We start from the raw sequence: 72,089 nt of genomic DNA, 5'->3' as shown, positions 1-72,089 counted from the left end.
TTTTTTCACTATGTTTCATACACCATGTTTGCTGTATCGCATGTAGATGGGCGGAAGTACTGACCTGTTTGGTATTAAAGAAATCCAAATGCAGTGAAGACTATATAAAATAAAACCATAAACCATAAACTGTAGATTATAATTCGAATATCATATCCTAATCGATCGCCGTTAATTTTATGTTTTTTCATTGTTATCTGATATTGAGTGATTAGTGGGCTGAAATGACCTGCCAAAAGTAAAAAAAGTAATTCTTTGCTTTAAATTCATTTTATATCAATCATGGCGATTTGTGAGTTCTAATTCTAACAATCTATATATTGGTCCGATTATGTACTTATATTTACAATTATGGATGGGGTTGAAAAATCATGAAAAATGTGTGTATGATCAGTACAGCAATAAAAAATTTTAGGCACAAACATTCAACTATATAGCGTATCAAAAATTTAAACTAATTATCTTCTAGAAATCTAATTGACCAGAAGAAAAATAAAACTTTAAACAACAGAAGAGATTATATGATAAGTGGTTGAAGAAAGAAAATCCAATAGAATATTCATAAGTGTAACAAACATTCATGGGTTCAATTTATTCATGCTTAAATGTAATTTAAATGGTAAATGGTATATGATGCAAACAGAACAAATGGAAATATATAAGTTTATTTTAAAAGATATAAGTGATGCTCGAAATTTAAAAAGTATATGTCGGTTATAATAATTCTATATTACGTTCAAAATAATTCGGAATTATTTTTTCATAAGAATCTTGTAACTATTTATGTGTAAACATTTTCCGATTAAAAATATTGTCTGTGAATGATCAAACACTATTCTTGCGCAGCTATATTTTTATGGGTATTAATTACGCATAATAAATGAATCAATAATGTTTTAAATATATATTGTAGCTATAGCTGTAATCATTGCAACTCTAAATGAACGTAAAGATATAACTAAAATTACTGAAACCTATGAAATCATTTATATTTCCTATTATAAAATGCTTTCTGCTTTTAACGAATATCAAAACGTGCTCATAAACACTAAATTAGATCATTTGATGTTCTATTTTGAGTTACAGCTTCAAAAAACGAAAAAAGAAGATAACTGAATGCAATAAAAATAACGTATATGATATTTTGGAATCTGATTGCTAGCATAAAATTAAGACATATATTTTATTCTCATCCTCATTCAGTTACCGGCATAAACACATCTAGAAACTAAAATAAAAGGCTAATAAAACCAAAATAATAATTGAAAAAATAACCTATGAAAAATACAAAATTCATCTTAATTAAAAAAGAAATACTCATAAGATCCTCTTCGGCAAAAAAGACATAAATGTATATATATATAAATATACAGTTTTAATATAATATGCCTATAGCTATAACTGTATATAATTCGAATTTGAGTTTATACGCATAGTAGAATTATCTATTATAAAAAAGCAACAATATTATCATTTTCTATTTATTGGTAAAGTTTCATTTTAAATTTATATACTATGATGTGTAAAGCATAAAAAAAATTCTTACAACTACTTATCACACCTTCTACTGATCTATCTCTATCTACTTTCATTCTCATTTCCATGGCAAATGATATGAGTAAAGCGATTTGAGACGCGTGAGAGCTTTAATTTACACATCAATTATATCTAAGATAGCTTTACTTCTTAGTATGGTTTTATGTAATTTTTAATCCACGAAATCTCAAGTTATGGTTTATTGTTTTATTTTTATTTTGTATTTGTAAATATAACTAATTTAATTACCAAAGACGTCATATTTATTTTATTTCACATTCTCGATTCAGTTAATTTTTAGACAGTAGTTTCAATTTTAAATCAACAGAATAGTTTTTTTTTCTTATGATTAATTATCAGGGTTATTGTGTTTAATAAAATATCTGTTTTTATTTTGGCATTTGATTTTTTTCCCATCTTCATATAAGCGAAACTATTGTACTGCGTTAGGCTTTCAACTTTTTGGTCTTCTTATAACTATAGCGTCTTGTTAAGTGAAAATAGATATCATACAATTCCATTGTGTGTTAACCTGTATTCAGGTATAAAATTCACCTAGATTTCGTTACCAGATAGTTGATAATTTTTATATTTCTGTCTTATGAGGTGAGATCTTATCCTATTACCGAAGAACTAATTTTTGTTTGGAACAAAACAGAGTATAGTACCTTTTTTGATCTGATATTCCTAATTTGAAAGCATTTTGACGATCCAAAAAGTACAAAGATTACGTTTTCTATCTTCATAAGGTTTTTAGTCTATAATTTTTTCCTCAAAATGAAAAATAAACAATCCTACTGATTTTCTCCAATGAATCTTTGTGTATGTTTCAACTACTCTTTTTTTTGAACAGAATCTTCTTAAATTAGTAGAGATGTCTTTATAAACCCTTTCTAATTTTAATACAGCGGTCTTCTTGGTAGACTGATTTTACTATTCCCATCTGTTTTTTAAAAATGGTAGATCATCTCTCTGCTTTAAATGGAATATTGCAAAGATCAGAACGAAAAAATATATTTTTACATACTCTATTTGTTTAAAACCAGGTTAATGTTATGTTAAAAAATTATCTAAAGCATAATAATTATTAAAATTGAACTAATATACTCTTCCGGTATATATTTTATTGCGCTTATATAATAATTTATGTGCTTTGTTGCATGTTTAATTCGAGCTTTCAATTTATTTCTTGCATTTAATCTAGTCTATCATAAATTACTTGCTGTTTGCGATAATTTTTAAATAGTAATCGTAAGTTTTTGTTTTTACATTCGAGTTACATGATAAATTACTGCAAGATAGTATATACAGCCGAGTTGAGCATATATGATGCAAATCTGCTCATATTTGATAGTTAGAGGTTGACTGATTTTGTGTATTTTGAGGCCTATTCTATTAAAAAATGTTTTCATATAATATGGCATATGACACGCGTTTATAACGTCTATTTTACTGAAGTTTTTGATCGTCAGAAAACAAAGGATGATTTATTGCATACAAGTTTCTACTGTAAAACGCGCTGATACCGGTACGCGTTTATATAATAAATGTATAGTGTTTACTCATAAACAAAAAAAAATTCAGGGTGTCTCTTTGTATATTTCTATTAATTTTTTATTAATTTTTTATTATTTACTTCGTTTTAGATATTATCGAGATACTCTATTTATTGGTTTATTTGAGAATAGAAGATGATGTCCTTCAGAAAAGTTTAGTTTCTAGTAAAAATATATGTTTTCTATTTTCTTTCTTGTAGAGTGCTTTTTTCATTAACCTTTTTAATACAAAATATTTTTACGTTTTTATAGATCGAAATATATAAGTGTGCTACTTTTTTGTCTTGGATTCATCATATTTTCGTTCTGTTTTCCACAATAAATCCTTCTATCCCCACCATTTATGCAATGTTTTTTAAATCATATTTTGCACTAAAATTCTATAAATTGGACATAGAAGTGGTTGGACTAAATTTTCTATTTTGACAATTTCTTGCGGTATAAGAAATTTTACCATTGTAGAACTCTCATCTGGGTTTTAAAAAATCAAATATATTCACATATGATTGTATCAAAAATTTATGTAGGGTGGCTATTTTTGTAAGAAACAAACTATAGATTTCATCAGGTTCATTGGTATTTTAATATGACAATGATCTTATAATTTCAATATATACGAATTCTGTTAACAAACATGCATTTTCATTTACGGATCGGTGAAAATAGACATGGATAAATAATAAAATATCTTTTATAATTATTTAACAGACCCCTTTAATGTATTATTATAGCAATTCCATTTTTTTGTTTATTTGATGCGCCGATTTCATATTTATTGTAGGCAGTCAATTCATTATGGAAAATTCTTTTGCATAACTCAAAGTAATTGTTTTAGTTTTAAAAGTCTATCTTTTTGTAATAATCTACTTTTTAATCATTTATTCGCATCCTCTCCGTTCACCTGTTGGAAATTGATTTAAATGATTTTTCATATATATTTTTTTATGATAAACAAGATGATTTCTAGAAGGTTTAAATTTTATATGAGCAAGCATCATCAGAAATACAATTATCTAAAAATAGATGGTGTTGTTGTTTCATTTCGTTTCTTTATTTAGTTTGATTTGGTGTATTATCATTTTAAAAGAAGAAACACATTTATATAGCCGAAATTGTTATTTAAATATAATTTAATTTTTATTTGACCAAAATTTTATATGAAACAAATTGTGAACTGAAATACCAGGATAAAACCGTATCATTAGCTTTTATTATCTCTATATGGATAAATCCACATCAATATACTAATTCTATCAAGACTTGTAAATTCAAGTGTGTTTCATAATCATGGAGTTTGAAATGTTACCTCGAAACAGCAGAAATATTTTTTTATTATATAAAAGTAATTTTTTTATATGTACTTAAATATGAGATTGTATTTGATATAAAAAAAAGAATAACTGAGCTATTATTCTTATAATAGATAAAAAAAATTTCGCTATTAATAAGTATATTTACTTTTTTAAAAAAAAATATTTGATATGTTTTCTTTCTTATATTTATTTTCGTGCTAATAAAAAAATTATACTTGTTTCTTTTAGTAGCTAATAAATTTAAATATATTTTTATTTTGCTTGAAACATAAAATTAATGGAATGCACATTAAAATATAAAAAATACCATTAATTCACTAGATATTACACTCACTGATTAAATCTTACATAATTTTATTTAAATTTCAGTGGATACATCATCTATGTCATTTTATGTGACAAAACAGACTATTTTTTTAATCGTGAAATATTTACGAATTTTTTAACAAGAAGCGCCTGTAAATCTAATATGCATACTAGGAAATTAAAAATAGGAAATAAGAACCTAAAAAAAACTATTAAATTATCATTCATAATATTATATTGTAAATAACATTTAGCAAAATTGTATTTTTCTATAATAAAACCAGCATTTTTTTTAAGATTACATATATAATATTATAATTTTCTTATATTTGAAATATGTTGCAATATTTTAGTAGCAAAAGTTTTCGATTTTTTCTTTAGATTCAAATAAAATATTCAGTACAGTATTCAGTATAATTTTTGTTTTTTATACAATTTAGGAAATCTTCAAACTTGAATATGAAATATTTTGCGACATAATTATTCGGGAACAACGAATAATCTAGATAATAGAGAATTCATTGGAAAACAAAATTTTTATAAATAAAAAACATGCTGTTTATCTATAACGGTCAATGTGGATTGAATTTATAGGATTTTATTTCTTAAATTTAATATGTATAGTGTATTAAGGGGACGATTGTATTGACATATAAATATCAAGATACAATAACACAAGTGAACCTTAAGACTAAAAAATATGCATATAAAATCAACTCGCCAAATAAGCACCCAAAAGAATATACTCTTATCTAAAAGATTATATATATTTGTATTTATGTCTTTAAATTCAGTGTTCTATATAAGGTAAATAATTGACTTGATCAATAAAAATGGCACAATATTATTACTAAAAAAAACTTATAAAATAGAATTAAGAGAAATCAAAGTATTCATGCCTTCATGCACAAATGACGTTAAGTTTTTAAAAAATCCATTTTTTATTTATTAGATCAATATAAAATAGATAAAGAAGAATGTACATTCATATGCTTAATACATGTCACATTGTTACAAAATATTCACACCATGATTTTAAAAGATTTGCGCATGTATGAAGAACTAGTCAGTTTGTGACGAATTAATACGCATTAAACGATCGAGAAACATCATATCTAATAACATTTAAACGTCTGCACTCAGTAAAAAATACGTTTAAATGTTCATTGATCGCATTTATATTTACAGACACTATAAAATTGTTTTTAGATTCAGAATTGTATTTATATAATTGTAAAGCCAAATATAAAGCTGATAGTCATGCAAACAAAGCTTTTATGATTATTGTCTATCACATTTTTTAAGGTTTAATGTTTTTTTTTCATGCAATAATAACCTGTAATAATATATAGAGTCAGTTTCATTTATGTTGAAAAACTTCATACAGTATTAATACAATTTATGCGCCTATTAAATCCGCTCTTGCAGTTTATTTTCTAGTTGTTATTCACCTGTATTATATTTGTTGTTTATTTTTATGAAACGCCACAAAAACTAGATGCTTTATGTTTATATCATTTTTGCTGGTTCTTTGTGAATAATATTCATTTTTGTGTAAATATTCTCCGTATTAAACATGCCTTTTTAACCAACAATGTTTCTTTTATATTATCAGAGATATTATATAAGATTAGTGACTTCTAAAATTTAACGTATTTTATTTTTACTTATTTTCTATCACTTTTTTCCTGTTATAAATGATTAGTATTTGATATTTAAAAATTTATTGGTATACAGGAATAGCAAATATAATTAATAATAATATTCAACAATAAATTTTATCTTTAAAATAGAAATATGATAATGAATCTAAAATTTAATCGGAATTTATAGTATTGTTTATTACATTCTGCATTAAATATTTTCATATTTTGAGCGTTTTATTAATTGATAAAAATAATTTTCTTCTATGGTGATTTGATTGTATTAAAATAATTTTAACGGCCGTAAATATTATCTAATAAAATTTAATCAACATCTGCTATTTTATAATTTGTTTATATACTATAAAATCTATTTAAAAGTTGTAAGAACAGAATTAGAATAAAATTGTAGCATCATTAGGATCTTTAGACAGATATTTTCATCTTTTTATTGGTTTCTTAATTAAAATTACACGCATATAAATTTTGAAATATATACGTAATTTAATCTTCAACGTTTTTAAATAGTTTAAAAATTTATCTTGTGATTTTTTATAACATTATTTTTTCATTTATGTATTTATATTTTTTAAATTAATGATCTGCCTGATATATATTTATTTTTAAAGAATTCTTGTAGTATATAAATTCCTAAAAAAACTTTCATTTATTTATTAAGTAGATATATTTACATTATTTCTAATTCTTTAATCGAGACATATAGCTAGTTTAATTGATAAAACCAGGTCTACAGAAAACATTCATCCACCTATTTTTTTACTCACTCTATGATATCATGTATAAATTTCGCATGTGTTTATCCTCAGATCATTAAAAACTAGATTTTTTTAGACTAGGGTATTTTTAGATATTTTTAAAAATACTGTATTTCCTTGACTCAAAAGATCTACATCATCAAATAAATTTTTAGCGGCATACATTCTAAAATTCCAATTCAAACCAAATTACACACGACAAGTCAATAATTTACAAAAACATTTATCTATATAATTTTTTTTATATCTGTGGGTGGTTAATATCTCTTCTGTTTGGAAATAATTGAAAAGTATGATATAGCTTGCAAAGTCTTATATTCAAAAGATAATTTAACTGTGCCTAATTTATATAAAGCAATCTTTTGGTTAAAATGTTTTTATGCAATGTACACCATTGACAGAAATGTGCTGCCGTAAATTCTTATCTGAAAATAATTGGTTGGATTAAAGAAAGTTTTAATAAAAGATGGGCTGATTCTTGTTTATATCATATGTTTAATGTTTTCCTATCCTGTAACAGAACCGATGATATAGAACATACAATTTACTTTATTCATTAATGGTTTTCAATCTACAAGCTTGTTTTAAAATATGATCAATTTATCTAATAGTATCATAATCAAAATATGTTCAAGTTTTAACAGGATATAATCAAATATATAGGTATACGATGTCCTTCTAAACGATATGAAATATAATTTTCAGAAGACATAATTTTGGCATAATCTCTTTCAAATTTTATCAAATGGATCTTTGAGGGTTTTAAAATATATGGATTTTATGATTATTTAAATATCATATTCATTAAAAGAAAACTAACGATTATATTTTGTTATACGTTAAAATATTATAAATAGAGGTAGATAGAATAATAAAGATTCATATACCTACTAAAAATTGTATAAAAAATTTACAATATAAATAAATCAGTAGTGGGCCTTAATTAAATTAGACAGCGTTTCCCATTAGGATAAATTTTAAAAAATAAATATTATTACATATTGTTTTTATACCCTACTGTGTATAAAAATTCAGTTTCTATCTATATTTAAGGTGTTGGTTATGTCATAATAATGACTTAAATCAGCGAAATTCACATCGACCCACAATAAATCCATATAAATATTATATTATATAATATAAAAATCTAAACAGATAATATTTTAAACCTCCGAGAGTTGTATCTTTAATTTTATATGCTCATTATAAAATGATGATATCATATGATTATTGGTGGACGGATATGGATGAAATTTATGGTACTTTTCTATAAATAAACAGCCAACGAGCATGCATGTGAATTTTCGTAATATTTTGTCTTGATTTTGTCGTTCGCATATAAATTTAAGGTGATGTAGAACTAAACACAAATAAAGATTACATTTCTTTGTCATTCGTAAACTAAAAATGCAAAAAAAAATTATTATATGCAATTGGTCGTTTTTCCAATATTCGAGCTATATCATATACAAATAGTATATTAAAAGATGAAAAACAATAACGATGATTAAAACCCTTTTTCGAAAATATGGTATATAAATTGATTATAAAATTAATTTACACATAACTTTTTTTTTGGGCATAAAAATTTTGATAGATTTTGCGCTGTTTCTATTTAAGATGACTTAAATAATTTAATTTGACCCCTACTTAAACTATTGATCTTATTGTTTTTTTATAATAGGATAACGTATGTGTATTGAATTTAAATTACACAATTAAATATTGCAGTAACTGATATACACTTTATAATGCAGTATTTTTGCATATTTTAATTGTAAGATCATATATTCCTTATCTTAATTTTTTAACATTTGTTATTTTATTTAGATGAATATTTTACATTTATTATAAATCTAAAATAATTTATATATTATGCTCCTTAATTTATGTAGATATTTATAATTATAAACTTTAATACTATCTGATTGTTATTTTATCCATAAAAACGTATTTTATGAAGAAACCGGTTGCAAAATAGTAGCGATAATTATTAATGAATCATAATATGTTCATATTTTAACGCCGCAAAATAACGACTATTATTTATTATAAATAATGAATTTCGCTATTTCTACAAAAAAATAATAGTTGAACAAATTCAATGTAAATCTATACCTTTACAACTTTCAAATATTACTTTGGATATAATAAATTATAAGAAAATTCTGAAGGGATAAGCAAAAATTCCAAACCTAAAATGTTTACTTGTAATTATATTTATTTCTAATTTTTAGTTTAATAAAGTTTTAATCCGCAAAGATAGAGTCATAATTTGCCGTTAATACCTTAAAATTATGACTAAATTGCGTTTAAAAAAAAGGATTAATGAATGAACGAAAAATTTTTGTATTCGTTTAAAATTTATTTTATTTAAAATATGTTAATGTTTGCTTTTTCGTTTTTTACTTGATCTTTAAAAAATGTTTTTGAAAGTATTTCATAAATTAATAACATGTTCAACCAATAAAAGAATAGTGCTTATTCGTGATAGGAATAATTTGTTTTTTTTTCAGCAAAGAAATGCACCTTTATCCCATGTGTACGTAAATACTATGTTTAAAAATCGCATATGTTTTTTTTGTCGTCTAATTGTAAAAATTTATATGCTTAATACGTAACTAGATGTTAAATTAAAAAAGATGTTCATTAGTTTCCCTTTATCGTCTAAATTTAGTATTCTAGTAATGAAAGTTTATTTCTAAGAAGATTATAATAAAAATAGGAGCTTATAATTTATAATTTTGCTATTATTAGAATTAAAAAAATATAAAAAAAATTAGATACCAGCCCTAATGTTATAAAATATCACCAATTTTATTTTTTTAAAAAATTAAAATTGAGCAAATATAAAACTTATCTGCGTCAAGCTCATCAAAATAAATTCAATAGAAGAAGGCATTAAATTACGCGAAAATCACTTATTAGGAAGTTTTAATATTGAACAGACTAGTTCCTCTATTCTGTAATATGATAAACATAATATATATGCTTTGAATTGAGAATATAAAATGCTATTATATTATTATATGTATCATTTTAAAAGAATTCTTTTTTTTACTTGATTTATAAAAATGCCATCGAGTAGATTTTACAAGCTTTTTTATGATTCAGAACCAAAATACACGCTAAGATGAAATCTTCTAACAAAAAATTACTTATAACAAAAAATAAGTTTGGGTATATTAAATGCTCAATCTGTTATAAATTCAAGAATTCCACTAATACTTCTTAGATTTAGAAATTTTTTTGGGTATAAATACTTTTCTTATTCAATAATAGTGTGGGATATATTCGATTTGAATTAACATCTAAAAATAATATAGTAATTTTCGTATCTATTGGGACAGCTTAATTGGAACAGGTGTTGCTTCCTAAAAAATTTAAAATTTTAGATGCAACTTACACTGATATCAAAAAAACCAAAATAATTTTTATTTTGATAATATATTAGCTTCAAATCTTTGTAAATAAACATATACTCTTGGTTTTTAATTTTGGGTGTTTATTTTAAATAATTGCAAATAAAGCTTTCTATTTTTTAAAAAATATCAAACTTCAAAAAACAATAACTATGCATGATTAGGCAATCATAAATTAAAAAGATGGGCATTTTATGTACAAGTTATTGACTTAAAATATAAGAACGTTTGTAATAAGATCAATATGTTATTGCGTTAAATTTATTATTCATTCATCTATATTTAATCGTCAAACGGTACATTTTTTTGTCATTATGATGCATAATAAAATAAGATGACAAATTAAATTAAATTATATTTTATTTATCTTATCTTATATGACAAAGCCAGTTATCGAAGGTATATAATAACACCTTTATACATCGTTTGACACATTCTCCTGATATATCCTTATCATCTGCTCTACTTCTCTCAAATGAATTAAGTTAATGTTTCTTGCCTAAAAAAAAACAAAACAACTTTTTTCACGTAAACCTAAGATGATTTTGCTAATTTTTTCCATTTTAATTAACTAGGTTGCACAATTTGTTTTTTAAAATTGTGTACTCTTACCTTCCTAAAACGTTTTATTTTCTAATAATTTTATAATATGATAACTTAATATCGAAATTTTATTTAGAAATGTAATCAAAACAATAGAAGCATTTTTATTTTGTTAATTGTGGTTTAAAAATTTTTTAGCGTCTAAAATTATATATTACCGCATTCAATATTTCTGATTTTGTAACACATGTTTTATCTTATCGTTTGTAACCTCTAGTATTTTTTTCGATTTTTATTAACAATTGAAAAAAATCGTTGATCATTCAGTTTATAGATTTTATGTTTTTCTTCTGTAAAAGGAAATAATATCTACCATACAGTGATGTAGCTTTATTTCAAGCCTGATCATATATAACGCAAACTATATATACGATAATTTTATAAATATAGTAAAGCAATATTATATTACCATATTGTCAAATTTAGGGAATAGAAACAAAATATTGTAATCGATTAAACAAGGAGATTCAGTGCTAAATTAATGCCTTTCTTATACAAAATCTTATATTTAAAAAGACCAAACACTACATTTTTACATTTTTTTGTATTTATACTTATATTTGTTTTTTTTATTCCACACGAAAATTCTAAATCTAAATTCAATATATCAATAGGATGGGATTTTAAATAAAATTGATATCTGTCCTTTGTTAAAGAAAAATAGTATTACGTCTAAATTCTTGGATTTACTATTTCAAATTGCTAATTTTATTTTTACATCCATCCATATGCTTCTTCCTTGTGTTCATAGTTATAATTGTTCAAATTGCACCTTTTTGTGCATATGCAGACCTTGGTATTTAAAACTTGTTTGGTCAACTTTATGTCTTTGAGTAAAGAAATCTTTTTATAAACAAACTTTAAACAGATGGATTTATTTATTTTTTTAGATTCTTGTTAAGAATTTTACACATTTAATGTCCAAAATTATACGTGTATCTAAAAAATTATGATAGAAAAAATGGTTCACTATTATTTAATGAAAATCATCTGAAAGGATTTTGGGTTATAAATTTATATATTTCTCACATTTAGATACAGGAAAAATCAGTTAAAATATTGCAAATTTAGTGCCTTGATAGTTTTTTTATGAGCCTAAATATATTATCTAGAATGTGTAAATTGTAGAATATATAGCTTTTTAAAATTTTTCAAATCCTTTGTTGATTTCAAGTTTGTTTATAATATTAGAAGTTAGTTTATCGTTTGTAGGATACCGAATATTATGAGCATAAAGTAACAGTTAGAATTTAAGGAATTTTAAAAAAAATTTGACTTCCTTAAAAAATTGCTATACAATAGAAACTATATAGTTTATTTTTATTTTGGGGGCAGAAATAGGCGATGTCTAAGAATTTTTTTTAAAATATTGCATTTATTCATATAGAGGTTTCATCAACCAATCACAGTCAAAATATTTACCACACCTTGTATATAGAAGGTTGTGCCATAAAATTTTGGTATTAACATAATAAGCTATGCTTGTATAGTGTTTATAACCTCGTGAAACTAGAAGTAGCCGTAAAAGACATCGAATTGTGCAAATTATGTATAGGAATTATTAAAGTGTATTAAGAAATGTGAAAATCTTTATAAGATTTTAGATTTAATTGGTGGTATAAATTTTGATCTATAATCTTATTTATTCTATTATTATTTTTCCGTTTCTAAAATGATTAAACGCTCTGTGAGTACTTTTCACTTAATTTTTTTTTAAAATGTGATTTATTGATACAAAAAAATAATGATTACGTAGAAACGTAGACAAAGATATTTTAAAAATTCAAAAAAATAATGTCGCAATGTATTATTTTACGATAATATCATTCTTAATTATTTAAATAAAAAATATAGAAATTAAATAAAACCAAATTTATAATATAAAGAGACAGCAAAAAACAGTAAACTATGTAAATAATATCATGAATAAGTAAGCACCTATCAATCAAAATGAATATAACAGGTGATTAAATATGTATCCCTACAATTTATATTTTGTGTGTTTGTAATCTTACCATTTGAACCAATATAATTTTATGGATTTACTATTTCGAAAAAAAGAAAGGTTATTGCAATACATTTGAAAATTTAATGCGATAGTTTTTTAATAAATATAATTAGATACTTAAATTTGCTATGTTTTTTATTTTTTATTTGTACAAGGAAAAAACATTAAAGTACAAACTATTGTTTTCTTTATACCATTTTTGACTGTGTAATATATTGTAGTTTATGCTTTATACAAAAATGTTATATATAATTAATTTTTTCAGGTCAATTATATATGTTGGGCATTCAAAACGAGCTTTTTACACAGCGAAAATATAAAAATATTTTTTTACTATTATATGCAATTGTTTATATATAAAATATATGGAGAGTATCACTTTTGCTATGGTAAATTAATATTTAATAAGAATTAAGCTCTGTATAATTAAATAAAGGTTAAAGGGCTGGTTAAATTTTATGGAATTCATCGCAAAAATTTATTATTGTGTTCTTTACTGATGAAATTATCCTATAATTTTTTCATAAACACATTTCCTTTATCTTTTTTATTTGAATTATCTTTCTTTAATTCAATCAAAATAAAATATATTGAACATAATTTAAACACAACATCTTAACAATTTCATTATAAATCAATGATTTTTTTGATATTTGATTACAAATTAGAGTTGTTTTCAATAATTATTTTTCTCTTCTCATACTAATGATTTACTGAATACATCCAATAGTAAATGATTCTGTTGCTATTTAATATATGTTTTGGCTTAATTGATTATTCTTGTTAAGGCTTGGCTATTCTTATTGCTTATGAACCATAAATAAATTTTAATTTGATATACTACCTATTTCACTGAGGGTGTTTTTGTAGTTTTTAATTCTAAATATTATGTAATATTTCAATTAAATGCATGATTTAATAATATATTAGACTTCTTACAAAATGCTGATTTCAATCAACGCGTCACTATATATCTCTATAATCAAATGTTTTTTAGATTATTGCTGCATATATTTTCTTTCATATATATCATATTGATAGTTTATTTATACTGTAAATTTAGCAAACACATAGCGGAAATCTTATTTGACCTGTATCTGCATTTTATTGAAATCAGAAGATTGCTTTTAGCTCATTATAATATATAGGGACAAAAAAAGGCAATAAAATATTATTTTGTATATTTCTATTAATATTTTACCTAAACTTATTATATATCTTTTGACGTTAGATAAATGGGCTGAATAAAACTGTTTATTTTTAAAATTTAATACACACCTGGATCTAATTATAATTCAAAATTTGTTTTTTCTCGCATATTCATGGTTGAAAATAAATACTTTCAATTTATAAAAATAGCCGTAGAAACAATTCTTGTATGATTAAATCTGTAAAAAATATTTATTTTATCCAACCGTCTTCTATTATGGTAAAAGAAAAAAATTGGAAATTGTTATATGTGTTATAAATAGAATTTAATATACAAAAATTTGAAATTTTGATCATTTTGTGCTTTCAAATTTGAATTAAAACGGATTTTATACACTATTTGAGGCAATGATCTGTTTAGTCTGTTTTGCGATTAAATTTTTATATATGTTTAAAATAATTTTTTTTTCGTAATATATAAAATTTGATAATTTTTTTTTTTGCTAATGCACGGTGAATTTTAGCAATGAAAAACATTAAAATTGTTTTTAATCAAAATAGCAGGAAAAATATCACATGAAATTTGATGAAGAATTTGTTTTTTTTTGCACACATTTTTTTAAAACTGATATTAGACCGTTTTAATGGTAACTAGACTTTGAATATTATACATCTAAATCTGAAACGATGTTTATTGCCATAGTATGCATAATGGAAGAAATAGTGAATTTAATAATCACATGTCTTTCTTGTTTATGTATTATCAAATTTATGCTTTTAATAAACACTTTGTGCATTTATGCTGATTTTTTGCTGATTTAAAGTGTTTAGAAGTTTTTAATATAATGGATTGGAGTATTTATAACAATGTCTCATAGCATTTGCGATATTTATAAATTCATTTGAGATAATAAAATAAAAATCATATGTTCCTTTACAATGTTTCAACAAGCGACATTTTAAACTATACGTATCCGTAGAGATTGAACAGATTTAATTGTTGTAATTAAATGACATTTGGAGTAGGTTGTAAATAAATTCTATTTGTCCACAATACTATGTTATATGTTATATATTCAATCACAACAGCAAATAATGCGTGTGAATAAAAATTTAGTCAATAATGTAATTACCCTCTTTTATTGGTCGTAAATCGACAAAATCTATCAAAGAAAATGTATGAACGACTTTTAAACGGTTACTAGAATAAGTCTTTGTAGTTTTTTAGAAATTTATTTTTATGATAATAAAAATCAAGTTTATTATAGATTTTGTGTGTGCTTTATGGAATTATTAATTTTAAAGAATTTGCCTTCGAAAAGATGCGAAAAAATTTCATTGCGCTTTTTTAACACATAGGAAATGACCAATTACTTTCGATCGTAATCCTAAAATTGCTTGGTAATTTGCATAAACTGAAATATGCTAACGACAGCGAAAATCCTGAAACAGATAGTATTTGTTGCGAATCTGAATCATTTATATTGTATAAATCATCTTAGGTACATAAATGTTATTATACATATATTCTATATTAAAAGGATGGTTTTTGACGTAAAAAACTATACAAACATAGTAATATACACATGAATAACAGGAAATATAATATAAGAGAGCCTTTGTGACTATAAAGTCACAAAAATTACATTTTTTATTATAAATAATCATTGTGGGAATAGAAAGAAATGTGGATGAAGATTTATATATTGCCATGAAAAATTATGGTTTGTATTTATAAATATTGTCTGTAACTAGAGAACTAATATATGGTATATTTAGTAATGTTACCATATTTTAAAGTTAGATTTAGGCATATAATACTTATAAAGTAGCAATTGTATTAGAACTTTAATCATTGTTTTTTATTTAATGATTACGAACCCTCGCAAAGATAATTGATTTGTCAAAAATAAAATTTCTAATAATTATTATTAAATATAATATTATGGTTTTAAGAACAGACCTAAACGTGTAATTTACCCAAAATCGTTAATTTTGAACTTTAATTATATTAACTTATTCTTTAACGAAGATTGTATCATTTTTAAATTAAAATTTACATTACTTAGCTAGATAATCGAATATTTGTGGTTTTTTGCAAATTATATATATAATCGGTTACAATTAGAGTTGAAACTAATTATGTTTAGATTTAGTGGAACGATGAGAACGATAGAGCTTCTATAATACAATATATATTATATATCATTAAATGTAATATGTTTTGAATTTTACAAAATTGTCAATGTATTATTCAAGTTTTCACCATTATTTAATCCTTTTAAAGTATACGATCCTGATAATGCTGTCTATTTTTTAAGACATGGATAGATTATTTTAACCCCGCAAAATAAATTTCAGAAATTTTTTTATTTCTCCTGGTCTTGCATTTTTTTGATGATTTATTTATTTATTTAATTAATTCAATGTCTTCATAATAAATTATAGAGTTTAATATTAAATGAGTCAATTCATATCGAAAAGATTATTCTGTTTCTATTTTCGATCTCTCTGTCAAACTCAGCGCCACTTTAGGAATTTTTACTGTTTAGAACGATTTGAATGAATTTATTACGAATTTAATCATACTAGTACAATTCTATTTATTTTTACTGGGGTTTTAATTTTCTTTTTATCGATTTTATCTATTTAGACGTGGTCAGCCCATGGAAATAGTGCTTAATTCCTTGATGCATCTTTTGACACCTTACGCCGATCTATCTTAATCCGATGCTCTTCTTCTCATAAATGAGATGATTTAAAGTGTCTTGTGTTGTATGAGAGCTTGCCTGTATGCGTCTACTTCGTACGGAATTTTTAACTCATACTAGTACAAATCACAATAATAAAGATTTTAATACTACCTTTTCTATTTATATGCAGATTAATCAACATGAATATTTTTAACACATAAAAAAAGAGATTTCGGTCTGATAACACTTTTCTACTTTTGTTAATGGTAGAAAATGAATGCTATTGTGATATTCATCTTTGAAAATCAAATAAAATTTCTAATTTATATGATAAATGAAAAATACTATTATAGATAATTATTCGACATATTTCAAAATTTAGTTTCATATTTATGCTGGTTTTTAAATTGTTATCCAAGAGATAAAACATTTATATATTCTAAACGTATGAATAGATGTATTTTCGACAAAAGAGAGAAATTACAGATGCGATTGTTAAAAAATAAATTTATAGTGCTTATTTTGACCTTTTGAATTGTTTTTATTATAAAAATACAATATAGACTGTATTATCGTGTTAATTATAATAAATTCAATGGTCATATGTTTAAAAATTTTCAAGTAAGAACAAACTGAAGCCAAATCTAGAAATCGAAGATAATTAATAGAATGAATCACCATACATTTAAATGCACAATATGACTATAAATCGATCCGTATTTTCATTTTAATTTATTGGAAAAAGTTAGTGGTTAAATGTGTCTTTTCAACGACATATTTTTTAAGCAAAATTTACAATTTATTACATATCAAAACCATTAAAAATTTAAGTTTTGAAAATTCTTCTAAAGCTAGATTCTTCTAGATCAACATCTTATAATAATATTGTAATTTAAAATAATAAAAATAATTAAAATGTGGATAGCATATTGAAAATTAAGATAAAAAGTGGATATAGAGCTTATTTAAATAACAAAGAAAACGGGAAAAAAATATGTGTTTTAAATATATCTAAATAATTTTAAACCCTGAAATCATACATATTATCCAAAAATGAGTCCTTTTTTCTGGGTATAATGATCTAGTTAGAATATTGCTATAGCAAAAATGAAAAAAGCAGAAAGAAATATTAAAAGGTATGATTTATCTGCATCATAAATTTAAAAACTGTATGAATATTTGTTTTAAGGGTGAGCTGTTGTGTATAAATATAGATATTAAAATACATATATTGTAATAGCTGTGCAATTCTATCCGCGTATTTAAAAAATTGTACTAGACTATATATAAATCGTATCTTAACCGTGTAATATGTACATCAAATTGTTAGAATTGCAAGCAATAAGATTTTCTCTAGTATTGGTAGTCATTTTCACAATTAGTATCAACAAGATGCAAAAAAATCTACGCATTAAATAGCATAGTATATTAAAAATTGTAAAAACAATAGAATTCTTACCTATAATAGACCAAATGCATTTTGTTACGAGCGGAATATTGTATAAGATAGCTTATGAATAATAGTATATTATATCTCAAAGATATATTGTAAATTCATCTATACTAAGCATAAGTAAAATTATTTATCGAATTTAGCGGTATTTTACTGCTCATAATGCACAAAAAACTAGCATAATACGATAACTTATGTATTTTGCCTTTAAAAATGCTACTATATGTTTATTATATAATTTCATTACTAGATTTGATGTAATATGCATACATACAAAACCTATGTACCAATAATAAATCCCATAGAGCCAATGATTCTGACTTCAATAGCTACTAAAATAAGTGAGACAAAATTTTAATCTTATGTGTGTAAAAAATAAAAATAAAATTTTGATGCCAAATTCGCACTTGTTATATTTGGTTTAAGATCGCTATTACATATCGTTTATTATATATTAATGAAAAGAGTAGTAAAATATAACTTAATATATATTATATTATAGAATGTAATCTTGTTTAAAATATTGAATTGTGTAATAATATTATTTTTTAGTACATCAATAAAATCAAACATTGCCTTCAGAGATTATTAAAATCAAATCAAATTTAAAATAGATGTGTACAAAAATATGCGATATTATTTATTGCAAAATCGTGATAAAATATATAAAATATAAACACACCATTATAAATATAATTAATATACAGTTTTTTTATAAAATTTTTGAGTTATATTATATAGATACCAAACAAGTAAAAAGGATATAAGATGTTATAACAGTTGAATTTTTATTCGACGATAGCTCTGATATTTATAGTTAAAGCCAACTAGGGTATGTATATAGTGCTAATTCCGCAAATTAAAATTCATTTGTTAACAAATCTTTTAATTCACTGAATTACATCGATGTTTTCTTTTTTAATTTTAATATCTGCACTACAAACCGCGTTTTTATTATCTTATTTTATATATAAAAATTATATATAGCTATTTACAACTATTTCAAGTAAAAAAATTTGCCAAATGGCAAAAAAAATAAAATTTTGTTTTTAATTTTTTTTTATTATAGACATATCTACATCAAAATATAAAAAAACTCGTTTGATTGATCTATGATGTAAGGTTCTTTTCATATCAGAAACACATAACAAGTTTGTTGTCAATATAAACTTATTCTATGAATTATCTAATTTAATATTTTAAAGCTATAACATATTTGAAATAATTCAAATTTAATAGACGAAAATCTTAGCACAATGCTACTATAGGCATTCTATATCATTTTATAAGGATATTACATATGATCTAAAGATACTTTTATTTAGATTTCTGCAAAAAATACATAATTTGGTTATATTAATGATAACTGGATTGATATTCTTGCCAAAGCACTAAGAATGTTTTGTATATGTAAAAATAATAGTTTTTTTGTATTATTTCTATATATGATTGATAAAATGAAATATAATATATATCTTATTTTATATAGTAGCTGTTTAATTATTTATGATCCCTTATTTTAAATATTTTATACTTATATATTTTGTCAAATTATTATATCGTTAATCTAAAATGTTTTTTTTATATGTAGGACATAAGCTTTTATATATAATTTGAATTCCGTCTTCTTTGTTTTTATATCAGTTTATAATTCAAAATATGTGAATAATATTTTAGCAGAAATATTAAAGGGTCTAAAAACTATCGCACGCAAAACATTATTAAATTTCGAACTCGTCTTATTGTTGTGACTACAATTGAACAGAAAACAATATTTAGTATATAATTAGTAATAAGATTTTGGCATTATGTATTTTATTTATAATGACTCTTAAACAACTTTAGACATTTTCAGTAAGCAAGGGAAGGTATGCAGCCAACATTAAAATAATAACGATGTTTACTTGTAGCAAAAAACCAATTATATACTCACTATCATCAGACTTGTTTATAACTGAACGAAAAGAAAGAATTTTGTCAGACATTAAATACCCAAAATATTTTTTTAATCCGATAGCTTTATGTTCTAAAAGAAAATTTACTTTGTATAATTGACACATAATAAATATTTAGATACCTTTCCACGGCACATTTTCAGTAATTATCAACCGGAAAAAGTTATCCAATAAATTAAGAAGATAAGAAGCATTTCAGTCTTTACACTAGATTTGTTTATTTTATGTATACAATTTATTTGAAATGCCAGAAAATACGACTTTGAACATTTTAGATGAAATTTGCGCATTTTTATAAGCTTTTTACAGCTTTTTTGATTGAAAATAGAAGCCTAGATTTAAACGAAAATTTTGATTTTCTTCAAAACACAGTTTTTGTAGCGCTGTCAGCCAAATATACATAAGAAACTGTCTACGAATATTTACAGAAACGTATTTCATTTTTAACTAAACAAAATATTTTGTTATAATATTGAATCAAAGATTTTACTAGATTTTGTATTTAGTTTGAGAATTGATATAAAATATTTGCCATTCAAAATAGAAACTATATCACATATTGTTTTTATACTAAAAAAATAAGCGAAATAAAATATTAAATACTTTTTAAAACAAAATCTTTGATTTAAAATTTTTCTGCAAGAAAAATAATAAAAAATTGAATAGATGATGATAAAATTTTCAAATGAATAATCTGGATTTCCTGTGATTTAAAATTGTAATCTACAAGATAAAAGAATTTTATGCCTATTTATTGACAAGTAATTCTTTAAATTATAGCGTTGTTGAATTTTTACGTTTTTCTGAACCTTTTATCATAAAATATTTTTGAACAAATATTATATTCTCCGTTATAATATATAAACAATTCTCTGCTATACTGATATTATGACAGAGTGATATATTTACATCAATGTTTAAAAAATATTCATATATACAAATATACTCGCTATATATTTTTTTACTTTTCTTATTATAATTATATTTGAATATTTTCTTAATACCATATCATGTTTTTTTATAACTGAAATTTAAAAAAATACAGGTGTAGGTATCTAGGAGACAAACATCCACGAATTTGTATTATTTGAAATTAATAAGTAAAAATAGAGAAAAACAAAAGAAAATGCAATAAAATAAACATAATTGCAAAAAACAATTTATTTGAATTTTTATTGATGCACAATTTTCAATCAAAGTATCATGTATCTCAAGCATTAAATCACGCCTCAAAACCTTTCAATATACGTCTTAAACGCACAAGACATCGAATTCAAGTGTTTTTCTATTTAAAAAGTTTGAATGCGCTACTGCAGATCTTGCCACCATAAATTCCATTATATATCATATGATATTTCGTAGCAGCAAAAAATAATATATGCCATATTATATTATAAACAACGTAGAAAAAATAAATTATCTTACATGAATTAGATTCAAATTGATATATTATATCTTTAAATTCTTATAAACAAATAAAAAATTATCCTGTTAGATTTAAAGTTAATGTAAATTATTTTTCCATTTACAATATTAAAAAAATCACAAAGTATTAAATTCAACACATTAAACATGCAAATAATACATCTATTACCCAAAAGAAAAATTAAAAGCTTCTAAATTGCAAAAATATAAAATATTGTTTTTTGGTTAAGATAATTTCATAATTTGTTAATGTTCCTTCGAAGTCAGTATATTTGAGATTTATTTAATGAGAATAGGCTGTGTTTTGAGATTACAATATAAAAGATTTGAATTTCATTTTTTGATAAAATGCTTTTACCTCTTCATATAAAACAAGCCTATAGAAACCTTTTTTTTTATAATTTACATGCATATATTTTCATATTAGTATAAAATATACTAATAAGGTTCAATTTTAATTATAAAAAGGAGCAAAATCGCGATATATTTGACATTTGAGTCATATGAATTTTATATTTGAAAAAATTATTTTTTTGAACTAAAATTGTTATGTCTGTAGCACTAAGAGAGAGACAATCTATTAAAAAACATATACATCTAATTTATTTATTTTATGTGTAGAGTCGCATTAATCATAGTGCATGCTGTCTATATTATCACAAATTCTTGTAAGATGATGGTAAAAAATAAATAATATCAGACTGCATATATAATATACGTAAAAAAGTATATTTTATTGGATTTTATGTAGTCTTTCCATGATTTACTCAATGTTTAAATTGTTTTTCATTGTATATATTTTATACAATTTAAGTTTTTTGATTCAAAAAAATATCAATCATGTAATATAGTTTTAGTTTGATCATAAAACTGCATTTTTTTCCTCGTGTTTTGCAATCTGTTCATGCAAAAACACCAACAAACAATACATAAAGTTACTGGTATGATTAATCTATATTACGGATGTTGCGAAGACATAAATATAAATGTATCATTTTAAAAAATTAAGGTAATTCAAATCACCCAAAAAAAATATATCATATAAAGATAACTTTTTAGTATTTACCCAATAATGTGTAAATTTACGTTTGTTAAATTGTATATATATCCTAGATATATATGAAAAAATAACAAAAAGGTAAAAGAGGTAAATATGTAAAATATTCTTACAAAATGTCTAAAAATTTTATTTAATCTAATTTTAAAACATGCTTTTATATAAATATATTTTTTTGCATTTTTAGTATAAACTATATGAATTATACATATTAAATCAATACATAAAAGCCTCTTCTTGCTATGAATTTCTTACAGTCATATTTTTAGAACAAAAAAGCGCAATCTAAACGAGCTTGGTAATTTTTATGAATTTAAAACTTTACAATTCTTTTACACATATTAAATTCTATTTTTCTAGAACATAAAACTCGTCTTTTTTACACGGATGATTTTTAGAGGTTTTATATTTCAAAAGGTATTCATTAGGTACTAAAACTTTAATAACTCGTATATATATAAAATTATTGTTGATTTTTTTTACTGCAATATGTTCTAATACTGCACTAAACATGCTCATATTTATAGAAATAAAACAATTGAGAAAACATGTTTAAAATGCATATTTACACTTGAATATACAGTTTCTTTGACTCCGTTTTATTTTTCTAATGGATTTGAGCTATTTAATTATGATGCAGAAAATGTAATGTTTCGATGGATAAAAGATCTAAAAAATTCCGTAATATTGGTTTACAATAGTAAAGCAAAAAAAAATTTTACGTTGCATACTATACTTTTATTAAAAAGAAAATTTACTTTACATATATTTTATTGCCTAAAACCATATGTTTGCTTTTAAAACTTTTTTTTTGTTTATCAGTTTCTCAACTTCTTGTAAATATTTATCGAAAAATCTTGAAATTTATAGATTTGGAGTTATGTGAATGCCTAATCCATATTTTTCTATTCTTGCTACTTCTTAAGCTGGTATATAATGTTTTTTAATATTTGATATTTATTATTTCATCAGCGAAAACCTTTTCAATTTAGAATAGTATGCTATTTATATCTTATATGAATTTAGTCCCTGGATTCGAGACATTTTTTATATTTCGTAATAATATTATCACAAAGATTATAACCTTACGATAATCGGATATAAAACTACATCAAAATTTGTTTACTATATTTTAATCTACATTTTCATTCATCATTGTTGTGTGACAACAAATATATATATATATATATATAGTGTGACTATAAAATCTTATATTAAAATCTAGTAATTATTCTAATAAATTTATTATTATATTGAAAAAGAGCGTATTTGTGCACCTGAAATGCACATTTAGATTATTTTGTGCTTTTTACTTAGACTGAAACATAATAATATTAATAACATAAGCTTTATTTTGCGCTGGCAAGATTTTATATAAAAAAATTATATTATTTAATGCTGTATTCAAAATATAGATTTGTATTCTTGTTTCAGCTAAGTTACTGAAAAATATTCTGGGTATTTTTTTATTGTGATGCTCTCACTATTAGTACCGCCAACAGTTCTGAAATTAATTTTTATTAGTTAATTGGAATGGTAAAATAAAGTTTGTGCATATTTTATAATATGAAGCCATTGCCTTAGCAATACAAAAAAATAAATTTTTTAGATTTTCTGCAAGCTTTTGTGCCAAATTTCCGCCGGTAAAGCTTTATCAATTCATCTCTAAACATAAGATCTATCCTTATAAACGTATTAAACGGGTATATAAAATTGTAAAACTCAAACTAAAAAGTTTCAGATACAACAAGAACTCACAAATTTATTCGATTCTTCGTATTGTCTGAAGAGTTTTTAAAAATGTTCATTTTGCTATTCTTTATAATAATTGATATTTTTTTGTTTTAATACACAGTTTTTGTGCTGATATTGGAATGTATTAGACAAAAATTTAGATATATGACAAGAAAATGGTCTTCACGCAAACTTTGTATAAATTTATTACATATGCATCACATTTTACAAATATTTTACCCTAGATATTGATTTCTTGCAATAAATATTATATATGTTCTCAACAAATACCAATAAACTTGTAATGGGCTACATAAAATTATAGATAAGTTAATCTACGCACACACATTAATAGCTTTCTAATGATATTTAAACTATTAGTAAATTTTTAAACAGAATATAAATTGGATTTTTTTATACTGATAATCGTAATTTTTAATTTTATTTAATTCCAAATTACAAATTTTCACTTCTAAATATAAGCAAAATCTAATATATTCTGTTCCTACACGCACAAAAACATATAGTACATGTTTTTTCTATATATTTTATTTCTAGTAAGAAGAAAAAATACTAGAATGTAGTATTTTGTATAACTAAACAGGTGTCATTTTATTTCATTTTACTAAAAATTCAAGAAAATTCGCAATATCGGATAGAAATACATTTTGCTGTCAATCTATACACCTACATTACAATATTCATTGAAAAAATGTACTTATGCTTTTTTTATAAAATTAGATTAGAAATATATGCTATTTATAAATTTTTTGATCATATAGTATAATCCTAATCAAAAGAATAAAAAATTTCTTTTTTAGTTATAATTTGCAGATTATAAAAATTTTATTTTTAACAAGATAAAGTTTATTTCAAAGTATTTTTTTCTGTGATATTACGACGAATCTTGCATGATTTGTACATCTTTAATTTTATTTTGCAATTTTATTCTTTTTATGTTAATACGTACGGTATAAAAATCAGGATAAATAAACTACTACTGTATAACCATTAGGATTCTTTAAAAAAGACATAAAACGTATAACCCAATTATACCTATAAAAAGATATAAATTGTACATTTGACTGCCCATCATACACGCAAATCTATATTTTTCTATTTAATCAAATAAGTTTTTTATATTTATATGCTGGTGAACATTAATATTGCCACAAATAAATTATCTTGGTACCATACAAAAATGCGCTACCTTTTATCTTTTAAGTTATGTGGCCCTTTTTACATAAGATTACAAGAAATATAAATAGAAAGGTTTTTTTTACGTTTTAAACTATCAATAAAGAAATTTTTCTAATGATAATTACCATTGCCTTTATATATATCTCAATCGATTATTCACTCAATCATCTTCGTAATATCTCTCATATATTCTAGAAAACAAAAAATAGTATTTATCATGTAGTTTAGGATACAACATGATACACCGGATGCTTTTAGATGGCACTAATATAACCTATTTAAAAGATAGTTATTTTTCATGCTGCATTTTCTTGTAATCGATATATTTCTTACCTTACTTTTTTTGCGTGATTTACATTACAATCGAAATATATTTTTATATCATTAGAACTTTTTATATGATATCTATTTTTTTTAAGAGCTTTTTGATGCTCATTTGCTGAGATTATATAACAAATTAATGTCAAAACTAATGTAGTTGGTCCTTTGTAACTTGTTTTATAGCTTTATCATATTTAAAATATTATTTATTTAGCTAGAACACACAACATGTGATTTATAAATCTTCTATTTGAATAGATTGTATGAAAATAATTTTTGCATATCTTAAATATAAAAAAAACATATAGATATATGTTAATTCTGCTAATTTATATTTCATATGCTTCACATTAGATTTTGAAATTACAATAATAATAAAACTAAAGTCTTCATGCTTTTACCATTAAATCGTGTTTTATAATCAAGATTAAAAAATTTACCATCTATTAATGTTAGCTTAAGTCTTAATAGTCAAAATGATGTAATATACTTCTTAATACAATAACACTTAACTCAAATTTTTAATATAACTTATTCCTATTACATTTTTGCAGTCATAGAATTTGGAAGAATAATTTTGTATCCAAAGTTTAGTTTTTTATACTTTAAAATCAAAAAAAGTATGTTTTATATGAAACCCTTAAATATTTTTATAAAAGTAAACTACAGAATATAATACCATTGAACTCATTTTAAGAAATCAATTTATTTTTGTTAGGCAAAAAATAGGCAATTGAGTATTATAATATAGTTTATACACATAAAATCAAGATTTTTATCATGATTTCTGTAATTATGATATAATGTAATTTCTTTAAGAGTATAACCTGATATATTTGTTTCCTTTTTTAGTCTTTACATCATAATAATGCAATATTTTGCTTTTTTCTGATATTATGCTTTACAATTTATTTAGTTTTATTTTTCGTATAATTCATTGCATTTGTTTGCCTAAATTGATATATTAAAACCTACTTGCACATAATAAAATTGTTTCATCTATATTATAGCATTTTAGAATCATTAAACTGAAATTCTGGCAAAAAAATATTAGTTATAAAATTAAAATATAATTAAATAATTCAATTGAAATACGGTTAAATTGTTTTTCTAATAGCATAGGATACGGTGTATGTTTAATTATTATTGTTATTTCCACTTTATATATGTAAACAGTTAATAAAACGTTTATTTTTAGTTTTTTATCGATATATAATTTATATATTTATTTAACTGCTTGTTATTATAACTTATATCCGATAGTATATGTAAGTGACTATATGAATATTTTTATTTGCAATAGATAATCAAATAAATATATACAAAATGTAAAAAAAAATTGTGTTTATAAGATAACTTTGACAAATAAAGTTTTAAATACATATTTTAAACTAAGAATATGCATATTCTCAAAACTTATAACTAGAACAATATCTTCTTTATGTCGAATTTTATTCTATTTCTCAAAAGAATTTTATATTTACAAACTTCTGTGCTTTTAATAGTTTTCTATTTCTTATTAAATATTACAATTTGTTCATATTTAATGAAACTTTATGGTCTAAATTTATTAAACATTTTGCATGTTGTAACCTTTTATATTTTTCACATGATTCTTTTATTTTTGCATTTATGTATCTACAAGTATAAAAAGACAATTTTTTATATAGCGAATCTTAACAAAAGTTTTGAAACATTTTAATTTATGCAAGCATGCCACATCCAGCAAATAAAATATGTTCTGAAGTTTTGTATATAAGAATTATGCAAGAAAAAACGAAAGAAAGTAGAATTGTCTTACATCAAGAATAACGCTCATATTTTGATATAGTTAGTAGATATATTATATATTTTTTGCAGCTTTCAACCACAAAATTTTATATTATTTATGTTTCTCCAGATATGAACAGTTTATTTTGTCTATAATTCTTTGAAAGAATTGTAATTTCTCGAATTCCACGCAAACTAATATAAAATCAAACGAGAGTCTAAAATTTGTGTATTATAGGGGAAAATTTCATGAGAAAAAATTTAGAATATATTACATGTCTCTGCATAACATCTGCACTTTGAAAATCCGTATAATTATCATTATGATATTTATAACCGGCGGATGCGGAAAAGGCCTTGAAGCATCGTATTTTGGTAAGAAAGAGTTGTCTAAAATGCGCATTATGACAGAATATAGTAAATAGTAAGATTTTCTTAAAAACGAAGAAATATTCTTATAAAAATTAACACGAAAAAATAAATAAAATACAATAGCTAAATAAATACATTATCATACTTTTCAAAATATAAAATGTGGCGTTGGTATGCACATATCATTGAAATAAATTATATTTTATAAATTTTAGATATATATCATGGAGTATGTGGTAAATTATGTGTTTTATATACGCATAAATAGAGGCCAGATGCAAGATTTTTTAAAAGAATATAACATAAAATAAATCTACTGATGTTTTATTTATATTATCTAACATATACTAGCATTAAGATTATATAAAAGCCGCTAATCTGGCAGCTCTTGTTGAATTTTAAAGAAGTATATATTTTTGAATTTATTATCTGTAAAATACATGTGTACCTGTTCCAAGCCGGTAGATAAATTTCAGATTTTTATAAAAATCATGCATATTCCAAGATTAATGTATCTATTTTGCCTAAAAACATATAACCAATCTTCAAATAATTTTGAAGCTATAAGATTGAAGGTAGGTGTAAAAAAAGTCTTTTTCTTTAAATCTTGTTTCTATATTTGATTTATGGATAAAAATATTTGTTAACTATATAAATTATGCATATTTAGATGAAAATGTTTTAGTATACATTTAGAATGTAAATTAACACGAAACAATTATGTAAAAAAAGAAAAAAAAACTAAAATGTTTTATGAAAAATATAAATTTTATACCATACCACTAAATATAAAAAAACCACAGATAAATATACACTTGTAATGCTCAATGTGCAACATTTTCTCATTTGATGCAGTATTATGACAGCGAATAAATTTCAATATAAGAAATATAACATCGGTTCTTATAAAAAAAACTTAAAAATAGAATAATAAAAATATAGAATCAAATTCGAAAACATCAAAATATGTATACATCAATAGAAAGTATTTTGGTGATTATAAGTCTGTTCAAGATTTTTATATAGCACATATTAAATAATAATAACGCTGTGAAAGCCCTTCGATTGCACATGGTAAATCAACTTTATCTTTTAAAGAGTCATTTGTTATATAGACATGATATATTATTGTACTACAAAAAATAATCCTTTTATAAATTTATAAATAAAATTAGTTCATATCGAATATCTAAAATCTATTAAAATAATGTAAATTATAAAATTTAGCAAAAACTTCTTTTTTTTTCTATTTTAAACAAGCTTTTTCTTGACAACGTTTTAAGATCTAAAATAAATATTTTAGAAATTAGGTTTTTATAATTATCGCATCTGAACTTAAATAATTCACCATTTATATGTTTATTTTTGGTTATATTTTGTGTTATTCGAAATGAAGCATTATTGTGGCACCCTCATTTTATTTTTCAAACAATTCGAACCTTCTATTATAATTTAAAAATTACACAAATTAGATATATTAATATCTTATATGTAACCGATCTCGATTAACAACAGAAAGCAAAACATTTTTTATAATTGCATTTCTGACTACACTTTTATAACAAAAAAATATAATAGCTGCCAAATAATTATATATATAATTTGGCAGTAATTGCCAATAATATACAAAACATGTGAATATATAATAAAATTAACGGTTACAAAAAATTATTGTTATTATTTTTCAGAAATAATATATGAAGCCATTTAGTTCATCATCTAGCATCTTTTATCTAAATAACAATAAAAAAATACATCTCACAAAACAAATTAAAGAGAATATAGCAAAATAATGCCCAAAAAAAACAAAAAATAACAAGTTTCAGATCTTATAATATGATCAGATCAAAATATTTTGGCATTGATTTATTGTGCAGCAAAAAACTACATAATGAATTTTGATATTCTTTTCAAATGTATTTATGTACCAAAATAGCTTATCTAAATTGGCATTCATCAGTAATAGTATATATTTATGCCTATTTCAATGGCAATTTTTATGTATGTTAAAGCCGTTAAATACAATAAAAATTTCAGATTTGATTTATCAAAATTGAAATTTCAAACGATATTTATATTTTTTAGGGTTGTAACATTTATAGACCCGATTTATTGGGTTATAACAGTTTATTATACCATCAATTACCAGTTTTTAGGTTAATATGCGGTATGAATTGCTCAATAACTACCGAATAAACTATGGTATGTATTATATAGGTTTCTATCCTTATTATAAAAAAATAGAAATAAAGAATAACTATTAATGCTTTTAAAAAAATAAAAATAACGTTTTTATTAACATAAGAATTTTAAATAATGATTGTTATCAAAAAGATGTATTCGATATAATCTGTTTATCAAAGTGAAATATTTATACTATAAATATGTTTAAATATTTAGTATTAGAACATAAAAATATAATGCTTACTGATAGCATTCGAAATGTTACATAATGCTAATTGAAAATCCATTCAGTGATTTTCAACGACAACAGTGAAAAATACATGTTTTTTTTTGTGCACAAATTATTCTATTTTTAGTGTATTTTGTTCGATCGAATTTTTGTTCAAATTTTACATTTAGAAACATTCAACCTCATAAAATATCTAATATAAATGTATATCAAAGATAAATCGACATCATTTAAATATATACACTTTGTGAATCGTATTTTATTGAAAGAAGGGCATAATCATAATACGCAATTAAACCTGGATAATATTGCTAATATTTATATAATTAAAAACTTATTTAAATAAAAAAAAGGTTTGTTAACGTATCTTTAACATTAGTTACTCGATTTTATACGATGTATCAGAGAATTAGTCTAGATGAAACTAAAAACACTCAATATTTATTTTATTTTATTTTCCTAATTTCATATTTTAAAAATATGTTGAATATTTTTGCTTTTTTACGAGATGTGTAAGTCAAACAAAAAATACATTTTTATCTCAAGACAATATTTATGAAGCAAAAAATTTATAAAGAATTAGACAATAGTAATATTTGATTTGTTTTTTACAAATAGTGTAGAATCTTTTTTATTTATAAAATGCATTTTTTTGGTTTGCATCTAAATAATTGAGATATAACAATAAATCTGTTATATGGATTTCTATATGAAATATGATCTTTATGTGTTTTTATCGGCTCCAATAGTCCTTTCTACAAATATACTGCTTTATACTGACCTAATAATCGAAAACGATAATTTGACTATTATTAAATATTTATTAAATAAAATCTGGTATTGTTTCAACGCATATGATTCGAAGTAAAAGTCTAATTGGAAATACTAATATTACTCTTTGACATGATTTATAAATATCATGGCATGACAAATTTAATCAAACTATATATATAACATTTTCGTGATATTTTAGCATTAAATATAGCTGTAACAAATAAAAAAACATTAACATTATTTGCTATATGATTTTACTGTAACATCAAATCGGAGCAGTTTCAAATTTCCATATTTTATATTTTCTATTTTCTATTTTTACGCTTAAGACAATATTTAAACGTACAATGAGCTTGACTTTGAATTTTTTTCTCAGAGGCTTTCTCATACATGAAATTTATATCGGTTAGCCTAAAATAAGCAAAATAAAACATATAAAAATTAAAAATCCTAAAAACTTCACAGATTTAATTTTTGTTTGTTCTTTTGATATTATAATACAGCAATGAACCAAAACAAGATTTTTATGATTTAAAGACATACACAATGCGCAAAAATGAACTTTTGTAATTGTATACTGCATTAATGTAAGATTTGTTGGACAAAAGTAAAGTAATTATGATCCTGTTTTCTAATATAAATTTTAAATAAAAATTGTGTATATTTTTTTACAAGATAGACTGCATATTTTAGATCAAAATAATAATATAATATAAATTTAATTTTTTCAATATTGTTAAATTATCATAACCTATATTCACATGAAATAGGAAAGAATTTTATATAAAATAAAGAATATTCATTGCTGAATTTTAAAATCTATGTGTTTTTTCTTGTTATAAAAATACGGAGAAATTAAAAATCAAAGTTATTAAAATAAAAGAATATTGAAAGCTAGGTTTTTTAGATTCTATAAATATTGTTTTCATGGAATTTTGTTTAGTGAATTAGGTCGAAAATTATCGTAAGAAGGGGGCTTGCAAAAACATAAAAAATTTATTTATTGGTTGAAATATTATCAGTTCAAAAAAAATATACCCCTATATTGAAAAATCTTTGCAAAAAAATTAATATATATTTATTGTGTTTTTTTAATTGGTCAGGTGTCTATACATAAATAATTGTACTATTTTCTGCTTATTAGAACATCTTTCAAAAAGTTTAAATGTATAAGAATTTGCAAATTTAGATTTTTGTATCAAAGGCATAAAGTGTATCCATATTTTTACTTATCTTTAAGCCTAATTTCATTTTATTTCTCAGTCTCTTAATATAGAATACATTAAAATTCCAAAAAAAAAATTGGAGTAGAATTAGATTAACTTTTTTAGTGTAAAGCAAAAATTAAACCTATAAATATAAAACACACATATAATCTATGATATTAAGCTATTCTTACATCAAAAATGCAAAGAAGAGGAATAACATTTTAAGTCTTGCAAATATCGATCTAAAAATATAGATTAGGAATATATTGAATTTATCGTAGCTTATTGAATATTACCAAATAAAGCATCATCTTGTTTTCTATTTTATAGACGACTTTATTTCATCTGATTACAACCGGGTTTTCTTATTTTCTATAGAAATGTATGTAATACTACATTATGACTGCTCTTTGAAGTATCGATGGCAAGATAAATAAATTGAAGTATCAAATCCAGATAACTAAAACCTTGATGTATTTATTTTAATATCAATAAAATATAACCGTAGAATAAAATATATGTTGTTTTAACACAATAATATCATTTCGACAGTATTGGCAATCTATCATAATGTAGAAAGCATTTTGGGCATGAAAAGTATAGAAAGCCAAAGAAGGCTCAGATTATATTTTTTATGATTTAAAGAAAGAATCTTCCAGCAAAAATTTAAAGGCTAAATTATACAAATTTTTTACTTACTCAACTGAAAATGTTGGAATCATGTGCATAGTTATCAGCTCAAAGCAATATGGTTACTTCGAACTATAGTACAAATATTTTCACGTACAAATATCAAAATATAATACTATGGTTATTTGGATTCAATTACAAGCTTCAAAAACGAATTCGGCTCATATTTTCAATGTGTATTATGGAACTATAAAAATATGTAAATGATCATCTTAAAAACCAACTCTTTTGAATCAAATCAAAGAGTTCAGATTAAGGTATTAAACTTACATTGAATTGATTTACGCATAATAAGTAGAATATTTGTTTTTTAAAAATATAATAATGACCATAAAATAAAATTAAAATATAAAAAGATTTTGGCATGAGTTAAGGATGTTAAGAATTTTTTAAAAATCACTAATCATAGAAGATAGAACGATGATAATATGTTCTATGAAATAAAATATATTTAAAAAATCGTAAATAATTAAGGTACTATATTTTCATGAAACATAAGTCAAACAAATCTCCTAATATTTAAAAAAAATATAACAGGTGAACATAGTATACCAAGCTAATAAAATCTATTTGTTTCGAAGAGGCCTAAAAATACATCTTTATTTCATAATATTGCAGTATGCTTACTTTAAACACCATAATTAATATCATACAGTAATTATTGTCGTAATTCTATATATAAATACGAGATGACTTCAAAGCACGGATACAATTTCTAACAAATGTTGATGATCACATTTTAGTTTTTGTAAATCTGAAAAAGATAATAATATATAAATACTACAAATTATATAATTTATATAGTCATGAAGTTGTTATATATATTCACTTTATTCTAGGAACAGCATCTGTTGTTCCATATAAATTTAATTATGTAAGCTATCTACAAGTATCAATCAATGATATAAAGGGCAATAAAAATTTTAAAAAGGTTTTAATGACCTTTATTGTATAGGATTGCTACAACTACTGTTTTTAGGTGTGTTTAAAAAAAGATATAAGCGACAAAACTATGAATTCGTGCTCAAAATTTCAATTTGAACGTAATTTTATACAAAAAAAATAAAAGCAAATGTGTAAATTGTATTTAATAAAATTTTATATTAAATTCTTATGGGAATAATGAGTTGAAAGACTATGATTATGTTAAGAACAAAATTAGGAAATAAATTCTATATTTATTAATTTTGTTTATAATCAGTCTGTATTTTTTGAAGAAAATTTTTCATATTTTTTAAGTAAATGTATTTTTTACAATGTGTTTTTAGTTTTTTTATGACTTTTTAGGTTATTAATTCATAAATACACAACAAAATTGTAAATCTTTTCTTATACTAGAATCTGTATGGTCTAAATACGTATATGATATTGAAAATCTGTTTGGAAGCTAACTTATAACCTAGGCAAATACTTTACATACATAGAATATATGAGACTGTCATCCATTATTTGAAAATAACTATTGATCATTAAATATCAAAAACAGAACGTTTTTATGCAAAATTTATATTTCTTATATATTAGTATAAATAAAACATCATTTGATTTTTTATGTGATTTATACTTATTTTATGAATGAAATATGTTCATAGCTTTTGAATTGCAACTTAAAGCGAGATTTTAATAATTCCTGTGTAAAATCACTAATGTGAATAATGTTTTCCATTAAATAAATATATGCTCTTGAACTGTCAGCGTGTATTTATAAGCAACTATTGATCTATAAAAAAAATTTGCAAGACTGCATTTTTTTATTTTTTTAAGCGCAACTTGCAATATAAACTAAGAAAATTTGTAAATATGAAAATTACTCATAAGTATTATTTATATTTAATGATCTTTTTATACATAAAGACATCATTTAGAAGATTTTTATACTAAGCCATCCTATTTAATATAAAAATTCAACTTTTTGTTGCACGCTAACAGTTAGATTATCCTTAAACAGTCAAATTTACTCATAAGCGTATGATAAAAAACTATCAGATGTAATTTTAGCTGCCGTTAATGCTATTTTAGATTTTATGTTTATTTATAAAGGTAGAATATGAAATTTTGTAGAATTATACTACTCCTGGAGCACATTGAATTTTCATATTCAAATTCTCTTTTTATATTTTTTGTAATTATTTACAATAAAAAAATATCATCGTCATTGTGAATAATAAACTTAGTATTGTAGCAATGCAAAAAAGCTATAAATATTTATTTCCCATGATAAGAGCGTATACATATATTCGTATAAAAATTTGCGTATTTAGTCCAAACAAGTATACACTAGTATATTTAATATATTTGGTTTTTATAACTGGTATATCATAGATTATGAATGCATTTATTATGTATTTATAGGTTATACACACAATGAAATCACAAAAAATATTTGCATCGATTTAAAGTATGCAAAAAATAATTTACTTTTTTTATGAAGATCTATAAATATAAAATCTAGCTTTTAAATTCCATAGATTTTATATTTTGTCTGTAATACATAAGAGAAAATTATATTTTTATTCCATTTTTTATATTTTTATTGATGTAGGCGGAATTTCTATAAATTCTAATATGCTCAGATTTTAGCTGCATTAAAAAAGCCATTTTTCATATCTATTCTAACAAAGAGAATAATAATTCGAATTATTTCGAATTTGCTTTGAGATGCGATTATATAATATTACAAATTTTGAATTATATCATGACATGATCTTAAAAAATAAATATACAATCTATGCTCATTCTTGAGTTAAATAAACTAAAAGGATTTAAATAAAACACTAGCATACAAATCTTTTCGGGAACATTTTTCCAAAGTTTTTTATGGTAAATTTATATATTTATTAGGCTTGAGAACTTAATAATCGAAAATTATATTACGATTTTAAGGGGTTCGATTTGAAAAAAAAACAATAGTCAACAGACCAACTATTTGTATAATATTTTGCGTGTGAATCATTTTTAACAAATTGTTTACAATGATACAATAATCATTTTGCAAATGAACAAAAAGATTTTGTTTTATATTTTTTTGATACACTCATCATGATATTGCTTGGTTATTTTTCTGCAAGCTGATGATCTTTATTTATTTGAACCCTTTTTTTGTATATTCTAGACTTCTCTTAAGAAGGTACTTCTTTTTGTGTCATTATCAAAACAAAGATTTTATACATTCATGTGCTAGATTTTGATATAATGAAAATTTTAATATATTATAAAGATAATAAATTTTGTTCTGCAAAAAATTAATATTAAAAACTAAAAATAAATGTGTTATTTTTTTTATGATATAAAAAAATGATTTTATTTTTACATATTGAAGATATAATTTGTTTACAATCTTTAACTCGAATGAAATCAATAAACTGAATCTTAAAAAAAATCCAAGATGTGTATTGTATGTATGATAATATGAAAATAAAAATTGTTTATGATCAAATAAAATATGATATATAATAGATATACACCTAAAAAAATTCATTTTATGCTTTTATCATTGTAATATTGCCGAATAATATTTAAATCGACATTATCTCAGAGATAAAATGATTTATGATTATTCCATCCAGATTTATGTTCTAGAGCTAAGATCATCAGGGATACATTATCAGAATATATATCATACGGAATAAAAAAACATAAGGATACAAACGAAGTATATTAAATGGTTTTTAAATATTATCTTTCAAAATAACTATATTTAAAGCAACATAACTAACAAAAACTCTCTAAATACAATAGAAAAATAGTATAATGGATATATACATATCAATAAAGTACAAAAAACATTTAATACCCAAAATTTTTTAAAAAATAGCATAATTTTGTCGTCAACAAAAAGTTTGTTAAGTACAAAAAAAAATTTACATATCATATAAACACCACTAATATCAAAAAAAAATAATGTTGCCTAACACAGTATTGTAGACGCAAAATAATTTTAGTTTGAATAAGTACTTATTGAAATAAATCTAGAATGCATAGAAATATAAATTTAGAGTTAGCAATTTATGCATTTTTAAAGTATTTTGTATTATAAATTTAATAGATAAAAATATTAATACCTATTTTTTGCATCAGTGTATGTTATATCCTTCGAAATAAATATCTCGATGTTACTTTTTTAATTGAAAAAACTAGTCGAAAGTTTATTTTACATTAAAAAAATAAACAACAAAATTTTTTTGCGATTTTTAATGGCTTTATACCCTTTATGAAAATCATTTATGTAATTTTTTTACTAAATATATTATATTTTATTAATCGGCGTTTAAAGTATTTAACAACTATAGTAATCATGCAAAATTTTCAGTTCGTATACAAATTTTTAATGTAATTTGTATTTTATTACAAAAAGATATGTTATAGTAAGATTTTACTTTAATTTTCACCTTTAAATAAAAAAAGATCTAATAATTTATAGAATCATGTTTTTATTATCCTTTATTACCTATTTTTTGGTTCTTATAATATTTTTACATAATTTTTGTTTTTCTTGTTATATTGAGCTTTGATAATCAAAAATGTATTTTATTAATAATTCACATATGATTATAAGTAGTTGGGCTTTTAGTATACGCTTAGACATAAATTTAAATATTGATGTTGAATATACAAAAATGGGGTATTTTCAATATATTCTCGCTTAAATAAATAAGTTGATCGAAAGAAATCTGTTATTATATAGAGTGGCTATATTAAATGTAATTTAACAAATAGTTCAGCGTAAAATCGATTGTATGCAACCAACAAAAATTTAAATATTTTCTTTATGCAATTTCTATATTTTTTATGTTTTTATATTGTAGATCAAATGGTAAAGTAGCCCAAAAGTTCTTAAAAATTTTCTGTATAAATATAGGCTTCATGCATAATATTATATAAGAAACAAAAATATGGAATGAGTCAGACGAACTAAGTTTATTATAAACTGAAAAATTGTGAACAATTTACTTAAGAAATAGCGCATATAGGGTTTTTCGTAGGTATAATATATTTTTTAATTCGAATAATAAATAATGAGATACATTTTTGTTTAATATACTTAATCGATGAAAATTTCTCTGCCAAATTTTGGTGATGCAAACAAAATCATATGTATTTTAAGGTGTATCAGAAGCATTTTGCAATATATATTCAGCCTTTCAATTAAATATTATTAGAAATACAAAAGAAGGTAAAAAAATTGATAAGGTCTATTTCTTAAAATAAAAATACCAATAATTGACACAATAATAATGATACCATATATAATTTGGGTATTCATATTATAAAGTAGGGTTTATTATTTTAAAATAAATAAATTTTGCGCTTTACTTGCTGTCAAATTATAAATAAAAATCAAACACTATACAATATACATATTGTGGTCTGTAGGCCAAAAGATTTCATTAAAACGAATAAATTATTTTTACTTCGTTTAACCAATATTTATACTATCCTTGCATTATATGATTATGTGAAAGAATTCTTATTTTAACATGATGTACAATGAAAACTTTTAGGGCTACAAATATGTCTGAAATTGGTAGATGTTATAAATAAAACACATTCTTACCAAGAAAAATAACAAATAATATATATATATGAATAACATAATTTTCTACACATAGATACAAAATCCTTAGAGATGCAATTGAATACTCTAAAGATAGATATTGGATAGCTGAAGCTACAAAATACGAAATTTAAAAAATATAAAAGAAAAATTAATATCTTTGAATTTGGTTTTATTTAAAAAAGAAATCATATCATTCTCATATATTGATAATAAAAAAATACAATTTGCATATTTTAAAATACTTTTTTTTATACTCAACAAGTTTGTCTTTTAAATATACAGATTTTACAGTCTTATAGATAATATTATTACAAATGTTAATAAAAAAATCCAGTAACTAATGATCGAATTAATATATCATAAATTAAGACCTCTATTATATAAAAACGGGTCTTTGTCGTATATTAATTTATAAATCAGGATAAAAAAGATGTTATCACATTTTTTTTTAATTTTAATCTAACATACTAAATATATCGTATGTTGTCTTTGTATTATAAAATAACTCTGTATTCGTTTACAGAATAAATCTGGAGTTATGGCATTCAATTATCAGATTTCATGTTTTCATTTTATATAAAAGATATTATACCTGTTTTGTATGCATTTTCAAGCTCATATAAGATTTACAAATATGACGTTTTTTATATCGTTCTGTTTAAATTAGTCCGTTAATATATTTGGAATCAATTTTATGTACGGACAGAATCAATCATATTAAAAAAATTTTGGCTTATCATATTAAATATATTTCACATATGTTAATTCTATGCTAAATATATGTAGAAAAACATATTACAAGCTAGTAAAAACACATGTACAAACATACACAAAATTAAAAACACTTAGACAACTTTGAAATAAATAATTAGATAATTTTCAAATATATTACAGATGTTGGAAAAATAGAATTTTTTTGAAAACTTAAATTTTGTGCCAAAATATACAAGCTAAGAAATTATAATATGTTTCAAAATTTAGTTGACCAAGTAATATTTATTTATGGGTTAATTTTCCTTTTTTTGATTTTATCAATTTAGACGTGGTCAGCGTGTTGGAAATTTTGCACAACCTCTTGATTCATCTTTTGACACCTTCCTATGTTCTATATATCAACTGCACTTTTTCTCTCAAATGAGATGAGTTCAAGTGTCTTTCGGAGTGTGAGAGATTACATGTATGCTTCTACATCGTCCGAGATTTTTGAATCATAACAGTTGACGAAGTAAAAATATGATTTTGTCAAAATATTTTCTCGCTTATATTTAGAAATGAGTAATTTAAAATTTGTTTTTTTACTTTGTTATGCTCAAAATAATTTTGATCAAAGTATATACGCCACTTTGACAAAAATAAAAGTATTGTATTTTAATGTAAATCCCATGAATCTATAAAAATATGTAAATACTGAACAAATAAAATATCTCTCTCTTTACAACGAAATAGAAATAGCAATTGTGCATTAAATTTACACTATTCAAATATCTTTTAAATTTTTGCGAAAAAAATTATATAATTAATGAAAAAAAAGCTACCTATTTATTTTTTGGTGCTACATTTTCTGCTTGTCAACCCGAGATATTTGAGTTTACATATAACATCTAAGCATCGCATAACATATCAAATGTTTTAAAAAAAAAATAAGAATTAAAACTCTAATTTTACAAAAAAAAACATTAAGTTTAATACAAACAAGAAGTAAAAAAAAATGTGCCGGTCTTATATAAGATCTGGTCTCTTAATAAACTCTTAATTACTACATTTTATAGTGCAGAAAATCCTCGTTTTGTAAAAAAAACGTTCGCTGAACTTCCAAAAATTAGTTTTGATTGTTTTTTTGTGTATTTATTATGATTCTAATCACATGTATGTGTGAAGTATTCACTATATTTATTCAACCATTTCTTTCTTTGTTCTCTAATATACTTAAAAATTATATCGCCAGGTAAAATTTCTTACAATGCTGCGTATATAGAGATATTTTTCAAACAAATCCAGCAATTCACAGTTGTATATTTAATAAACATCTTTTATAAATGATCTTTTTCCCATAAAATAAATGGAAATCTAGTATTCTTTGGGTTAAATTTTTACTGATAAAAGTTGCATGTAGAACTTAATTATCTTTGAAATTCATAAATTTATACCGTTAGAAAATTATTTATAATTAAGTATAAAAAATCTCGTTTTTTGTGATATTAATCAAAAAATTTGCGTGTGAACAAGTATAGATATAAAAAATATAGCTAAACTAGATTTGTATAAAACCGTCATGGAATTCTATTTCAGCTTGCCATTTCATCTACAAAGAAAACAGAATAAAATAATTGTTATCTTTTTCTATATTGGAAAAGGAAAAAAATATACTTAAACTCTAAAAATAGTCACTCTTTATAATATAAAAATCTTATATTATATCGTAAAAAATAAGAAGGTCTAAAAAATTACTATAAAATTATCAATAAATCTAGATTATTAGCTTTCTGGCTTTTATGCTATGCAAACACTATAAAATATCTTGCCATAGAGAAATATTTATATATTTTAGTAAAACATGTTAGGCACATATATCCATCTTATTAGAAAAACTATGTTGTTGTTTTAATACACGAATCTTCATAAAAATAAAAATACATCATAAAGATTAACTATTAGTACAAATTCTTTTTCTTTGATATTCCCAAAAAGATGGTTTTTATGACTAAATATATAATTTTTACCCTAAGTGTACATTTGCGATCAAATATTAATTTTTGTAATTACAACTTATACTAGACACTGAAAAAAAAAATTCTTAAAGTTCTCGAAAAGGATTTTTTGATTTATATTAAAATGTGTCTATCAGCTAAATGCTGTATATTTTTCTGTGTATAAATTTTTTTCATAGAAGCCTATTTCACAAATATATGGCATATAAGCACAAAAAAAAAATTTAATTATCATCGCTCCCCCTGAATCGATTTCAGCACTGTAAATTGGAAAATCAGTGGAAGATTAAGCATCTATGTAAATAGAAAGACCGTTTATAAATTTTAGTATACCCCCCCCCTAACCCCTAATCGTAATATTAGAAATTCGCATTCGTTATATTTTATAAAATTGTTGGAAGATTATTTCGAAAATATTCATAGATGAACAAAATTTTTGTTTTTTCTAGTTTAATTTTTGTTTTGATATATATTTATTATCATATCTAGATAAGCTGAACTTATTCCTTATATGATGTGTTTTGTAGCGTGTTAATCAATGAATATTTGTATATAACATAGCCCAATGTCTATTATATGATATCTTCTTGACTAAAAAACATTCTAATAACATTATTACCATAAAAAAATTACGACAGACATGTGTGTCATATGCTCTATTAATTATACAAGCTTCAGATAAAATCCAAATGTCCATATATAAGAAAGTAATACTGTAAAAAACACATGATCTTCTTAAATTAAAAATTCTATGAATTATTTTATAAAAAGGATTTTATACATAGATATTACAAAGAGTGGTGAAAGCTATAAAAATAGAGTTAATGGAAATAAAACTTCAGAACCAAATTTGTGTTTTGAAAAGTAACAAATATGTATAAAATTGGAAATATAATCATGTAATAAGATCGAAATTGGATCGTATTTTTATATAATGTTGATGATTTTTTTCACATATAAGAGCCAGAATGTTTTGTTCTTTAAGAGTTTTTTTGCGCATATATTTAAATATGCGACTGTAATTAAAATAGAATGTCCATGAAATAATACTAACTACTACTTTTATTTTGGAAAAAAATACATTTTGCAGCTAAATGGCTACTTAGCAAACGAATGAATATTTTTATGTTATTTTATGGCGTATTTTGCTTCTTATATTGGGAATCACTCGAACTTATACAAGAAATTGTCAAAATAACGATTTGAGAATGCTAAAGCATATCAAGTTGTGTTAGATATTTTATCTAACGAGTAAGTAGACTATGAATGTTAAATTAGGGTAATCGATTAACTAAAGTTTTGCATGGTTATCTTAAAAAAATATTGTAACGACGAATTATGAAAAATTACTATTATTCTTTTTGCAATTTTGGTTGTATTTGGTGAAAAAAATTGAATTTTGCATTTTGTGCTCCTAATGGAACTCTAACATACAACTTTTAACATATATTGCACAATTAATATGATATTATGAGTATATTAAATATTTACGATTTGAAGCTTATTAATAACTTATTTAATACCAAAAAGCGAAAATGTACTATATATTTGCACTTTTAATATGCAAATAAGTATGTCTATTATAATAAAATAGGTATTTTCAATGTACCTCAAATAAAAAAAATGACAATATAAATATTTATATGATTTTTTAAGGTTTTGAAAATATATTTTATTATGAAAGTACGCAAGAATACAATAAATTAAAATTTGATATAGCATTCTAAGGTACCATTTTGTGTTTCCATTATGCTTTGTGGAAAAATACTCTATTATAATGTTTGCTATATGAGCTTTGTACTGTGAAGATCAAATAAATCTTGTTCTTTAAATCTTTTTATAGTTTTAATTTGTATTTAAGAAGATAAAAAAATCTAAAGTGATCGTTCTTAAGTATCGAATAAGATATGATCTTCATAATCTTTATGAAGAAAAAATATGATCTTATATTATTTTCTATTATTAAAATGTTTTAACACATATAAGACCTGTAATTTATTATCTTTTATGCAACTATATGTACTACTTTAATTATTAATAAATTATTTTTCGAATTTGCAAATAGAAACCATCCTTCACTATCATCTATCAAAAATAGTTTTTAAATATACATATTTTTTTTCTTTATAAATAATTATAATTCAGTTTGTTTACTATCAAACTATCTTAAAATTCATTCGTTCATGCATTAATTATAGATAGAATCCTATCATAGCATTTCAGTATATATATTAAACACATGCTCTAAACTGTGTGTAGAATTATAAAAATAATAATAGCAAATTTTTTTAATCACAGTAATACCCAAATCATCTGCATCTGTTTTCTTTTGTTTGTATGTAGATGCAAAATTATTTATTAATTTTTTATTCGAGCACCAAAATTGACTTTAAACAACATGAACATTCTAAATTAAATAAAATATTATATTTTGTGCTGTTATGCAATTATTTGCATAATTTTGCATATTCAGCATTTTTGAAATCAAACATTAAACAGAATCTAGTGAAATTTTCGATTTTCAAAAGAACTGAAAATACTTATCAAAGATATCAAAATTTTAATTATCCATCGAATTTCATTTAATGTGCATTATTATTACCCTCATAGTGTTTGGTTAATTGATTTTTAGCAAGAAATTCCATAAGTTTGAACTTTGAATCGTAGCATTTCACTTTTTATATATATTTGATGATTGATATTAGAAATTTTGTTGAATGTGTTATATTAACAAGAACAAAATCATCAAGCCGACAATATGGATAGGGAAGGTGTTTTCTTTCTTTTGTCTGAGAAGAGAAACTGATGATGTAACGTATTGTTAAAATATTATAGTCAAAAAAATATATGTTATCTATTCTATGGAAGAATTCAAAACTTCCTGTGACTAAATATAGGAAAAATTGAAATTCAATGAACCCATCAATTAGAAAATTAATTACGTTCTTAAACCATGCAGTTTTATGGATTAAATCTAAAAGATTACAATCTTATTTAATATAATCGTATTTTCCTCAAGCTCAACTTGCTTGGTCGGTGTGAACCGCATATTTATACTAAAGGCTATTTTTTTCTCTTCGAAGTGTTCACCAATATATCTCTTACTAGCGCTACCTATAAATCTTGGTTAAAAACTCAATTACAATGTTTGCATGTAAGCTACGACCATATAAACCATCAGTGTTAATTTTCGGGGAAAAGCAAATTGTGATATATATTTTTTTTTATTTCTTAGATTGACCTAAATACACCAATGAACGCCTTATATCTTTTGATACGTAATTTTAATTGTAAATATACAAAAATGTGATGTATATACATAAAAAATGAACCATAATGAAAGCAGCTGTCTAATTAATTAATATTAAATATTTCACAAAAAAAAATTTGCTGCTGAGTTTGCAGTGTATTCTGTCTCGATTTATATTTGAGATCTTAGTGGAAACTAACATAATTGACATTTCTTTACTATTATGTATGATTTTTTATAAAATTTAAATTAATAAAATATAAGTTATTGGCTATAAAAGGCATTCAAATCCATATGTTAGCAATTAATAATAGTATAATACATTAAAATTATTTTTTGGGGCAAAATAGTAATTATAGTATAACACTAAAGCAGAATTCTAAATAAAAGCATTTGTCAAGAAATCGTTTATGTTTATATTCCGGATGAATTGAAAAAGGAATATAATGTAAATAGAAAGTATTTGATATATAAATTTTTTGTTATCTGTTCTATGTAATGAACTCAAGCCGCGTTTGACACAATATAGAGTTTTAAAAACTTTATAAACACATTAATGCAAATATATTTTTAAATTCGCATAAGAACTAGAACTAAAGCATTTTATAATGCATATTAAAATAATTAAAAAAAAAGTTAACATCAACTTAGCATTAAAAAAATTAAATGAATAACTTTTGTTGTTAAATATTTTTTTTCTGCTATAAAAAGATATCTTACTTTAAACGAAATAATCTTGTAAAATATAAATATTGAAGAAAAGTTAGATCGCATTCTTTTTTCTAGTTATAATAAGTAAATTATTTTATATTTAGAAATTATATTGTATGACTTAAATACCGACTGAGTAAAAGGGCGAATGTTGAGAATTTCACGTAACAAATATAAGATTTAAAAAATAAATATTAATGCAATTTGATGCAAAAATAAGCTTTTTAATTGGAAAAAAATCTTTTGATATATGCATAAAATATTAAGTAACAATTGAGTTGATTATATATATTTTTATAAAACTTAACGCCTCTATTATACGTATAACTCTATATTTTTTTTAGAAAACACATATAATTTACTTACTCATACAATTTTCTCGATTTATTTGTATGTGCAAACATGAAATTTTATAAAGGTCAAAACAATTATAATAAGATTTATATCTTTTCTACAGCATTTTAAGGAAAAATATCTTTATTTTATGATTTTAATATAAAAATGTCAAAAATATGTGAAAATTCCAACATTTTTATTTTTCCATAAATTTCTATAAATCGGGTAGTTTGTTTGTTTTGGGAATTACTGTTATTTTTATTTAAACTATTAAATATATATAAAATATCTATTCTCATTACCATAAAGTAGATTTAACATAATATTAATATAAGAAGAAGCTATATTAATGGGAATCTTTATATCTTTTTAAACTAATATTTTCCCGGTTTCATCTAAAATACATATTTTCTATAAATTTATGACAAACAGCTTTTTGCGGCACTATTAAACTTTATTCTGATTTAATAATATTTTAATAATTTTCACCGATTGCATTTTCATAGCTCTATTTGAGATGAACGCAATTTTCACCATATACACAAAAACATCTTTTGGTGATAACCACTCATGTTTTTATTATATAATTTATATAATGCATATATAATAAACCTCTTCAATAAAAATATTGATAATTTAAACTTCATTAGATATAGACTTATAAAAATGCCTATATACGAATTATATTAAGAATAATCAACGAATATTCCTCTGAATTGAATTTTCCCATACTTTATTTTTATTCTATTCAGTTAATAAAAAAAGTATTGTTACTTAAATTCATTTTTTTCGTTCTTAAAAAATCTTTTATACCCTAAAAGTCATTTTTAAAATTGTTTCCATCAACTTCATCCGATATTCGATTGCATTAAGTTCTAAAATTATTAATTTAATTTCCATTGTTTTTCTATCTATTCATAGATTATAATACCTATACTTGAAACTTGTATTTTAATCTGAGATATTATGTGCCTAAGCGTAATCGCTAAAAAAAAATAGATTTAATGTAAATGATTGATTAGATCAGATTAAGCATACATTATGTGCTTTTATTATCGTAAATCATGGTTATTATTTATAATAGCAGCATTTTCTTGGATTTTAAAGTTTTATTTATGTGCAGTATATTATTTTCATTATAAAAATTAAAAAAAGGTTTGATTGGGAATCCCTCTTATGAAACAAACTTCTAATTTTGAAAAGAAGCGCAAAAGCTGTTGTTAATTTAAAGTGGGGAGAACAAATGATTTAAGCATCATTTAAAAGTTATTTAGCTCTGTCATATGAGTTACAAATATTCTTCTCTGTGCATCTGTAAGTTATCTGTCCATGTAATTCCATTAAAACTATAGCAAAGACAGCAATACAAAAAATAAAATTAAGCCTGTGCTGCTTAGATTGCTTGAAATTTACATAGAAAGAAATATAAAATTTGATGTTTATGACATGACCAAAATAAATTTTTATGATTTTCATATATTATAGGTGTGTAAAATGAGCAACTGTTATTAATTTCGTTTGGCAAAAAGTACTTAAATGTATCTTTAATTGACAGCAAGGAAACGAATGATAAAATAAAAATACCAAAGACAAATAAATACAACTGTATCACCTTTGATCTATTGTTTTTCTCGTGTGTCGATTTCGGGAATTTTTTTATATCGAAAAGGTCAGTTTATGGTTTTAAATCTTATTATATCAATATAAGTGATCTTTAATTTGGGATAAAAAAAAGCAAAGTTGAATTATTTAAATTCCATCCCATGATCAATAGTAAATGATATAAAAGATTTATAAGTAAAATATCAGATCTCTGTCTCTTTCCGAAAAAAAAATGTTATTTTTTATATCCTATCGACGTCAACGAAGTTCGTTATATGTTTAAAGCCTTTATAATTAGCTATAAACGCATTTTGCTCTCCATGAATTGTTTCAAAGCTTAATAATTATTTACATTGTTTACTTGTATAGAGATAGCAATTCAAGAGATAAATATTTCAATATTTTAAAACCCGTAAAAGTTATTTTAACGTATAATTTGTGCATCAGTCTTCGGTAGTTAAATATTTTCAAACAATATTAGGCGACATTTTATGCATTCCTTCACCCATTAGCTGCATATAAAAATTTACTTTTAGAAAAATTGAATGTATTAAATATCTAGTTCTTATTTCGTATGTTTGTTCATCTGGTTTTTGTACTTATTGACGATAAAAAAATTGGTTTATTTTGTATTGTACTTATAAAAGCTATGATTTAATAGATATAAATTGATTTTAATTCGAGCTCTATATAAATCTTAATCAGAACATTGAATTCGAGAAACATTAAAAAAATAAATTTCTTGACTTATATTATTTTACAACTTGAAATGCACTAGAAATTATGTTGCGTGTAGAGATGCATATTATATAAAATATTATTTTGCAATCTAGCCTTCGTTGATTTTCTTAGACTTATTTCTCTTTATAAAATTATTGAATTCCAATATGAAATAATATACCACTAAAAAACGTAAAAAAATTAGTTCTAGAAATATCGTGTGCTCAGTTCTTATGCAATCCTATTATCAATTACCTCTACCCCATTTATAAACTTTGATGATGATGACGACGAACGTGGAAACACACATAAAGAATATGGATAGCTAAAACAGTCTAAAATAGCGGTCTACCTAAAGAGAAGTAGAACAAATGAGATTACGATTTCGAAAATATATAAAACCCATCTAAGTCTATAATTTATATGACTTGAAACAGAGAAATCACAACCAAATCAATATAAGAGAAATATCAAGAACCATTTTATTTTACGTTCACTGGTAAATGCTTACATATATAAGTATAATAGAAACATATTTGTATGTCACCATATCGTGATTCGTAATAAGAGCAATTTTCAAAACCAAGGAATGTAAGGAGTTTTAAAAAAAGATATGTTGAGTCAAATTCAATTTAATAGATTAAGTAACTTTAGTCTCTAGATAAAATGATAGATAGTAAATAAATGTAATTTACTAAATTATTCTATCATATGCTAAAGAATTTCGTATTAAACGTTTCTTAATTTATTTTGTATTTATGGAAATTATATGAAAGTCCGATGATTGACTTTTTACTTATATTTACTCATGTCTGCATTTTTATACGCATTTTCCCTGATAAACATGTTTTTATTTCAATAAATCACTTTATGAATTCTCCCTATATTTCGGATACATATTTTTTATATTCATTTTTAAAGTATAAAATATAATACCTCACTTGCATATATTTATTTATGAGTTGATTTTCTTTTTATCAATTTTATCTATTTAGACGTGGTCAGTTCATTGGGAATATTTCACAACACCTTACGGCATCTTTTGGCACCTTCGCTGATCTATCTTCGCCAACTGCTCTTCTTCTCTCAAATGAGATGAGTTCAAGTGTCATAAATTAATGTATTAAACATAAACAAATATAAAAATTCATCTTTTAAATATTCTTTTATAAAAAATGCAATTTGAAGAAATAAAATTTTTCTTGTGTTTAAAACTGCAATATAAATATAGATTGAATATGGTTTAAGGATGTCTTGGCATTTGGTATATTGTAATAAAGTTACATATCAATCTTGTTGTCTATTTTAAAGAAAATTTCAGTCATTGCATTATAACCACGTATGCTTTCTTTTCATAATAAAAGGTACAAAATACTATGTCTATAACTGCTCTTTGAAGTATCTATGACAATAAGTATAACCTGAAGGATATAATTGAGTAAACTGCAACAAGGATACTTTTATTTTAATATCGATAAGATGACACCGTAAAATTAAATATATCGTGTCTTAATACAATAAATATCTAAATATTCTATTTATATTAAATGTTGACAGAAGATTTCAAAATATATTGCCACTCAAGATTATCAAATTAATATAATAGAAAGAGTGATAAGCACAAAAAGATTAGAAAGCCAAAGGGGGCCTAGATTATATATTTATAGTTTAAAGAAAGAATCTTTCACCAAAATATCAAGACTAGATATATTCATTATCTATACTATTCGACTGAAAAATATCGAAATCATGTGCATAGTTATCAGCACAAATAAATATAGTTACTATACTCCATAGCACAAATATTTACACATAGAAATATCTAAATAAATACTATGGTTATTCGGATTTGATTTGAAGCATCAACAACTCATATGGCTCATATTCCAAACTTGTACTGTAGAACTATAAATGTATCAAAATAATCATTTAAAAATATACTCTGTGATTCAATTCTTAGAGAATATTTCATCTGCATTGAAATTTCATGAGTTCATTTAGGCATTAGAAATGAAACAAATTGTTCTTTTGTCATTTAATAGAATTATAACGAAAAACTCAAAAAAAGATACTATTTTAGCATGAATTAAGGTAAATGTGAAATATTTTAAAATAAATAGAAATAGAAGATATTAAGATGATTATATGTTTTATGTAGCAAAAAAAAAGAAATAATTGTAAATATATAAGGTAATATATTATCATGGGACATAGATCAAACAAATCTTCTAATAGTTAAAAAAACACATAAGTTCATAATAATATAATAGAATAATAGAATTATCTTGGTTTTCAAGAGGTCCAGAAACAATCTCAAATTAATATTAAATATATTTTTGTTTATAAACATCTAGAAACCAGATCATACTATAATAATCGCCTAAATATTTAGATAAATACAATTAAATAGCAAAATACATACACTATTTTTTAAATAAGTTTAAGATCACATTATATTAAGTGCTGGTATAAATAGATGGTTATATAAGAATAAAGCTAATTTTCTAGTTAATATAGTCATGCATTTTTCTTTGTGTTCACATGTTCCTAGTTATCGCATCTGTTGAAATCCTTGGAATCTTAATCGTTCAAGCTATATAAAAGTATCAATGAATATAATAAACGTAAATTATATCGTTAATAGTAGTAAAATACTTAATTATATAGAATGCAAAGTAACAAATTAAGTTCGTACGAGTTTTTAGAAGCTATATAAACTACAAAACATTGAATTTTAAATAATACTGCAATAAATCAAATTATTTCGATACGAAACATTTTATTTATTTGAAATCATGGAAGCAAATGTATGTTTGCATTAAATAGAATTTTATAATAAATTCTTTTGGAATAATATATTTATTATCGGAAATATTGTTATGAACAGAATTCAGCAAGAAATTTCAAATTTTATGATTTCTGTTTATAATCTGTCTATATTTATTGGTGATAAATTTGGTATTTTTTTACACCGTGGTTTTAGTTTCTTTTTAGACTTTATAAAGTTATATGTTTATACATTCCCGAAAAAAATTTTATGAATATTTTTTATACTAGAATATGTAAAGTTAAAAAACCATATATAATTTTGCAAAATCTGTTTATTATTCACTTAAAACCTAGCCAAATATTAATCACAACTAGATTATATTAGACTGCCTTCCTTAGTTTGAATACCACATGAAGATCTATTAATATCTATAACAATATGTATTTTATTCTTTATTTATATTTTATGATATATATCATTTTATCAAAAAGATCTCTTGGTTTTATATAATATTCTTAGTTAACAATTTATATCTGTAATTAATTTATGCCTTTGCAGTAACTTCCTGGATAGGTGTTTCTAATGGATTTTTCTTCACAACTATCCAAGTAGAAAAGGTTTCCTTCGTCATTATAAACAGTTCTAAAATGACAGTGTATATGATTCAGCAAATACAAATATTTTAAAATATTTTTTTATGTTAGATATATAATTATTTATATGACCAGCAATATTCTTTAATATAAAAAGCTCATTTTAATAATCAAACCAAACTTTAAAGTTTAAACCTTAAAAATATATATAAAAAGACATATTAAATTTCATATTTAATATACTAATACATGATATTAAATTTATAAAATCTTACGTGTGGCTGTACACTAACAGTTGAATCATTCTTAACTGTTAAATTCAATAAAAAAAGTTGTGAAAATGACTTTAAATGTAATTGAAGGCAAATTTAATTTCATATTTTGTTTTTAAATATTTTTATTTTTAAAAATTTGGATTAATATAAAATATTTCAGGGATCGTGAATCTCTAACATTTACATTAAAGCCTAGTAAAAAAAGCTATAATTATAGGTATACTCTAAAATTGCAACTACTTATATTTGTAATATAATTTGCGTAAATATTCCCAACAAGTATGCAAAATTACATTTGCTAGGCTTAATCTTTTCACTTCATATATCATATATAAGAATGCATTCTAAATTCTAATTTAGATTTTACACAATAATCAACCATCATTATCTATTTTCCATAGAGAACATTTTTGCATACGATCAAAAACATTACAATTATATGAAGATCTATAGATCCTAAATTCGGCTTTTTTAATCCTTAAATTTTAAATTTTTATATTCAGAACATAAAAAAATATCAAATTTTACATTCCTTTGTTGTTTATGAATATAGGGGCATTTATCATTTGTTATCCAATGCACAGTTAGCCGTATTAATGCATGTCATTTTTCTATATATATTCTAACAGGTGTAATATAGATTCTACTGCATATTAATGCTTTTTAGTTGCGATAATATGATGATTGTAGTACTTTGTGATCATAATACGACATGATGTTATAAAACCAATAATAACTCGACGTATATTTATTGTGAATATGAACTTTTATAAAAAAATTAGAACAAACAAAGATTTTAGATTATAATTTATAAGTAAAAATCATATAAATAAATGTAAATATTTGACTAGTTTACAAATAAGATAATTTAGTCATATATTTATATATTTTAGGCCTTTAATTTAAAAATGATATTCTTAGAATATTTGTGTGCATTTTTTTAATTTAAAGGCTTCTAATATTATATCTAATTTATTGCGATCAGACAAATAGATGGATATAAATTTCTTTTGATATACTCTTTGAATATTTTCTGGATTCTTTCCCTACAAGCTAATGTGCTTGATATTTGCAAATTCTTTATTTTTTTGTGCTTAAGACTCTCTTACATACCTATATCTCTGTGTGTAGTTCACAAAACTTAAATTTTATTTATTTATGGGCTTAATTTTAATAAATTATTTTGTATTTGTCGAATAATTTTATTTTTATCATTTAAATATATTAAGACGTAGTCAGTCCATTGTGAACTTTGCAAAACTCCTTGATACATCATCTGAAACCTTCCCCTGATCTATCTTCATCAACTGCTCTTTTCTCTCGAAAGAGAGAAGTTCAGGTGTCTGCAATGATAATGTCATTTTTATAGTAATACAGTTACGAATTCAGTAAAATTATAAGGTAGTGAGGAATATAATTTTATATTATTTCAATGCAATTTTCTTTTTCTAATTTATAAAATTACAGTTTGTTAAATAAAACTGTTCTTAATAAATTAACAATATTTGCCATTCATCTTTATGTTTTATGCTATTTAAATTCTGGTTTTGTTTTATTAGTCGAATTAATTTTAGGTAAAGACATTTATCTATCCTATTTAATTTCAAAAATTATATAATGACACAAATACGTCATATATAGGTTTTCTTTCATATTTACAGCTTTGAAATTATGCAATAAATTAGGATTATGGATTTAAACGGTTTGATGGGGGTAAAAAGAAATCTTATTTACGCGGCAATTAGGACCGGATTTATACATAGATAATTTACAAATTTTAAAAAAAAACGAAAAAAATATAAAAGTACTGTGAATCAATATAAGATACATAATTTGTATAATATATATCAAAAACCAGAAATTCATGAGTTTGATTTTTTGTTGTGGAAAATTTGAAGTTCAACTCATATATATAAATGCGCTATTATTATAAATAATATGATTCATTTACAAGTTAAAAGATATAATTTGGGCTATCGTGATTATGTCTGCAGTAAGTTTTTTTTAATAAAAATTATACTTTCGCTTGTACAGTCTGTTTCTGTTTAATAGATAATGAGATATAATCTTAGACAGTGTGTGATTAAGATCCAGCTAGATTTAACTTGCAATAATATAATGTAGATATTATAATTGCATATATAATTATGATTATACAATAAATCTAAATTTTTATTTTTATCGTTAAAATAAATACAAAATCAAATGTTCATGTAGGTAAATTTTAGATATTAGAAATCTAGTCTTCACATATAAAAATTCATATACTACACTATACAAAATCATTTTGGTAATAGATGTATAAGTATGTTTAATTTTGATTTTCTATTATTTATAAATTTTATAACATATATTTGATATACTTTTAAGTGATTTATATCATAAGATACTATCCATTCATATGTCAATTTATATTTTATCACCATGAAGATTTAATTTTAGTTTTTTGCGCTTCTTTGGGTAAGAATATAACGAGAACGAAGCTATCGAGGCACTAAATAGGTAACTAATTTTTATATCTATAATATATATATAATGTACATTTAAGATTACAAATCTATTATCATTAAATTCATATTCTAATTATTAATATACATAAGAAAAGTCGTATAATATTAGTGATCTATCTAAAGCTATATATGTTTTGGACAGCAACGTTTTTTTCATTCTATCCGATAGACTAACCTGTTAATTCAGATATTTTCTGGTCATCATATAAGTGTTCAATAATATGGCATAAATTATAATATTTATATTTCATGTATAATTTTGGCTGTATATTTTTATTTTTACAACATGAAAATACACATAGGATATAAGACTTGCTCTATTTTTATAAATATCTTTTATTAGCCGAACTTATCATTAATATTACTTTTAAATCTTCAACTGCTATACTTCTCATATTATTTCATGCAGTGCATGTTGCCTATTATCTTCTTAACGTATTATTGATGCTAGTAAAAAATTTTAGTTTTAAGCGTATAATTTCTATCAATACTATTTTTGTATTGAACTCATAACATTGTGCTCTCTATGATTTAAAAACAAATTTAAAAAAATGGCATTCCATTTTTATACTTTTTTTACAGTAATTAGTTCTATAAATCAATTATACTGTATGAAATAGTTCCATTGAGATGCCGATGCAAGAGTATTCAAAATAATCACAATATTTTGGATAAATTCTTTATGAAATTTTTATAATAAATGAATTAAAATACTGTCGGTTAATCTTTTTTTATTTGATTTAAGGCTTTAAAATCTCGTTGATTATATGATAAATACATTTTAAATGGTACTGAGCTCTATAACACGTAAAAAATATATTTTTTGGTCTTTTGATATTTTAATACCTAAGTAATTCCATCAAGTAATTTTTATAAACAAAATTTTACAATATGTTTATGGGCCTCATGAATACCGGGGGTGGATCAATATATATTTAATTACGTTTTACATATTCAATTCTTAGTGTTAAATATACTTTATCGTATATGAATAGCCAACACTACCTTTCATCTAAGTGGATTTATATTTTTCAAAAATATATACATTACTTTACACGATAAGACTGTCAAGAGGCTGTATCTACATCAAGCGGGTATAATTACCATAAAAGATTGTATTTCTATTTATTTGCACTTTTAAAATATAAATAAATTTTTTTATTAATGTAAAATTTTCAATCGACTCATTTATGTATAATGTGGTATCTTGGATACCTATTAAACTCATTAAGAAATACTTTATAACCCAGATTAGAATATGCATAAATAAAGTAAACAATATGGTATATAAAGATTAAATCCTTTAATTTATTTATTTGTTTTATATTATTTTTATGTCAATAAAGGCTTTTTAAAGTAGACTAAACATAATCATTTGCAAAAAAATATACTCATACATGTTCTTTTGCTATATTTATGATTTTATTCAATTCCTTTCTTATTATTATTTTTTATGCACGTATATAGAAAAAGCAACACTAAATCTTCGCATCTATTTATTTTTCAAAAATTTTGATTAGCTAACTAATTTTTTACTTTAAATTTGCCACGCGTTTATGTCAATTTGTCTATTCTAATGGGTCACTTGATATTTAGTTATCTTTTTTGAGGATTCATATCATATGTTATATAATTTAATATGAATTTAAAAGTTCTTCACGACAAAATTTATGATAAAAATGGATTGTATTATGGTTTCAACATTGATAACATATCATTTCTATTCAGTCTTAAAGCTATATGCAAAAAAATAGTCGTCAAGATGATACGTCACATAGACATATTGGATCCACAGAAAATCAGACCGGTCGATTAGATTTAATTTAATTAATTTAAATCAAATTTAATTTATGCAAGCTTAGAATAAAAAAACATATGTTTATGGTATTTAAATTGATATGATATTAAATTTAATATAAATTATATTTTAATAAGTTCAAGTGGACATAAATAGAGCCTAGCTTGTACTATAATCTTTATTATACGATCTTTTGATTTTAATAGTTTTGTTTTTCAATCGTCTTGTAGATTAAAAGGCTTACCTAAACTTGTTTTGTGTGACTGAATATTCTTTTATGTATTTAAAAATCTAGATATATGGATATAATTTATCCGTGTTTTTATAATGTTAGAGTCTTTATATGATTCTATTTCTTTGTATTCTCATTCGTCTGTATATTCAGAATCCTTTTCTGATACTTTTCAAATTTGATTTTTATATGTAGTTTTAGTCCTTGATAATAAAAACCGATTCTAATCCTCAGACACACCTTTTACTGACTCTACAAATGTTGCGAATTAAGAATTATAGCTAAACTCTATTTCTTGATATTGGGTAATTTTGCTTTAATCATATTCTAATCGCTTAAAAAATCCAGCCAGGTTTATATATTGTTCTTATATGTTACGGGATGTTTGCTTATTGGTTTCTTAATCTAACTTATGATTGTTCTGGATGTTGAGTGTGATGTAATCTATGCATTGAAATCATTTAAGGAAGGCTTATAAAATAGAAAGTCTTAAATTGAAGCGATTTCGGGTACTGATATCCAATTTATAAAACCATTTTTTGCTGATAATTAGTTTAATTTTCACAGTTGATATTCGTACAACTATATTATAGGCATTCCAGCTATTCCACGAAACGTTCGGAAACAATAATCGATTTGCACCCATTTGAAACCATACAACTTACGTCCATGCAATAAAATACCATTTTTATGGCAACAATTTACAGAGTTTATTTCCGCCTTTAAAGATATATAATTAAACGATTTAGTTGGCTTTTTAAAAATCTAAGATTTTCAGTATATTTGTTTTACTGTCATAGTCACAAAAAAATTTAATTATTTATAAATAAATATGTTCAATATTTTATATAATATATTAGAACTTCTGGGCATGTGTGCGCTTAAAATAAAAATAAATAACATTATATTTACGTAGTTTTATTCATCTTCTGTAACATCTAAATGTGCGGTTTTAGTGTGTATTCTTCCACATTTTTTATACACGATGTATAAATAAATTGATATAAACATAAAATATTTCGAGTCTTTATTTTAAACTTATAATAAAAACGGGTTCATATGGACAGCACAATTTATTAAAGATATATTATGCTATGTCATAGAAAATTTTGACCAAAAAAATACTTGATGCTAGATTACTCTTGTAAACTACATAATGTAACAAATATTGACTGAATTTCAAAATTGATGTTTTATTTATAGCAACTTTTTATAAACATACTCTCTGACGATAATTATAATTTAACACTATAAATATTGTTTTTATTAAAAATTTGCTTTTATGTGAATATACTTTTGAAGGCTGTATTCTTATGCGGCATTTTTAGATTAATTATAACTATTGTTTTTGAATACTATAATACATATACAGGTGCGATTATATACTTTAAATATAGTCTAACACGGATATTATAAATTTGGGAAACGATTGAAAGAAATTTAGTATATTATTCATGTATATGCATAGATAAAAAGTAAATCATTTGTGAAATAATCGCTTTATTATATTTGTAAAAAAAACATAATTTTTTATATTTGTAAATTTTATGCAGATATATTTTTGTTACCTTTAAAAATAAAAAGAATATATTAGCTATGGTTAAAAAAAATTAATAAAGAAAATTTTATATCATTTAAATTCAAATTCATATGATTTACACAACATTCCGATGTAAAAATATATTATAGAATAATAGCAGAATTTTACAATTATCTCATATAGCTTTTTTGTAGTAGAACTATGCTCAGTATGTAAATAACGCTAGTAAGTAATGAAATAAGTGTGAAACAGAGATTCCGCGCAGAAATGTCTAAATTTTTGTAATATAATATATTTTTATGCCAAAATATAGGTCTTGGAACTTTTCTTTATTAAAAATTTGTGTTTAATGCCCAAAGATGGTTTTTTTCAGTGGTATATCAAGTGAAATGGAATTAAAAATTTAGGTTTCAAATATAAAATAGAACTGTATCATTTGTATGCAATATCATTTTTTATACTTTAAAATACTCGAAACAGAACGTTATTAATCATTTTCATATATTTAAAGAAATATTGAGGTATTTGAAAAGTGATCCCAAATTTTATTCAAAAAAAATACGTAGGTATGAATTTTTCCATAAAGAAGTTCTCATTGCAAAAAAAAAGCTTTTTATTATATAATTCAATCAAAACATCCAGAATTTTAAGGTTAATTATATAAATTCCTATTAAAATTCAAATGTCATGCGTTTCTGACAAATTGAAAATATACATAAAACTACAGTTGTGCTAAAATATATTCTTTAGAAAATTATTTTAAGATCAAAATAATAATTATTTTTTGCACCAATAAAGTTAAAAATTGCATAAAGAATTCAGCTTGTAAATTTTATGATATGTATGCTGAGATCCATTTTTTGTGGTATTTTGAGATTTTTTGATGAAAAATTAAATGTAAAAGAAATTTCGATTGATTTATATGTTTAATTTGATTTTATGTAATCTTTGACGTATCTTCATATTATATTTGATACATTAAAAACCTTAGCTTTCCCTGGCATGATTTAATTGACGATTACTAATTTTCAAATATCTGCGATTTTACACAATAATTCCTTTTTCAGTAAAATATTTGGTCATATTCGAAAAATAATAAATTTCACATGTAAAATTACAATTAAAAATAAATCTGAAAATGCATACGTGTTTTTATAAGTAATACATCCAAATTTATATATATATTTCTACAAGCAATTTAGTATCTAAAATTTTTTAAATGAAACATAGGATAACATATTGATCTAAATTTATAATGCTATATCACGCTATAAAAATTAAAAATCAAATCCAATAGATAAAAAGAAGGAATAACAATATTTAGCATAAAAAAATCATATATATGTTCGCCTCTATTTATAAGGACATTGCTGGCAATAAAATTATATTATGTATGATTATTTTAAGAATACATTTACAACCATGATTACCTCGTTTCATGTCGGAAACAGTTTTTCAAGCTTATTTACAAAAGAATTATATTTGAAAAAGGTTTTTATAAGTTTCTTATTTTAAAGACAAAGGTTAGAATAATTAAAACATTAACAAAGTATTTAATTTTCCATGCCTTTTTGCACTTATTATTCACATATTTCATTTTTTATCTTATTAACTAGTTAATTCATTGATAACTAAAATCTTTTATCAATATAGTCGGTAATTGTTTTTAAATTCCCGAATTCGAAATTTTTCTCACATATATTATATATAACAATTTTTTATTTTTAAGCAATCAAAATTTTTTACCAATATAAATATTCTGAACATTCTAGATATTTTAATGTAAAAATATTAGCTTTTAATCTAATTCTTAGTTTTTTTGGTAGAACCTGAGTACTTTATCAAAAATTTAAAAGTTGTAGTACAAAAATTTGCATGTAAGTTTTTAAAAAGGAAAATAATAGAATTTTATAATTATTACATAAATTTATACTTACAATTTTAACAAAGAATCAAACTTTTCGTATGATCCTTTGTAATTTTAACAAATTATGAAGATTGTAAAATGAACTAGGTAAATAAATATTTTTAAAGCTTAGATCTATGCATTATTTTTTTAATATAGATCGTTTAAAATTTTTGTATTTAAAAACCTACAACCTAACTAATAGATGATATATCTCAATTCAAAGTTCAAAAAAATTATGTTCGTAACTTCTTTATATTATGTGTTAATATAAAAATATACATGAATGAGTAAACTTTTTTAATTATTTACACTAATCTACTATATCTAATATGCTTTGTTATATTCTTGTTATCTAAATCAACATGAAATAATTTCTAGAGATAAAAAGAATTTTTTTCTGCAGAATAGTTTTTAAAAACCTTTTTAATATAAATTACCTATTCGAGCTTTTTTTTCGTGCGTTTTATAAAATTTTTCTTTGAGCGGCATACATTATTTGTAGGCTTTTAACATCGGAAAATCATTGTATAAAAATTACTAGGAGATCTTTAAGATGAAAGAATATGTTCTTATCCAACATAAAAAAAATCCGATAATTCGATATATAAAACTAAAATCAAAGTTGATAGTTAATTTTATGTTATATTTTTTTATTACCATTTTCTGTTGATATCTCTTTATTAAAAGTTATATTTATAGAATTCAAAATCCATTAAATTCGTTACTAATAATATTTTTGTCTCATATTTATCAAAAAAATCATTAAATAAATCATCTATATAAAAAAATAAAGGTTCCGTGCAGCATATCTAGCTGAAAATGTATTTTAGAGAAAGGTTTTGGTTTTAAACCGGTATATGTTTTATATGTATTATTAATAAATTGTGCCTTACAATAAAAATAATTCATATTATCAAATAGTCGTAGGTAATAAGAAATGTTTTTACAAATTATTATAAATTTAAAAATGATTAAATTCTATTAAAGATTTAGGGTTAATTGTAATGTCTAAAACCTTTATAATTTTATTAATCCACATGCTAGAATTGTACCACCTTTTGAACTACATGATATCGAGAAAAAAAACTTAATTTTTATGAAATCGTCACGCGCAAAACTACTAAGCATATGAGACCAAATTAAGTTTTAACACTTAAATACAATGTAAATGTAGATATTTTTCGGTATAAAAAATTAAATTTACTTATGTAAATATATTTCCCGCTGATATTGCATTTTTTTAAACATGTTTTATATATATTTGGCAATTTATAAGCGTCATAAAATAGATAAATGTATATATGATGAATTTTGTTTTTTTCTGTATATTATTCGATGTAATAATAGCATAAAAATTCCTTTTTGATGCTCATTGACAAGTAGATAGCAAATTAAAATCAACCATATATAAATGTGGGCTAAATGAATTTTATTGTCTTACACATTTAAAGGTAATAGTGATTAAGTGCGGGGGCATTCTATTATCAAAAAACATATGTTAAATGTTGCCAATGTGTAATGAACTGGGAAAAAACAGAGTATAAGACCTATATTATTAGAAAGATTTATAATAGGCTTTGCATATTATTGATCTGCATAAAATTTGAGCACTTTCTGAACGTAGAGACAGTGTTATGAGCTGTAAAATAAATCTTTGAAAATTACTTATACATGTGAACTATCTAAAATTGGGATGTAAACCGTCGATTTTTTAATTTAACATAAAGATCCATTATACCATATATGAGAATTAATAACATTAGTAATGTAGAGTACATGTCAATCAAATATCCATTTATAGAAAGAATGCTTTTTTGACATGTAATATATGCACTGTTCACGTTTTGTATAAACCATGATAAGCTCAACTGATTTCTACGAAAATATTAAAAGATATTAGAATATAAAAAAGAATGCATAAAACAGCGCTTGAATATATAAATAGCGAATTTTTCGCTGAAGACAGATCATGAAAATTATAAATAGAGATGAATTTATATAAAATTGCACAAAAGAAAATATTGATCATATTTCATAAATTCCTGCAGACACACATCGGTAAAATTATTAAAAAAAAATATAACTTTATTCTAATACTCTTGTGTATATATTTAATGCAAGCCAAAATACCTTTTTACGAGTATTTTTCATTATAAATGTGTTTCCAAATCTTTAAATAAACTGATTCGATAAATCAGTCACATACTCAGGCGATGACAAATAATCATATTGTAAAACAAATCTGTAAATAATCAAATATGATTGGGAAGATCATTTTACACACACTTTGTTGGATTTTTATATTACTCGCATCATAGTTAAGCATACTTTCGCTTTCATCATATTCCATAGCTAGAAAATTTTATTTCGATATTAAAACAAAACAATTCTATGTGTAATCAATAGATATAAAACAGAAATTAGTGGGTAATTCTAGTTATTTGTTTTGATAAAAAATCTAAAATTTATAATTCGATCAGTTGCGTATATTCTAATTTTCAACATAGAAAGTTGATTTTTATTTTTTATTAGTTGATTGATAACTTTAATATTTCTTTTGCTTTTTTAATGTATTTTGAACATATGGACAGCAATAATTATTTCCTTTATATGAAAAGAAAATAAATTAAGTTTAATGATTTAAAAACCGATAAAATACAAATAGTTACGCAATATAAAGCAGAAAATTTTATGAAAATATGGCTAGTGTAATTATAAGATTAATTTCCTTATAAAAGGATTTTATGAAGCTTCGTAGATTTACATCTTTAAGCCATATGGTTTCAGGCCAATTTCAGCAAATTGATCTATGATTTTATATCTGTTCACATTCATGGTATTTTACATATAAAATATCCATATAAACGTAAAAATTATTTTAGATCAAGTGCTTTTGGCATGATAAAAGAGTCAAATTTATTCGGCGTCATAAACACTGTATGCCACAGGTAATTGCTATTTACTGTGAAGCAGTCTACAGGTGTATGCTCCAATTCTTGCAGATGAGCCGGATTGAATAGCCGTTTAATGATTCAAAAATACACATACGAGAATATTTAAATCTACAATCATAAAATTATGGTCCGATATATACATTTAAATCCACGAAATCAGAAATTATATTATTTTACATAAATTCTGGCATATCGAGTAATAACCGGAAGAAAATATCTATCCGAACAGAAAGAAATTGCTTTAATAAAAATTTATATACAAGCAATGATGATAATAGGGCAAAAAATATTTAAATTGATAAATAATGGTAAATTCTTGCACTTTAATTTATAGTTTATGAAATGGCATCGTAAACAAAAATATGTATTTTTATATCTGTACAAATAAATGTTAAATCTATTGGTATTGATAATTTATAAACGACATTTTAGTTAAATAGCAGATAAAGGTATTTAAAATTTCTATAATATTTGAAGCAAAGTGTGCAGAAGAAAATTTGAAGCCTAAAAAGTAAAGATATTGCTATTTGAGGAACCGAATATATAATTAATCGCAGTAAAAAAAATGTTATAAAATATAAGAAGCGTTCCATTAATGTAAATTGATTGCCGTTATAATTTATATATCTGAAGGAAATAGATGTCACAAATCATATAGAGACCTATACAACCTTGTGATTGAGAATAAATCCTTGAATTAATGTGTCTCGAAAGGATAAAAGGTATTGAAGAAGACTCTAGAGAGGGGAAGGTGTACAAGAGTATTAATGCAATCGCGCGCAGGTAATCAAGCAAGTTGTGCTCGAAAACTTAAACTAAAATCAAAACTACAAATTTAGCCTATAAATAAAATATCCTTTTAGAGGACTATAAATTTGTATATTTTTTCATTATATTAATATTTAAAACAGAAACACATTGTAAATTGAAAAAGTCTTTAAAACGCTCAAAATAAGAATTTTGGTATGTCGTTTATAAAAAATTTTTTAATGAGAAGGAATTCTGATTACAATTTTCAAATATATTATTAACTTTAAACATAGTTTTACATTTACATATAAAAAAAATATTTTCTATGATAGAATCGACATTACCATTTACCCCTTTATCTACCTGCGTCTTATTTACGCATATAAAAAAATATATGAATTTTTCTATTTATTAAATAAAATTTTGCATCAGAAGGTGTAATCAAAGGCATAAAATGAAAGAATAGAATCATATATCCATAATAGAGAATTATAAAACTGGGTATAGTTAATAAAATATAATTGCTGATATATCTTTCTGAATCGCAGTGTGAACACACAAATATGAAAAAAATAGCATTCCGAAAAATAGTATTCAAAAAAATATGGATAAGAATACATATAAGATATCCAGATACACTCTGTTTACCATATAAAAAACGGTAATTTACGGCTTATGTGTATATTGCAACTAAAATACAAAATAAAAATCAATCAATAAACTTCTTGCAGATAATGATTTCTAAAGATAATTATATACATGATTTTAATGCGATTTTGATGTAAGTAAGTTATATACAATAAAAGAATTTACGACATTTTTCGATTCCTAAAGCTTTATGTTTTTTTCTATATCCTCTAAATCAGATTTATTCAAGAAAATAAGATCTGATTCGCCATTTAAAGTACCAATGAATATTTTGGTCTGTTAAAAAAGGTTATTTATAGATGAAATTTTCAACTCATATAAAAAAATTATGCTTTTTATATTATAAAATCACAAATTAAAACTTTGTAAACTGGATCATTTAAATACTTAGAATCATTCAATACATTTAAAAGATTAGAACAGTATTAAAAATGTATTCTTAAAAAAATATTCATCACAATATATAATATATATATCATCATATTTGACTATAATTTCTTTTCTTAAACCAAGACCAAATCTTCCTTTATTTTTATTTATCATATCTAAAAGTCAATTTTTAAACATCTATCAAATCTAAATAATATCCAGCGAATCTCGAATTATTATGTATGTTTATTGTTTTTTTATATTATGTAACACATCCGAAAAATAACGCGAATTAAATAAAAAATAATATTTATAGAAATAAAATTGATGCAATATGAAAAATTTTATTTTCAGGCTTAAATTTTTTTTAAATATGCAGATAAGATATTCACGACCTTTAAATATTTAATTTGCTTTGCCATAAAAAGTGTTTGTGTGTTGTTAGCTTGTAAACCAATGTTAATTTAATTTATTATTATAATATATCTAGAACATAACTGCCATAATCCATGATAAATAATAAATTTTTGTAATCGAATTTAACAAATTCTTATTTTTTGTGATTTTAAAAAATTATTTATATTAGAAATTTTTTGATATATTTCCTAATAAAAGGCATATTACGGTATATTATATAATCTTTTATGTGTTCGAAACTTTTATTTCACCGATCTAGAGCACAATTAACATTATTTGGACTTATGATGTATAAACCCTAGACCATAATAGTTATGTATATCAAAACTATGGATGAAAAATATAATAAATTTTGTTTCCGAATAAATTATAAATTTAAATATTATTTTTAACAAACACTTTAAACCTAATGTTATCGACAAACACAAGAAAAACGATTTTAACTAAATTTTTTATTCTTTTATTATATATTACAATTTTTTTTAAATAGATGATACGTATACTGGACAATTAGAATATAGAAAGGGTAACGAATAAAAATTTTTATTTTTTTATATTTAAAGATGGTAAATCTACATAATTACAATTAAAAATACAATAAATAATTTTAATTTATTTATATTCGTAAGAGTTATGAAATTATGTTTTTTATGTGATATATTGGATTATCATTTTTGATAATATAAAAATATAGATAAATTATATCACGAAAGTCAATTTAAAAATATTATTTCATAATTTTGTCTATAAAAGGAATAGATTTCAATTCTAATTATAAGTAAATTACACATGTTCATCAATAAAGGGACAATTAGTTTATACTAAATTATATATTTTGTATAAATATATATTAAAAATGGAGATATTACTTTTAAACAATCATGAAAATGTAACTAATGTTTTTTTATGATTTTTTATATAGAATATTGTTATTTTAAATATAATAAAATGACATAAATTGTAGACTCTCTGCCTTTTCATATTTAAAAATTGAACTTTTGGAGGATTATATATTTTTAAAAAACAGTAAAAAAATCAAAATAAAAATAAATTATGATTTTAATATTTGATTTACGCTTAAATTTTAGTCAAGAAAAAATAAATAATTACACATTATTTAATAATTTTCTATAAATTCATTACTTTTAAAAGTAAAATATTGATAAAATTTAGGGTAAATATTTTTTACAGTTATAGTTCAAAATACTCTATAACAAAATTCAAGACACGCGAATTCATCCCATTGCACTGAAGGAAAGCGTTTTTTTGCATTAGATCTGTGAAAGAAGTCAAAATATGTATCAAAGAGTCGTGAAATGTTCCCATTAGGCTGACAACGTCTAAATAGATGCAAATTATAAAAAGAATTGTTATATATGATACAGAATACACATATGTGATTATATTCCTATTATAATAACAGTATAAAAAGTAGGTATGTAAATAAATAAAACGCAAAAGAAATAAAAAATTATAAATAGTTTACACAGAAATTTATTCTTGTTAATTAGCATCTTTACCATGATTTTATTCTAGAAAGCGATCTGATTTTATAATCTGAAAATATATTTATCATCTATTTTTGCATTTTAAATTATTAATTTCGTAATGTTTGCTTTATTTTTGATTTGTAACTAGCAAGATTATAGAAGAATTCGACTTTACAAAATAGCTAAAATGTTAGTAAAAGTAACTAATGAGATTCTTACGTTACTTATATTAGACATAATGTATATATCGGTATGAGAATATGTGTTAACGGTATAATTAAATTTTTTGAATAAAAGAAAAAACCAGTGATCGTCAATGAATTATTGAATGATTTTGATGGTATTATTATAAAAAAATGTTGTGTGATTGTTTTCGAATCTTATATATTAGTTAGTTAGTCTACCTATTCCGATGCATGAAATCTAAACATTATAAATTAGAAAATTGGCTATACATATTATTATTTATGGAAAATTCTAAAATTTAAATGATTTATATCTTTTCAATAGCACATTTTACAACCATTTCGTATATATCTTTTGACCTACTGTACTACTTTATAATATTGAATATTGTGACCCGGTATTTATATTGATAATGGTGAAACCACCCATAAAGATAATAAGACATTTTTATAAACAGGTTTAAATATATTTCGAATCAAAAAAAATTTACAATTTAATTTTTTTTCTAGTATACACTATCATAAAATCTTTAGTCAAATAAAGCTTTGCAATATACGAACGTTTATTAAAAGGTAAATTTCGTAATGTGAGCATGCATCATTTGTATTTAAGTGAAATGCACTTTCCTTTTATGATAATTGAATTTTTTGGTTAAATAAGGAAACCAAGAAAAAGCTCATTTTTATTGAATCTTTATGCTTTCAAGATTATAAAAATGATTTATATATGTGCCCATACATCTTTATGGGTCACTTTACTCATTATTATTAATAAGAAACTACACAATGGCAAATATAGCTAAAATCCAAGCCCGATAATAATGAAATCTGGTAAACTCTACATATGTATTTATTTGAATCTTATTTTTTTTCGAAAAGAAATAAAATAGTATGAATCTTCGCATAAATTATAGTTTATCAAACTCAATATATCATTTAGGTGCGGGATTTTGAAAAATAAATCAAAATGAAAAAAAAAATTAAAAGGCTATATCAAAATCTGAATCAAACATTTTGCTAATTATTCTGCTGGTAACTAATTTATTGCAAATATATTATAAAAATATTTTTTTCATATGATAAGTTAGTGCAAGGTGTGTTATAGAATAATATTTTTGAATTATTGAATATTGACAAATTTTTTATGTATTTTTTTATTCTAAATATGTTCAGAATTTCATATTACCGATTTCACCTTCCTGTTCTATTTGGATTCTTGCAAATTTGCTTGATTTAATTTTATTAGTCTATTTTATTCTTGTGTTCAATCGCATATATTTTTGAAATTTGATTCTGATATATTCCTAAATTTGTAATCCCTTGAGTAATGCAATATAGAATCCCAAAAATTCTAGCTAAATATTCATATAAGCAAAAGAATTTTCACAGATTTCTTTTTCATGAAGATATGTATTCGAATATTTTATTACAAAAAAAAACATAACGCTAGAGAGAGCAACTAATTAGAATCTATTGTTCACCGAATAATCATTATCGATAATTCTTAAAATTACTACTCATTCTATTTTGACTTGAATTCTGTGAAATATTCTATATAAATGTGATTAAAATAAGCCTTCTAACTCTTATGAGCACGAGTGTTATATTAAAATATTAATTTTTTTTTTCTGTATAGATAAATTTTTAAATAAGAACATTACTGGAAATTTTTTTTGCAAAATAAAAATTATTTTTTAAGATGTATAACTTAGACTAAATAATAATTCATTTTTATTTTTAATATACTGATTTAAATGATTAAGGAATATCTCCAATTAACAGTATAAAGCATACATTACACTTTCTTGTAAATTCATATTAATCAAGGGCTTGTGGTTCTTTTTTGATCAGAAAGATATTTAATATTTATATTTTTGATTCAAATAAATAAAATCAATTATCGGCTTTGATATTGAAAATCATAGATTTTTTATGAAAATATAACCAAAAAAGTTATAAAAGAGGAACATACTTTTATATAAAAAAACATAAAATGCACTTAGTTTAAAATGCGACGTAAAGACCGAAAATTATGTGGGGTTATTTATCACTAAATTTGGATATTATTCAAGAAAAATTCGCAAATATGATAAATAAAAAACAAGAAAAACGTAAAAAACATTTTATAACCATGTTTTGTAAACTTAATTATGTCCAAGCTGCGTCATTTTGATAACTGTACTTGCACAATGCTAGATTAAATCAGGAATTTTTTGAGTTTACAAATGATCGGTATGCGCATAAATCGTCTATTAATAGTATATAATAGTGTTCATATGTCAACAAAAAGTTTTGCGCATAATTTATATTTCTTTTATATATGCATTTATACAATATCACAATAACATTGATATAATGATATCTATAATGACGTTATATAACCAATTTTATAAATTACAGTTGAGATCTCATGTTTATAAATATCTAGCTGCATATGAAAAATTTAAAGATATTTTTTTTACGTCTAAAAAACGAATGCAAATGAAAAAATACCGTAAAAGTAAATTTTAAATAAGAATTTTTGCAATGTGCATGAGAAAAATATTTAAAGTGTGACTAAGTCTTTTTCAAAAATAATCATACAATACATCTTCATTGTAAAATGTGATAAAGTATTTATTTTATTATATATCTCGTGTTTTGAATAATAAATAATTGAATGAGTTCACAAATTAAATACCTTACTATACAAACGTCTGAATTTATATATAATTATATCTAAATTCCTTTGTTTTTTAATCACGGAAAATTTTCATGATATTCATCCAATTCAAAATCTCAAATCCCAATATAAAAAGTGTAGACGTTTTATTTAGATACCTTAAAAATATCCTTTGCCTTTTTTTATATAAAATGCATTTTCAAACATCTAAAGAGTAAGGAAATTAAATTTATACATTTATAGTATATTAGAAACCTAAAGTCCGATATCTTAAAAATTTAACGGCCCTAGAAAAAATAATAATGCCAAGTTACATCTATAAAGTGTATATTATAGATAATATATGAATTTATAAGATTATATTGCCTTTCGATATTTTAATTGATTTTTTTTGTTTTCAGAAAGCAATATTCCCTGTTGTTGCAAATAAAGAAATGAATACAGGAATCTTTTTCGGATAATAATTATATCAATTTGTGGAGTTTAAACAGTTAAAAACGGCACAATTTTTATTTTACATATATACACAGGCAAAAAAACCATCTTCGTGGTGTAAAAATACAATAAATTATAGAAATTGTTTGTCTTTGGCTAGATTTTACATGATTTAGTGATATTTTACTCCGTCCGGGTGTAAGATCGTTTTATTTCATGTTAAATATCTTCCCTTATTTTTGTGCCTGTTATAACTGTATTATTTTATGTATAAAAACCCCATTTCTAGTACTTGGATATGTCACACCTGCATCTTGATTTTATAACTTGACTAAATAATTATATCTTAAAAAAAAAATTTTATGAGAATCTTTGTATTTGTATATGTTTGTTAAGTAATCTAAAGCATGTAATCGCATCTATAATGCTTAAACTTATAAAAAGCGTTTTGTATCGTAATATTGATACATATGACATGTTAAATTATATAAAAAATATATTTTATTCAGGCTTCACTATTTTTTTTAAAATCCATAATGATAAACTGTAAAAAGCCCCATATACACAATTCATATATATTTTTTTCTAAGTACTTTCATAATATTGCTAAATGTCGAAATTTACATAAACACGAAACATTTTTGATCGAATTTCTTCATCTAAATACAAAAAAATTGAGTTAAATATATCATTACATCTTCACACTGTCATCTAGGGCAGGAAAGTATAATAAAAAATCCTTCTCATTGATTATAATATTGGATATATATTTTCTAGATATAAATATGTTTTTTTTATTAAATATGTAAAAAGCTTTAAATTTATAAAAAAATAATTTTATATTATATCGAATTTATTTTTTGATTAAAGCGGAATGATTTTAAAACGAACATGTATAATTAGAATGTTAAGAAATTTTATTATTAATTGGGTTATTCCCTTTCAAATTAGGTAAAAAAGAATTATATTTTGCGTTGATCTCGGTTTACGTAAACGCTCTATGATGCTTGTTTTGTTTGTAAATGAATTTTTATTTCTTCCTAACCGATAAATATTTTTTTCTTTGTTTAGAGCTTGTAATATATTCCTGTTATTTCATTTTCAAATAAACAATTGTAAAATTGTAGATAAATGATAGTAAAAAACTATGTTTCATACATTCGAATATTTTTTTAAAGGATATTTATACGTTTATTGGTTTTATTTGGCAATCTAACCTATAGTGGTGACGCAAAGAAAGAATCATATTATTGCACTATCGATTATTATAATTATGAAACAAAAGCAAAAATTTATATTTTGAATTTATAATTATATCCCTCGTTTTAAAAATGTTTTAAACTGAATGATTTACGAATATTTAATAAAAAAAAGTTTTAATAATATGAATTATTTGCACCTTTAGAAACACATACAGTCTTATCATACGATTCCTAGTCATGCTACGGGTCTTTAATATTCTATTATCTTATTTACATACGGACGCTTAATTATGTGCAGCCTCTGTAGCTATTAAATACTGATTCGCAATATATTTTATACTGGATGGTTTTAATTTGCTTTGAAATATATGTCAACCAGCTACGATGTAAAAAAATTAAAATATGTAAAAAAACTTTTATAAATGATTTTTTCTAGATAAAGTAAAACTTTGGATCTAATTTGAAACATAATATTGAATATTGTATTTGATTCTTCATATAATGTACATGAATATCAAACAATAATAGTTTAAAAAAATAAGTCTTATGTTTAATCGTTAGATTCAATCACTACTAGCCTCTATACCAACTCAAAAAATAAAACAAAACTGTAAATTAGAAATATTTGATGTTTGGTTACTTTTTTGTAAACAGAAAATCAGTATTTAGATGTTTAAATATAAGACAGCTTGCTATATTCAACTATATAGTCTTAAGTACTTCGAAATATTAACTAACGCAAATTTTAGTTAAATATATAATATTAAGTATTTATCTATATATCTTTGCTTTTCAATACAATTGAAAATATTATGATTATACAGTACCATTAAACTTTGAAAGTGTCTCAAAATAGAACCCGGACATCAACACAAAAAAAATCATAATTCATTCATACTGGAACTTAAAGTATATTTTCACATCTTTGGCAAGTTTATTGGGCTAAAATATGGTGTAAAGGGGTAACTTTTATTGGATGGATTCAATTCAAATATAATTCATTTCTTAATCTATTAAAACTAAAGTAAATGACAACTGGTTTTACGCACAATTAAATCTAGTAATGTAGATATAACAGATAGTAATTTT

Source organism: Rhyacophila brunnea, unplaced genomic scaffold (genome assembly GCF_057557595.1).
Source record: "Rhyacophila brunnea isolate RB1 unplaced genomic scaffold, BYU_Rbru_1.0 scaffold_35, whole genome shotgun sequence".
Taxonomy (NCBI): domain Eukaryota; kingdom Metazoa; phylum Arthropoda; class Insecta; order Trichoptera; family Rhyacophilidae; genus Rhyacophila; species Rhyacophila brunnea.
This window is presented reverse-complemented; position numbering follows the sequence as displayed.